At 61.9% G+C, this 66,086-nt stretch overlaps 5 protein-coding genes across 5 annotated transcripts; 3 read left to right on the forward strand and 2 right to left on the reverse strand.

Annotated features, from left to right (window-relative positions):
• Positions 1–1,466: 1,466 nt before the first annotated feature.
• On the forward strand, positions 1,467–19,634 carry LOC127031103 (solute carrier family 12 member 3-like). The gene is made up of 26 exons (XM_050917840.1): positions 1,467–1,757; positions 2,756–2,887; positions 3,015–3,090; positions 3,299–3,394; positions 4,158–4,297; positions 6,046–6,156; positions 6,301–6,412; positions 6,496–6,626; positions 6,737–6,821; positions 6,995–7,155; positions 7,510–7,617; positions 8,017–8,140; positions 8,252–8,353; positions 9,411–9,566; positions 9,673–9,772; positions 9,984–10,095; positions 10,172–10,300; positions 12,251–12,357; positions 12,581–12,663; positions 12,851–12,922; positions 13,159–13,263; positions 14,665–14,776; positions 16,949–17,035; positions 17,372–17,507; positions 17,648–17,715; positions 19,214–19,634. Exons 1-26 carry the CDS (start codon positions 1,467–1,469, stop codon positions 19,353–19,355), a joined length of 3,078 nt encoding a protein of 1,025 aa, XP_050773797.1. The 3' UTR covers positions 19,356–19,634.
• Positions 19,635–19,964: 330 nt separating this feature from the next.
• On the reverse strand, positions 19,965–28,203 carry OSGEP (O-sialoglycoprotein endopeptidase). Its single transcript, XM_050917890.1, has 11 exons — positions 28,046–28,203; positions 24,460–24,579; positions 24,115–24,290; positions 23,922–24,017; positions 22,274–22,323; positions 22,074–22,152; positions 21,824–21,889; positions 21,172–21,262; positions 20,750–20,825; positions 20,226–20,324; positions 19,965–20,146 (listed from the first exon to the last, which is right to left on the reverse strand). The coding sequence occupies exons 1-11, from the start codon at positions 28,164–28,166 to the stop codon at positions 20,107–20,109; spliced, it is 1,014 nt and encodes a 337-aa protein (XP_050773847.1). The 5' UTR covers positions 28,167–28,203; the 3' UTR covers positions 19,965–20,106.
• A 133-nt stretch (positions 28,204–28,336) lies between these two features.
• On the forward strand, positions 28,337–33,301 carry APEX1 (apurinic/apyrimidinic endodeoxyribonuclease 1). The gene is made up of 5 exons (XM_050917924.1): positions 28,337–28,489; positions 28,991–29,126; positions 29,380–29,567; positions 31,423–31,615; positions 31,863–33,301. The coding sequence occupies exons 2-5, from the start codon at positions 29,066–29,068 to the stop codon at positions 32,375–32,377; spliced, it is 957 nt and encodes a 318-aa protein (XP_050773881.1). The 5' UTR covers positions 28,337–28,489; positions 28,991–29,065; the 3' UTR covers positions 32,378–33,301.
• A 1,061-nt stretch (positions 33,302–34,362) lies between these two features.
• On the reverse strand, positions 34,363–40,506 carry PIP4P1 (phosphatidylinositol-4,5-bisphosphate 4-phosphatase 1). Its single transcript, XM_050918027.1, has 7 exons — positions 40,271–40,506; positions 39,332–39,522; positions 38,783–38,889; positions 38,317–38,422; positions 37,802–37,854; positions 37,052–37,142; positions 34,363–36,810 (listed from the first exon to the last, which is right to left on the reverse strand). Exons 1-7 carry the CDS (start codon positions 40,431–40,433, stop codon positions 36,667–36,669), a joined length of 855 nt encoding a protein of 284 aa, XP_050773984.1. The 5' UTR covers positions 40,434–40,506; the 3' UTR covers positions 34,363–36,666.
• A 1,278-nt stretch (positions 40,507–41,784) lies between these two features.
• PNP (purine nucleoside phosphorylase) lies at positions 41,785–57,972 on the forward strand. Its single transcript, XM_050918025.1, has 6 exons — positions 41,785–42,502; positions 44,541–44,710; positions 46,925–47,028; positions 52,179–52,354; positions 52,819–53,009; positions 56,872–57,972. Exons 1-6 carry the CDS (start codon positions 42,474–42,476, stop codon positions 57,084–57,086), a joined length of 885 nt encoding a protein of 294 aa, XP_050773982.1. The 5' UTR covers positions 41,785–42,473; the 3' UTR covers positions 57,087–57,972.
• Positions 57,973–66,086: the final 8,114 nt, after the last annotated feature.

Consider the following 66,086-nt stretch of genomic DNA (forward strand, 5'->3'; position numbering starts at 1 on the left):
GGACAGGTGGGAGTGGATGTGGAAGGACAGTTGTGGGGGGGTGCAAGGTGAAATGGAGTGGGAGAGGGGGTTCTAGATGGGTGGGGGGATGGCTGGATGGAGTGTATGGGATGGGGAGACGGGATGGCTGGGTGGAGGGTGGAGGATGGGGTAGGGGATGAGGGTAGAGGATGAGTGGGTGGAGGATGGGGTGGCGGGTACAGGATGGGTGGGGGATGGGGTATAAGGGGTGGGGGATGAGGGGATGGGCTCGCTGGGTGATGTGATGGGATTTGTGGGTAGGGTGCGCCTAATTTCCTGCCTCACCTACTGTCTCTGCTGGAGCCCTTTTGGGGAGGGGGTAAGAATATTTGTAGGGAGACACAAACCTACCTCATTGTCAAAGGTCCCTGTGAGGCTTGAGCCATGGGGATATGCAGGCCTGGCATTCTGCTCAGCCTGCCCTCGGAGCAGCGTGTATCCAGGAGAATCCTCCTCGGCAGTATGGGGCAAGGACAAACACCCCTCCAAGCAGGGCCCATCCCCTTTATCAGAGGGCGCAAACATACACAAGCCCTGCTCGGGGGGAGGGGGTTTGTGTTGCCCCACACAACACCCCCTGCCCATCCCCCCATGGCGCCTATCCCCCACATGGCCTCTTCCTGGTGGCGATTCCCCTGGGCCTCCAGCCCAGCCCTCACTTCCCCCCAACATGCACTGGTGAGGGGTCTTCTGGCCCCTCTGCCCTGTCCTGTGCCCCTGCCCCAAGCAGAGCTGGGCGGAGTGGGCCCCAGTGGAAAGAACGCGGGGCTGATAAGCAGAGCAAACAGGGGGGCTGGGGCTGATGGAAAGTCTCGATGTTTGGAGATGGTGGGGAGGGGGAGTGAGGGGCAGGGCGGTGGGGCCGGCCAGGGGCTGCCTGGGCCGGTTCTGGAGGGCCCGGCCTGGCCTCTCAGCCTGGGCCCTTTATAAGGCAAGGAGGGGCCAGGGAGAGGGGCACAGGATTGAACTCAGGGCCAGCGGAAAGGTAGCAGGTACTGGGGGATGGGCAGGGTGGGGGAAGGGGAAGAGATTGTCTGTTCATCTGCATCTTCTGCCACCTTGAGGAAAGGGAACCCAGGAGTTCTGGCTCCCAGCTCCCTCCCCTGCAAGCCCAGGCCTGGGAGGGGAGTGGGGATTAGTGGTTAGAACCAGGTGGTGATGGGGGAGTGGGAGACAGGACTCCTGGGTTCTCTCTTAGCTCTGGGAGGGGAGTGATGTCTAGTGCTTAGAGTGGGACGAGGGGCTGGGAGCCAGGACTCCTGGGTTCTAGCCCCTATTTCACAATCTCTAAAATGGAAAGAACAACTGAGAGTGTGTGTGTGTGTGTCCCTGCTGCCTCCTGCTGGCAGGGACGGGCCCTGCTCAGTTAGTGGGGTGGGGGGAGTTTAACCCTTTCCTGCTCCAAGTACTGGAGTCCCCCTCACCCCAGGTGGACCCGGCACCCCATGGACTCCCCGGCCTACAAGACGGTTCTGGCCTTGGGCCGGTTCAAGGTGCGGAAGCTCCAGACAGACCCCACCCTGGACAAAGGCAAGGAAGGGGCAAGCCCCCCGCTGTGCCCCCCAGCCCCATCCATGGAGGGCTCTGGCCAGGCGGATGAGAGGGGCTCCCTCTCGGCTCCCCCAGACTACGCGACCACAATGGACGTCAGCCCCTGCTACGAGTTCTACGCCCAGTCGGCCCCCCCAGGGCGGGCCCGCAAGAGTCGCCCCTCGCTGGAGGTGCTGCGCAACGTGGTGAGCACTGGGGGTACTGTGTGGAGTAGGGAAAGGGAGGCCCAGGGGGGAGCGCCGTGCTGCAGGGAGCGGGGTCTTGGCAGGGGGCACCATGCTGCAGGGAGCGGGGGGCTCGGCAGGGGGCGCCGTGCTGCAGGGAGTGGGGGGCACCATGCTGCAGGGAGCTGGGTGCTCAGCAGGGGGCGCCGTGCTGCAGGGAGCAGGGGGCTCAGCAGGGGGCACCGTGCTTCAGGGAGTGGGGGGCACCGTGCTGCAGGAAGCGGGGGGTTCAGCAAGGGATGCCGTGTTGCAAGGTGTGGGGGGTTCAGCAGGCGGTGCCGTGTTGCAAGGTGTGGGGGGCCCAGCAGGGGGTGCCGGGCTGCCGGAAACAGAGGGCTCAGCAGGGGGCACCGTGCTGCAGGGAGCAGGGAGCTCGGCAGGGGGTGCTGTGCTCCAGGGAGCGGGGGGTTCAGCAGGGGGTGCCATGTTGCAAGGTGTGGGGGGTTCAGCAGGCGGTGCCGTGTTGCAAGGTGTGGGGGGCTCAGCAGGGGGTGCCGGGCTTCCGGAAACAGAGGGCTCAGCAGGGGGCACCGTGCTGCAGGGAGCGGAGAGCTCGGCAGGGGGCGCTGTGCTGCAGGGAGCGGGGGGCTTGGCAGGGGGCACCGTGCTGCCAGGAACAGGGGGCTCAGCAGGGGGTGCTGTGTTGCAAGGCATGGGGGGCTCGGCAGGGCGTGCTGTGGTGCTGGGAACAGGACCGGGGCTTGCAAGGGAAGGCCATGCTGCAGGGAGCAGGAGGCTTGGCAGGGGGCACCGTGCTGCAGGGAGCGGGGGGCTTGGCAGGGGGCACCGTGCTGCCGGGAACAGGAGGCTCGGCAGGGGGTGCTGTGTTGCAAGGTGTGGGGGGCTCGGCAGGGGGTGCTGTGGTGCTGGGAACAGGACCGGGGCTTGGAAGGGGAGGCCATGCTGCAGGACACGGGCTCAGCAGTGGGCGCTCTAATGCTATTTCCCCACCCACGCAGGAGGACGGGCCCGGGTTCCCTGACACTCCTGACCCTGGGGAATCCAGGGCTAAGGAGGGAGATGAGGAGGATCCAGATGCAGCAAGCCTGGAAGCGGAACCAGTCCGGTTCGGTTGGGTGACCGGCGTGATGGTAAACTGGGACCTGTCAGGGAGGGGAGGGGAGCAGGAGTCCGGTGGGTCAGTGGGGTGGGGGGGCAGGCTGGGAGCCAGGACTCCTGGGTTCCATCATCTCACCCACCTCCCTTTTCTCTCCCCAGATCCGGTGCATGCTCAACATCTGGGGCGTGATCCTATATCTCCGGCTGCCTTGGATCACAGCCCAGGCTGGGATAGGTAATGGGGGGGTGGGGGCGCCCCATGGCTAGGCCCTTCCAGCACCACCAGTTGGGTAGGAGAGAGAAGCCAGCTGGGAACTTGTGGTGGGTTCTCGGTGTTCCCCAATGGGAGCAGGAGGGTGCCCAATATCGGGGGAGTAAAGAGGGGGGCAGGGAGTGGGTTCACTCCCCAGGTCCCCATTCACCATGTTCCTCTTCTCCCCCAGGGCTGACATGGCTCATCATCCTCATGTCGGCTGTAGTCACCACAATCACCGGCCTGTCCATCTCCGCCATCTCCACCAATGGCAAGGTGAAGGCAGGTGAGAGAAGGGCCCCACATCCCAGGGGCGCTGTGGGGCTAGGGAGGCGGGTTCAAACCGGGGCCGCCACACAAACAGGGTGGTCAGGGAAGCGCTTCCCTTTGGTAGCAGTAGGTGGGCTGTTATCTCAACCTGGCCAGAGGGAAGAGAGAGACAACACCCCCCCACACACACATACACGCACTGCTACACAATGAGACCCAACTGCAGAAACACACAGCTAGAGATGCACAGGTGTGTGGACACAAAATTAGCTCCAGTTCCACATAGTTAGACTAAACTACAGCCATTCACAGCGAGAGACAGGGAATCACACACACAGCAGCGACACACCTGCTGATACGTACACAGTGCTCCACACAGCTCAGCGTTACACACAGGAAATTCTGCACCCCGGAGTCGCAAAATCACAGATAGGCAACTACATGCACAAAATAACACACACACTTAGGTACACACATAGTTATACATGCAAAACTTCACACACACAGAGTCATGCACTTAAAATTATACGCTTGTGCACACACACACACACACACACTCAGCACAGGGCTCATCCCTTCCAGCAGGGGTTGTGGGGACTCACACACACAAGGGCTCATCTCGCCACCAGGGGGCAGCAGGGACACAAACACATACACACAGAGGTGCGCACGCACACACACTTTCCCCAGGGCTCTCTCAACAGCCTTGCCTGTTCCCAAGCCCCTAGACCCCCCCTTCCCTGCTGACCCCGTCTGTCTGTCTGTCTGTCTGGGCACAGGGGGCACCTACTTCTTGATCTCGCGCAGCCTGGGCCCCGAGCTGGGCGGCTCCATTGGGCTGCTCTTCTCCTTCGCCAATGCTGTGGCTGTGGCTATGCATGTGGTGGGCTTCGCCGAGACTGTGCGCGACCTGCTGCTGGTAGGTGGGGCCTGGCCCTGAACAATAACCCTAACCCAGGGGTGAGCAAACTTTTTGGCCTGAGGGCCACACCTGGGGATGGAAATTGTATGGCGGGCCAGGAATGCTCACACAGCTGGGAGTTGGGGTGCAGTCTCTGGGTGGGGCCAGAAATGAGGAGTTCAGCATGCGTGAGGAGGCTCTGGACTGGGGCACGGGTGCGGGTGGGGGAGTGAGGGCTCCAGCTGGCAGTGTGAGCTCTGGAGTGCAGGAGGGTGGGACCGTGGGGTTCAGAGGGTGGGAGGGGGATCAGGGCTGGGGTAGAGGTGCTGGGAGGGGTCAGGGGTGCAGGCTCCAGGCGGCAACAGCATGTCCCCTTTCTGGCTCCTATGTGCAGGCACGGCCAGGCAGCTGTGTGCACTGCCCCGTCTGTAGACCCCGCCCCTGCAGCTCCCATTGGTCACGGTTGCCAGCTAATGGGAGCTGCGGGGGCAGCATTTGGGGTAGGGGCAGTGTGTGGAGCCCCCTGGCTGTCCCTATGTGTAGGAGACAGAGGGAGGACATGCTGGTGCTACAGGGAGCCGTGTGGAGCCACGGCACACGCAACCCCCCGACCCCACTCCCCAGCAGGAGCTTGACGGACAGATTAAAATGTCTGAGGCCCCAGGGCGCAGTTTGCCTACCCCTGCCCTAACCCCTAACCCTAAATGCTAATTCTAACCCCTAATCCTTAATGCTAAATGTTTAACCCTAACCCCAAACTCTTAATCCCTAACCCCAACACAACCCTATCTCCTAACCCTAACCCCAACCCTATCTCCTAACCCCAACCCCCAGCCCTAACCCTGAACACTAACCCTAAACCCTAACCGTAACCCTAATATCTAACCCTAACCCAATCCCTTAACCTCTAACCCTAACCCCAACCCTATCCCCTAACTCTAACCCCTCATCCTAACCCTAAACCCTAACCCTAACTCTAACCCCAACCCCTAAACCTTAACACTAACCCTAACCCCTAACTCTTGAACCTAACCTCAAACCCTTAACCCCAACTCTAACCCTAACCCCTAATCCCAAACCCAACCCTATCCCCTAACCCTACCCCTTACCCTAACCTTCAATGCTAATCCTAATCCCAATACCAACCCTAACCCCTAACCGTGCCTCTAATCCTAATCCCAACCCTAACCCTCACCCCAATCCTAACTCTAACCCCAAACACTGACCCTAACCCAAAACCTTCACCCTGAATGCTAACCCCAACCCCTAACTCTAAGCCCTGAAGGCTAATCCTAACTCACCATACACCTAGATCTACCCCTAGAGCTAAATCTACACTAAATCCTAACCCTCGATCTAACCCCTACTCTGACCCTAGAACTACTAACCTAACCCTTGACATCAGTCCCAACTCTAATCTTAATCCCAGCTCTAGCCTCAATCCCTAACCCACCCCTCCCTACCCACCTGTCCCTTTCTCAGCTCCACTACCCCCACCCGCCCCACCTGTCTGCTTTGAGAATGTGGCATTATCTAGAGCATGCGCCACCAGCTGTTGGTACATGGGCCCCACTGAGCCCCCAGCCATGCCCCACCCCACACCGTCCACAATCTGCTGTTGGTCTCTGTCTGCTCTCCCCGACCCACACTGGGCCCAGCTGTCCCACTTCCCATACTTGGCTCCCTCCACTCCCTTCTCTGACTCCCTGCCCTGCCCTCCCCCCTCCGGGCCCCCACAAACTCGTCTCCATATACCTGCCCCCCAGGAGTTTGATGTGGTGATGACAGACCCTGTGAATGACATCCGGATCGTGGGCGTCATCACGGTGACAGTATTGCTGGGCATCGCGCTGGCTGGCATGGAGTGGGAAGCCAAGGTACTCGGGGAGGGGCTGGGAGCCAGGACTCCTGGGTTCCATCCCCAGCTGTGGGAGGGGAGTGGGGTCTAATGGGTTAGAGCAGCGGAGGGGCTGGGAGCCAGGACCCCTGAGTTCTCAGCTCTTCTCCCTGCCTTCTTGCAGGCCCAGGTTGTCTTCTTCTTTGTCATCATGGTCTCCTTCATCAACTACTTCGTGGGCACCCTGATTCCAGCCACAGAGGAGAAAATGTCCAAAGGCTACTTCAGCTACCGAGGTAGGGCCAGTGGAACTCTCCACCACTGGAGGCCCTCTTGGGCAGTGCAGCCCCTCTTAACCTTGCCCTCTCCCTTCCTGTAGGGGACATCTTCCTGGAGAATATCGGGCCAGAGTGGCGGGGCGAATCGGGCAACTTCTTTGGCATGTTCTCCATCTTCTTCCCCTCAGCCACTGGTATCCTGGCTGGCGCCAACATCTCAGGCGACCTCAAGGTGGGCTCCTGGCCCCCCAGGTCCAGCAGGGGCTAGGGGAACTGGTTCCCCTGAGAGTTATGGGCCACAATAACCACCCCATTTAACCACCCCATTATCCTCGTTTGTAGGACCCCGCAGTGGCTATTCCCAAGGGCACCCTGCTGGCCATCTTCTGGACCACGCTCTCCTACCTGGCCATTTCAGCTACCATAGGTAACGGGGCAGGGAATGGGGGGCAGGGCTCTCTAGGGGGTGCCATGCTGCAGGGAATGGACAGGGGCTCTACATCCTGGGGGAGGTCACTGGAGGATACTTGATTGCCAGGGGAGTTGCTGGGGGGGGCACTAAGTCCTAGGGGGGGTCACTCATTTCCCCCATTCCCCCAGGGTCATGCGTGGTGCGTGATGCGTCCGGGAGTCTGAACGACACACTGGGCTCCCCCAACACCACGGACGGCTGCCTGGGCCTCGGGTGCGGCTACGGCTGGAACTTCACCGAGTGCGCCCAGGTTGGCACCTGCGAGTACGGGCTGGCCAACAACTACCAGGTAGGGGGGAGGAGCCAGCAGTGAGGGGGTGGGACTGAGGGAGGAGCCAGCAGAGAGGAGAGAAGCCAGCACTTAGGGGGTTGGGACTAGGGGAGGAGCCAGCAGTGTGGGGGAGGAGCCAGCACTGAGGGGATGAGACTAGGGGAGGAGCCAGTATTGAATGGGTGGAACTGGGGGACGAGCCAGCACTGAGGGGGTGGGACTGGGGAGGAGCCAACAGTGAGGGGGAGGAGCCAACATTGAAGGGGACGGAGAGCATTTGGGGCATGGGATGGGAGCTATGGGTGATGGGAGAGGCAGGCTGGGAATGTCGCTCTCTGATCCCCACTATCCTGGGGTCTGTCTCCCTCCCAGACTATGAGCATGGTGTCCGGCTTCAGTCCCCTCATCACAGCTGGGATCTTCGCCGCCACCCTCTCCTCTGCTCTGGCCTGCCTGGTCTCAGCCCCCAAGGTCTTCCAGGTGAGTCCGGGTGTCAGGGGTGGGGGCCCAACAACAGAACACCCCAGCTACAGCCTCAGTAACAACAGCACCCAAACGTACCCCTTCCATCCATACCACACCCGCAACAGCAGCTTACCCAACACCACCCTCACTAACGTGCTCTGGAATGCCCCCAAATCACCGCCAGAGACACCCCTACTTCTGAAAACCCCACCACCTCCAGTGACCTCCCCAGCCCCCAAGAGCACCCTCACTATCCCTCCAAACAAATCCTCAGTCTTCTTCTTATTCGGATCATCGCAGCCCAAACCATCTCTAACCAGCCTCCTACCTCCCACCCTGGGCCTGTGCGCCTTCTGTCACCCGTAGCTCTGCTACCACTGAACCCCCTACCTTGCCTATGCCTGTCCCCCGCAGTGCCTGTGCCAAGATAAGCTGTATCCCATCATCGGCTTCTTCGCCAAGGGCTATGGCAAGAACAACGAGCCGCTTCGGGGCTATATGCTCACTTTCATCCTGGCCATCGCCTTCATCCTCATCGGTGAGTGGGGTCACGCACCCTGCTGCGGCCAGGTGGAAGGGAACCATCTCCTCCTTGCTGTGGGATGGGAATGCACCCCCATATTGACCCATCTCTCCATTGCACCCACAGCTGAGCTCAACACCATCGCCCCCATCATCTCCAACTTCTTCCTTTGCTCCTACGCCCTCATCAACTTCAGCTGCTTCCATGCCACAATCACCAACTCCCCAGGTACAGCAGGAACCCCAGCAGCCATAGGGGCAGGGGCATGGAGGGCTTTGCTGAGGTGTTTAGCTGAGGTTTGTCACATCCGGCACCAGGGATCAAACCAAGCATGTGTTGAGTGCAGGGTGTCAGGCTGGGTGTCTGGCATGGGAATTCTTGAACAGAGTAGGAGGGGGCAGGTTGTGTTGAACTGGGAGGGTGAGTAGAGTGAGGTTGGATTGGATGGGTTGTGTTGGATTCTGATGATGGGTGTTGGGTTGAAAGGGATATGCTTATTGACGTAGGGTAGGGTGATGAGGGACTGAGTAGTGCAGAGTGGGTTGAGTTGGAGCTGGGTAGGCGAGAGCTGAGTTCAGTTCTAAGGGTTGCCCTGAAGGGCAGTGTTGGGTTGGAAGGGTTGGGCTGAGGTGTTGAGGTGGGTAGGAGTTGGAAGGATTGAGCTGGGTTGAGTTGGAGGAGTTGTGCAGGAAGGAGAGTTGAGTTGGAGATGGGTAGAATACAGTTGGACTGAGCTGAAAGGGTGTTGGGTTGAGCAGAGAGTTGGAGGAGCTGCATAGGGTCGAGCAGGTTGGGTTGGAGGAGTTGGGCAGTGTAGGGTTGAGTTGGGTTGCAGGAGCTGGGCAGCGTAAGGTTGAGTTGGGTTGCACAAGCTGGGTGGAATAGAGTTGAGTTGGAGGAGCTGGGCAGTGTAGGATTGAGTTGGGTTGCAAGAGCTGGGTGGTGGAGGGTTGAGTTGGGTTGCAGGAGCTGGGTGGAGTAGGGTTGAGTTGGGTTGCAGGAGCCGGGTGGAGTAGGGTTGAATTGGGTTGCACAAGCCGGGTGGAATAGAGTTGAGTTGGAGGAGCTGGGCAGTGTAGGATTGAGCTGGGTTGCAGGAGCCAGGCGGCGGAGGGTTGAGTTGAGTTGCAGGAGTCAGGCGGTGTAGGGCTGAGCCTTTCGAGCTGAAAAGGCTGAGCTGGGCAGGGTGGTTACTGTTGCCCTGGCCATGTGGGGAGATAGGTTGGGTTGGGGGGGGGTCTGACACATGGGTCTGGGCACAGCCTTTCACTCTCCCTCCTCCCAGGCTGGCGACCTTCTTTTCGCTACTTCAGCAAGTGGAGCGCCCTCTTTGGGGCCGTGGTCTCCGTGGTCATCATGTTCCTGCTGACCTGGTGGGCGGCCCTCATCGTGGTGGGCATTATCCTGGTCAGCTTGGCCTACGTCAGCTACAAGAAGCCAGGTAAGGGAGGCGCCGGGGTGGTGGGAGGGGACGGGGAGACCTGGGGGGCACCCAGACCAAACAAGCTTTCCTCTGCGTCCCTGCATCCTCTTCATTCTCCCCTCAGATGTCAACTGGGGCTCCTCTGTGCAGGCCGGGACCTACAGCATGGCCCTGTCCTACTCTGTCAGCCTCACCCAAGTGGAGGAGCATGTCAAGAACTTCCGGTAGGCCTGGCTGGCTGAAAGCAGGGGGGGCTGGGAGCCAGGACTCCTGGGTTCCATGCCTGGCTCTGGGAGCAGAGTGGGGTCCAGTGGTTAGAATGGGGGGTGCTGGGCTCTATAACTGATTCTGAGAATGCTTGGGCATTAGGGGCAGCACTGTCTCTGTGGGGAGAGCACCCCCCTTTGGACTGTTCCAACTCTCTCTCTCTTCCAGCCCCCAGTGTCTGGTGCTGACGGGTCCCCCCAGCTTCCGCCCAGCTCTGGTGGATTTCGTCAGCGCCTTCACCAAGGGGGTCAGCCTCATGATCTGTGGGAACGTGGCTGGAGTGAGTATGGGGATGCCGAGGGGGGCCTCAAGGAGCCTGGGATCCTGCCCCCTAACCCTCCCCTTGCCTCTCCCAGCTGCAGGATACCCCAGGGGACAGCGACTCAGAGGAGCACGTCAAGTGGCTGAGCAGGCGCAAGGTGCGATCCTTCTACACCCTCATCACGGCCCCAGACCTGCGCAGCGGAGCCCGCAGCCTCATGCAGGTGTGTGTGTGTCCATCCCAGCGCCCTCTGCTGGAGGGGCTGAGCCCTGCTCTGTGTGTGTGTGCGCGTGTGTGTGGGTGTGTCTGTCCCAGCGCCCTCTGCTGGAGGGGCTGAGCCCTGCACTGTGTGTGTGTGTGTTCCAGCGCCCTCTGCTGGAGGAGCTGAGCCCTGCTCTGTGTGTGTGTGTGTGTGTGTGTGTGTGTGTGTGTTTCTGTCCCAGTGCTCTGCTGGAGGGGCTGAGCCCTGTTCTGTGTGTGTGTGTGTGTGTTTCTGTCCCAGTGCTCTGCTGGAGGGGCTGAGCCCTGCTCTGTGTGTGTGTGTGTGTGTGTGTGTGTGTGTGTGTGTGTGTGTGTGTGTGTCTGTCCCAGCGCCCTCTGCTGGAGGGGCTGAGCCCTGCTCTTTGTGTGTGTGTGTGTCTGTGTCTGTCCCAGTGCCCTCTGCTGGAGGGGCTGAGCCCTGCACTGTGTGTGTGTGTTCCAGCGCCCTCTGCTGGAGGGGCTGAGCCCTGCTCTGTGTGTGTGTGTGTGTGTGTGTGTGTGTGTGTGTGTGTGTGTGTGTGTGTCCCAGCGCCCTCTGCTGGAGGGGCTGAGCCCTGCTGTGTGTGTGTGTGTGTGTGTGTGTGTGTGTGTGTGTGTGTGTGTGTTTGTGTCCCAGCACCCTCTGCTGGAGGAGCTGAGCCCTACTCTCTGTGTGTGTGTGTGTGTGTGTGTGTGTGTGTGTTTCTGTCCCAGTGCTCTGCTGGAGGGGCTGAGCCCTGTTCTGTGTGTGTGTGTGTGTGTTTCTGTCCCAGTGCTCTGCTGGAGGGGCTGAGCCCTGCTCTGTGTGTGTGTGTGTGTGTGTGTGTGTGTGTGTGTGTGTCCCAGCGCCCTCTGCTGGAGGGGTTGAGCCCTGCAACTCTGTGTGTGTGTGTGTGTGTGTGTGTGTGTGTGTGTGTCCCAGTGCCCTCTGCTGGAGGAGCTGTGTCCCAGCGCCCTCTGCTGGAGGGGCTGAGCCCTGCACTGTGTGTGTGTGTGTGTGTGTGTGTGTCCCAGCACCCTCTGCTGGAGGAGCTGAGCCCTGCTCTGTGTGTGTGTGTGTGTGTGTGTCCGTCCCAGCACCCTCTGCTGGAGGGGCTGAGCCCTGCACTGTGTGTGTGTGTGTGTGTGTGTGTGTGTGTGTGTGTGTCCCAGCACCCTCTGCTGGAGGAGCTGAGCCCTGCTCTGTGTGTGTGTGTGTGTTTCTGTCCCAGAGCTCTGCTGGAGGGGCTGAGCCCTGCTCTGTGTGTGTGTGTGTGTTTCTGTCCCAGTGCTCTGCTGGAGGGGCTGAGCCCTGCTCTGTGTGTGTGTGTGTGTTTCTGTCCCAGAGCTCTCTGCTGGAGGAGCTGAGCCCAGCTCTGTGTGTGTGTGTTTCTGTCCCAGCGCTCTCTGCTGGAGGAGCTGAGCCCAGCTCTGTGTGTGTGTGTGTGTCCCAGCGCCCTCTGCTGGAGGGGCTGAGCCCTGCTCTGTGTGTGTGTGTGTGTGTGTGTGTGTGTGTCCGTCCCAGCACGCTCTGCTGGAGGGGCTGAGCCCTGCACTGTGTGTGTGTGTGTGTGTGTGTGTTTCTGTCCCAGCGCTCTCTGCTGGAGGAGCTGAGCCCAGCTCTGTGTGTGTGTGTGTTTCTGTCCCAGCGCTCTCTGCTGGAGGAGCTGAGCCCTGCTCTGTGTGTGTGTGTTTCTGTCCCAGCGCTCTCTGCTGGAGGGACTGAGCCCTGCACTCTGTGTGTGTGTGTGTGCGTGCGCGCGCACGCGCGTGTGCGCACTCACGCACGGCCCCTGCTGGAGGGGCTGAGCCCTGCTTTGTGTGCTGCCCCTGCTGGAGCAGATGAGCACTGTGCTGTGCATGCACTGCCCTGCCGCCTAGTGAGTGCAACCTGCCATGCTGCGCTGTGTCATCCCCCCAGCACTGCCCCAGCCTCATCGACGATTTTCCCCAGGTGTGCGGGCTGGGGCGTCTCAAACCCAACACGATCGTGCTGGGCTACAAGCAGAACTGGCAGACGGACTCGCCCCACAACCTGGAGAACTACGTGGCCACCATCCAGTAAGGGGGCTGGGCTGGGGGGGCAGCAGTGGGGTAGGGGGCTGGGGTGGATGCCCCGGAGCAGGGGGAAGCAATGGGGTTGGCGGCATCTCTGGAGGTGGGGAGACTCCCTGGGGGACAGCACCTCCTTTCTGGCACCTCCCAGGCAGTACCAGGGCTGAAGGCCCTTGGGTGGCTTGAGATCCCCCCAGCAGTACCCCCTGACCCCCCTCTGTGCCCCCAGCGACGCATTCGACGGCCGGGCCGGGGTGTGCGTGCTGAGAATGAAGGACGGACTGGATGTGTCACGGATGGTGCGGGCCTATGGTAAGTATGGGGGGTGGGCTGGGGGAGGGCAGATGGACACAGACCCATGGACATGCCTGGGCCTGCCAGTAGGGGGCAGCAGTGACCTCCAGCAGTGCTCGCTGCCTGCCCCATTCCCTGGGAGGTGGCTGTGCAGCTGGGTATGGCCGGGGGGCTGCCCTCAGCTGTCTAATCCCCTTCTCCCCAGTGAACCCCGTGTTTGAGGACCCTGAGGCAGTGCTGCAGGGAGAGAAGCTGAGACAGGAGCTTGGCAATGCAGGTGAGGGGGGCAGGGATGAGGGGCTGCTGGGGGCAGAGAGGGGTGTGTGTAGGGGGTCAGAGACTGAAGCAGCTGGGGGCAGGGGCAGGGGCTGGGCAGCGAGGGAGGGGGCTGTGGGTGGCAGCCAGGGGCATTAGGCCCATGCCAGGCCAAGGGAGCCCTGGGGGGGGTGGGGGGATGCCATCCTGCCCCGAACCTAGGGGTTGCCCTGCCCCACCTGCCCCATGTGCCCACAGGCAGCAGCGTGAAGGTGCTGGGCGCGGACGAGCTCACTGAGACCCACTTCCAGGGCCAGCAGAAGAGGGGATGTGTGGACGTCTACTGGCTCTTTGACGATGGGGGTGCGTGTCCCTCAGCCCACCCTCCACCCCTGGCAGCTCCCCCACCAGCCCCCCACCCCTGGCAGCTCCCCAGCCCACCCCGCATCCCTGTCCAGGGCCGGCTCCAGGCACCGACGCCCCAAGCAGGTGCTTGGGGCGGCCAACGGAGAGGGGCGGCACGTCCAGCTCTTCGGCAGTGGATCCCTCAGTCCCTCTCGGAAGGAAGGACCTGCTGCCGAACAACGAAGCAGCGACGGTAGAGCTGCTGCCGAAGTGCCGCCCATTCTGCCCCCCCCCCCACTGTTTGGGGCAGAAAAACCGCTGGAGCCAGCCCTGCCCCTGGCAGTTCCCCTACCAGCCCCCTCGCCTCTGCCAGCTCCCCAACCTCCTCCCTCCATCAGCCCCTCCCCTGGCAGCTCCTCTACCAGCCCCCTCGCCTCTGCCAGCCCCCCAACCTCCTCCCTCCATCAGCCCCCTCCCCTGGCAGCTCCTCTACCAGCCCCCTCGCTTCTGCCAGCCCCCCAACCTCCTCCCTCCATCAGCCCCCTCCTCTGGCAGCTCCTCTACCAGCCCCCTCGCCTCTGCCAGCCCCCCAACCTCCTCCCTCCATCAGCCTCCTGCCCTGGCAGCTCCTCTACCAGCCCCCTCGCCTCTGCCAGCCCCCCAACCTCCTCCCTCCATCAGCCCCCACACCCTGTCAGCCACTCCACCAGCCCCCTCACCTCTGACAGCCCCCTAACCTCCTCCCTCCATCCAACCGCCACCCCATCAAGCCCCTCCGTCCACCAGCTCCCTCTCCCTACAGCCCCCCTCCCCTGCCAGCATCCCCCCCTCAACCCCCAACCTCTGCCAGCCCCCGCCCACCCCTGGGAAGCCTCCCATCTCTCCTCCAGCCCTCTCCCGTCCTGCCAGCCCCCTAACCTCCTCCCTCCATCAGCCCCCCTCCCCTGGCAGCTCCCCTACCAGCTCTCATCTCTCCTCCAGCCCTCTCCCGTCCTGCCAGCCCCCTAACCTCCTCCCTCCATCAGCCCCCCTCCCCTGGCAGCTCCCCTACCAGCTCCCATCTCTCCTCCAGCCCTCTCCCGTCCTGCCAGCCCCCTAACCTCCTCCCTCCATCAGCCCCCCTCCCCTGGCAGCTCCCCTACCAGCTCCCATCTCTCCTCCAGCCCTCTCCCGTCCTGCCAGCCCCCTAACCTCCTCCCTCCATCAGCCCCCCTCCCCTGGCAGCTCCCTTACCAGCCCCCTCGCCTCTGCCAGCCCCCTCACCTCTGCCAGCCCCCTAACCTCCTCCCTCCATCAGCCCCCCTCCCCTGGCAGCTCCCCTACCAGCTCCCATCTCTCCTCCAGCCCTCTCCCCTCCTGCCAGTCCCCCGCCCGTCACTGCTGGCGGCTCCCGCCGCCCCTGACACCGTCTCCCCGCAGGGCTCACCCTGCTGGTCCCCTACCTGCTGAGCCGCCGCAAGCGCTGGAGACGCTGCCGCGTCCGGGTCTTCGTCAGCGGCCACCTGGGCAGTGCGGAGCAGCAGCGCCAGGAGTGAGGGCCCCTGCCTCAGCCCCGCGGGCCCCCGAATTCCTCCCACCCCTGCCCCCTCCCGCGGGCCCCCGCATCCCTCCCGCCCCTGCTCCCTCCCGCGGGCCCCCGAATTCCTCCCACCCCTGCCCCCTCCCGCGGGCCCTCGCATCCCTCCCGCCCCTGCCCCCTCCCGCGGGCCCCCGCATCCCTCCCGCCCCTGCCCCCTCCCGCGGGCCCTCGCATCCCTCCCGCCCCTGCCCCCTCCCGCGGGCCCCCGCATCCCTCCCGCCCCTGCCCCCTCCCGCGGGCCCCCGCATCCCTCCCGCCCCTGCCCCCTCCCGCGGGCCCCCGCATCCCTCCCACCCCTGCCCCCTCCCGCGGGCCCTCGCATCCCTCCCACCCCTGCCCCCTCCCACGGGCCCCCGCATCCCTCCCACCCCTCTGACCCCTCCCACGGGCCCCCGCATCCCTCCCGCCCCTCTGACCCCTCCCACGGGCCCCCCGCATCCCTCCCGCCCCTCTGACCCCTCCCGCAGGCCCCCGCATCGCTCCCACCCCTCCCTCCTCCCGCGGGCCCCCGAATTCCTCCCACCCCTGCCCCCTCCCGCGGGCCCCCGCATCCCTCCCGCCCCTCTGACCCCTCCCGCGGGCCCCCGCATCCCTCCCGCCCCTGCCCCCTCCCGCGGGCCCCCGCATCCCTCCCACCCCTCCCGCGGGCCCCCGAATTCCTCCCACCCCTGCCCCCTCCTGCGGGCCCCCGCATCCCTCCCGCCCCTCTGACCCCTCCCGCGGGCCCCCGCATCCCTCCCGCCCCTCTGACCCCTCCCGCGGCCCCCCGCATCCCTCCCGCCCCCTGCCCCCTCCCGCGGGCCCCCGCATCCCTCCCGCCCCTCTGACCCCTCCCGCGGGCCCCCCACATCCCTCCCGCCCCTGCCCCCTCCCGCGGGCCCCCAAATTCCTCCCACAGGCCCCCCGCATCCCTCCCGCCCCTCTGAACCCTCCCACGGGCCCCCAAATTCCTCCCACCCCTCCCCCCTCCTGTGGGCCCCCACATCCCTCCCGCCCCTCTGACCCCTCCCGCGGGCCCCCCGCATCCCTCCCGCCCCTGCCCCCTCCCGCGGGCCCCCGCATCCCTCCTGCCCCTCTGACCCCTCCCGCGGCCCCCCGCATCCCTCCTGCCCCTCTGACCCCTCCCGCGGCCCCCCACATCCCTCCCGCCCCTCTGACCCCTCCCACGGGCCCCCAAATTCCTCCCACAGGCCCCCCGCATCCCTCCCGCTCCTCTGAACCATCCCACGGGCCCCCAAATTCCTCCCGCCCCTGCCCCCTCCCGCGGGCCCCCCGCATCCCTCCCGCCCCTCTGACCCCTCCCGCGGGCCCCCCGCATCCCTCCCGCCCCTGCCCCCTCCCGCGGGCCCCCGCATCCCTCCCACCCCTCTGACCCCTCCCGCGGGCCCCCCGCATCCCTCCCGCCCCTCTGACCCCTCCCGCGGGCCCCCCAAATTCCTCCCACCCCTCCCCCCTCCCACGGGCCCCCCGCATCCCTCCTGCCCCTCTGACCCCTCCCGCGGGCCCCCAAATTCCTCCCACCGCTGCCCCCTCCCATGGGCCCCCGCATCCCTCCTGCCTCTCTGCCCACTCCTGCGGGCCCCCTGAAATCCCACCCACTCCTCTCCTCCCTCCCACGGGCCCACTGAATTCCCAGCCGCCCGTCTCCCCCATCCCATGGGCCCCCGCATTCCCACTCGCCCCTCTCCCCCCTCCCACGGGCTCTCTGAATTCCCACCCACCCCTCCCCCTTCCCGTGGGCCCCTCCATTCCTCCTGCTCCTCTTCTCCCTCCTGCGGCCCCCCTGAATTCCCACCTGCCCCTCTCCCCCCACCTGCGGGCCCCCGCATTCCCACTCGCCTCTCTCTCCCCTCCCGCGGGCCCCCCTGAATTCCCACCCACCCCTCTCCCCCCTCCCGTGGGCCCCCGCATTCCCTCTTGCCCCTCTCCTCCCTCCCGCAGGGCCCCACATTCCTCCCACTCCTCTACCCCCTCCCATGGGCCCCCGCATTCCCACCCACCTGCTGGCCCTGCCACTTCTCCCTCCCGTGGGCCCCACAAATTCCCACCCACATTCCCCCTCCACCCACGGGCCCCGCCGCTCCCCCCCTCCAGTGGGCCCATCACTCCCGCTCTGCCCCACAGGATCCAGTTGCTGCTCAGCAAGTTCCGCCTGGGTTTCAGCGAGGTGCTGGTGCTGCCCCACGCGGCCTGGCAGCCGGAGGAGAGCAGGTGAGTCCCCCCCACCCTCGATAGCAATTCCCCACCCCCACTTCTTGGGGGGGGCCTCAGGCCTGCCCCCATTCCCCAGGCTCCCCACTACCTGGAGGTGGGGCACCAGGCCCAGTCCCAGTCCCAGTGCCTAACAGAACCCCTGAAATGGACCCCACCGCCCTGGCACCACCACCACAGTGAAGGATCCCTACAGCTGTCTGGGTGAGGAAAATAGAACCCAGGAGTCCTGGCTCCCAGCCCCCACTCCCTACCCTAGAGGAGACGGGTACCACCCTAGACTGCCTAGCCCTCTGGATGGGGCCAGCTGTCCTCAGCCCTGTGCTCTGCCCCCAGCCTGAAGGAGTTTGAGGACCTGGTGGCTCCGTTCCGGCTCAACGAGGGGCAGCGCAGCCCTGAGGCCACACAGGCCCTGCAGAGGGAGACACCCTGGAAGGTGTCAGATGAGGATCTGCGGGTCTGCAGGAAAAAGGTGAGATCGGACGCCTGGGTCCTAGCCTGGCTCTGGTAGAGGACCGGGGATCTACTGATTGGAGCCGGAGATTGGGAGCCAGGACTCCTGGGGGCTGGGCACTGGACACACCACAACCCCCTCTCACTCTTCCCCCACAGTCGGAGCAGCAGGTCCGACTCCATGAAATCCTGCAGGAGAATTCCCGGAACGCCGCCCTGATCGTCATGTGAGTGCAGGCCCCATCCCCGCGCGGGACAGCGCTGTCGGTCTGCGTGATCTTGGCACTGTCTCACTGCAGTACCAGGGATGGGGAAGAGACCCCCTGCGAGTCATAGGCAGTGGGGGCTAGTGGGTAGAGCAGGTGGGGGGGGGGGGGAAGGCCTGGCCTGTATGCGTCAGTGCAGCAGAAGGGACAAACCGTAGGGGAAGGGCTGTGCCCTGGGATCCCTTGCTGTGGGGGGAGTGATCATTGCCCTGGGGGATTGCTCCATGGCCCTGCCCTGGGGCACAGGGTAGGGGCAGCCGGTATCAAGCAGAGTGCCCCCGGGTCGGTCCTGGGGCTGGTTTTGTTCACCATCTTTATTAATGACCTGGATGATGGGACAAGTGCAGAGTGCTGCACTTAGGACGGAAGAATCCCATGCACTGCTAGAGGCTGGGGACCGACTGGCTAAGCAGCAGTTCTGCAGAAAAGGACCTGGGGATTACAGTGGACGGGAAGCTGGATATGAGTCAGCAGTGTGCCCTTGTTGCCAAGGCCAGTGACATATTGGGCTGTAGTAGTAGGAGCATTGCCAGCAGATTGAGGGAAGTGATTATTCCCCTCTAGGCAGCACTGGTGAGGCCACAGCTGGAGTACTGGGTCCAGTTTTGGTTCCCCCCACTACAGAAGGGATGTGGACAAATTGGAGAGTCCAGCAGAGGGCAATGAAAAAGATCAGGGGAGTAGGGCGCATGACTTTTGAGAAGAGGCTGAGGGACCTGGGGTTATTTAGTCTGCAGAAGAGAAGAGTGAAGGGGGTTTGATAGCTGCTTTCAACTACCTGAAGGGGGTTTCTATAGAGCAGGGTTTCTCAAACAGGGGTCGCCACTTGTGTAGGGAAAGCCCCCAGTGGGCTGCGCCCGTGTGTTTACCTGCCCCCTCCACAGCTCCGACCGATCACTGCTCCAGGCCAGTAAGTCCCTCAGCCTGCACCGCTTCCCACAGCCCAGCAGCGATCTGTGGCCAGTGGGAGCTGCTATTGGCCAGACCTGTGGACAGGGCAGGTAAACACACCGGCCCGGCCCGCCAGGGGCTTTCCCTACACAAGCAGCAACCCATTTGAGAAACCCTGCCATAGAGGATGGCTCTCAGCTGTTCTCAGTGGTACCTGATGACAGAACAAGGAGTAATGGTCTCAAGTTGCAGTGAGGGAGGTTTAGGTTGGATATTAGGAAACACTATTCCACTAGGAGGGTAGTGAAGCACTGGAATGGGTTACCTAGGGAGGTGGTAGAATCTCCATCCTTAGAGGTTTTTAAGACCTGGCTTGACAAAGCCCTGGCTGGGATGATTTAGTTGGTGTTGGTCCTGCTTTGAGCAGGGGTTGGACTAGATGATCTCCTGAGGTCCCTTCCAACCCTGATATTCTATGAGCCCTCTGACCCTGCCCTGGGGGTGGGGGGGATGGGAGCCCTCAGAGGTAGCTCCATGCCCCCCCACTGACCCCCATCCCTCCCTGCAGGAGCCTGCCTGTGGTGCGCAAGGGGACCTGTCCCAGCGCCCTCTACATGGCCTGGCTGGAGACCCTGTCCAGGGATCTGCGCCCACCTGTTGCCTTCATCCGGGGCAACCAGCAGGATGCCCTGACCTTCTACTGCCAGTAGGGGGCGCTGCAGGCGTAGCCCAAGGGAGTAGCCTGGAAACCTGGGTTCTTTCCCCAGCAGTGGAGCAGCAGCCCCAGCCCAGCTGGACGGAGCGTGGCCCCCAGCTGGGCAGGGGGCTGATGCTGGTGCTGCCATCTCTGCACGCTCAACTGTCCCCTCTGACATTGCCGTGGGGAATCGGATACCTGGGCCACGGCCTGTTGTGCTCTGCCCCTGCCGGGGGGTAGCGCCCACCGCGCTGCATTGTAAATATTAAATATTGTTATTTACACAGCACCTGACACCTTGTCAATTGACCCCCCCCCAGCCCTGCCAGCGCCCCTCACTCCTGACCCACAGCCCCATCTAACCCAGCCTTATCCCCCCATAGCTCTGCTGGTGCCCCTCACTCCTGACCCACAACCCCTGCCACCCCAGCCCTGGGGTCCCCCCTGCAAAGCTCTGCTGTTATCCCACAGTCCTGACCTGCAGCCCATGGTAGCCAGGCTGAATACCCCAACTCATTGCTCCAATGGAGGGCTTCAGGCTGAGTGGGGCCCGCTGAGGGGCTGGGGCCAGGCCCAGAGGCCACTCCTGCCCAGCCCCCAGGGCTCAGGAAAGGAATCTCAGTTACAAAAGCAAACGTCTTTATTGTGTGTTAGGGCTGAATTCCAGCCAGCGAGGCCCTCAAGCCGCGGTCACCCTGCTCTGCACGGGCCCCGTGGGGGCAGCAGCCGCTTTGGGGCCTGTCCTATGCGTGGGAGGGAAGGGGTTAATCGCGCCAGGTCACCTCCACTTCGTCTGTCCGGTACCTGTGGGGAGAAGAGAGAGTCAGGGGGCTGGGGGTTGCCCCATGGCTGATGCCTCCCCCCTCGCTCCCTCCTCCTCTACCTCTGCGTGATCCATGAATCCTCTAGCTGCGTCACTTGCCCTGTGCGGAACATCTCCCAGCCGGCCTGCGCGATCATGGCTCCATTGTCAATGCAGAACCTGGGGATGTGGGGAGACGAAACCTCCTGCAGGCAGTGTGGCATGGGGGCTAGTGGTTAGAGCAGAAGGGGGCTGGGAACCAGGACTCCTGGGTTCAGCCCCTGGCTCTGGAATGGGAGTGGGGTCTAGTAGATAGGGAAGGGGGCTGGGACCAAGGACTCCCGGGTTCTATCCCCAACTCTGGGGGGGGACTAGGGTCTAATGATTAAAGAGGAGAGGTAGGGGGTTGGGAGCCAGAACTCCTAGGTTCTCTCCTGGCTCCGGGATGGGGTGCCAATGCCCTAAAGCACCATAGCCCAGAATCTCCCAGAGGAATCCAAGAGCCACTGTCTGGAGGGATAATCCCATTGCTCCCACCAAGCTAAGGTGGGCTGAGGGTTGCTGGGACCCTAGCTCCACAGGGCAAGCTGACGGGCAGTCGGTACCTCTCATCTGTAGCAAACAACTTGGCTCCCCTCTCTGCGCACATGATCCGCATCATCTCCTGTAGCCGCATGTTACCTGGGGGAGGGGGCAGGATTAGAGCTTGGGGGGAAGCCACAGGCTGGTGTGGGGTGGTGACACCTGGGGAGGGGGAAGGTTTCAAGCTGAGACCCCAGTCACTAGACACAAGTGACACAAGCTGTGATGGCCTCAGTTAAGCCCAGGCACTAGCCCCAGGCTGTGCCTGCCAGGTTTGAGGGAGAGAGCCCAGCGAGCCCCTGCCCTAGCGCAGCGATCCTGGGGGGAGGGAGATAGGAGGCGAGTGGGGAAGCAGGTGGGGGGCTAAGTATGGGGACCGGGGGGGAGGCAGGGTTCCCATGCAGTGACCCCCCCCCCCCTCGCTCCCCATGGTCCCAGCACGTACAGCCGACGCCGCCCACGATGAGGGCCTCCTGCGAGCCGCAGTGCGCCATGGCCCGCTCCGTGATCTCCACCAGCATCGCAAAGAGCGTCTCCTGGGGGGGCAGTGCAGCTAGGACAGTGCCACTTGCTCCCAACCTGCAGCACCCCCCCCCAGCGCTCCTCGCTCCCGACCCGCAGCACCACCCCCCCCCGCGCTCCTCGCTCCCGACCCGCAGCCCCCTCCCCTCCCCCAAGCACTCCTCACTCCTGACCTACAGGCCCCCCGCCCCTCCTCAGCATGCCTCGCTCCCGACCCACAGCCCCCCCCCTCCCCGCCGCCCCTCACTCACTCCGGACCCGCAGCCCCCCCGGCGCCCCTCACTCACTCCCGACCCACAGCCCCCTCCCCTCCCTGGCGCTCCTCACTCTTGACCCACAGCACCCCCTGCCCCAGCACTCCTCACTCCCGATCGGTAACCCCCCCGGCGCTCCTCATTCCCTCCCCACAGCTCCCACAGTGCTCCTCATGCCAGACTTGCAGCCCCCTTCCCCAGCTCCCATGGTGCTTCTCACTCCCAGCCCGCAGTCCCCACTTCCTGATGTCCAGGGACAGGGCTCCTAACTCTGGACCCACAGCCTCTGCTCCCCCAGCCCTGAGCTGGGCCGTTCCTCACCTGGAGAGAGAAGCAGAGATCCTCCGGGGTGCACTCTCCTGATGCCAGCATCTTGTGAGCCACCTCCTACAGGGCAGAGAGGGGGTTCACGGTGCCCGGGTTCCCTCCCAGCTCAGGGAGCGGAGTGGGGGCTAGTGGGTAGAGCAGGGGCTGGGAGCCAGGACCCCTGGGTTCCCTCCCAGCTCAGGGAGGGGAGTGGGGGCTAGTGGTCAGAGCAGGGGCTGGGAACCAGGACCCCTGGGTTCCTCACCTCTATGTGGGACAGGATCCCTGAGAAGGACACATCCATTCCCTTCACTGTGTAGGGCAGCTCCACCAGCTTCTGTCCCCTGGGGGGGTGCGGGGAGGAGACTGTGTTAGACCCTCCCAGAGCCAGGGATCTAACCCTGACCTCCAGCCCTGCTCCAGCCCCCTGGACCCAACTCCCCTCCCGGAGCTGGTACCACTCACTTCTTCGCCATCTGTTCGATGTTATAGCCAGGGCTGGGGTCATTGGATATCTAGGAGGAAGACACACCAAGGAGGGGTAAGGCTGGATGTGGGGGTACCAGAAGGCCCCATCCCAACCTCCGAGCCCCCCAGGCCCCACGGTGACACTCCCCTCCCTCAACACACACTCACTTTGCTTTGGTCCGTTTGGGGGTGTGTGTGTGTGTGTGAGAGAGAACGGAACTACTTGAAGACACTAGTTCCTTTCAGGCCAAAACCTTTCCTGCAGCGAGGCTCAGGGCAGGGGGATTCAGGTGAAATCGGCTCCCCCAGTTCTGAGCTACAGAGAGGAGAATGAAGCCTGGGGCTCCTTTGCCAAAGCTCTGTATTGATTTACTGCTAAATCTCACAATCATTTTCCACTTCGCTTGCAAAGAAACAAGGAAATTCCAGGCCAAGAACCTCGGTTAGTGCTGAAGATTCCCACAGCCTGCGCCTGGCTTTTAATGGCAGAAAACTGAATGCCAAAAATCTTAGATTAATGTTAAAATTAATGCAAAGTCTCCAACTAAGCGAGCGCAGATTATTTGACAAAAGTATCTAACTTTATGCTGGCTTTAGTTGGAAATGTTTGACTGTAAAGTTACCATTAACCTTAGATTTCGGCATTTATTTTCCCCAATTTCAGGGAGAAAGAGAACAAAAGTTACTGTTTTCTTTAAAAAGCAAGCAAATTCCATGCCAGAAAACCTCATCTTCGCTTGCTCCTGCCACAAGGAAGAAAAGGATTTTACAAGAAATCCAGGCAATTGGGTGTGAGGTTTTTTAAAAATGGAAGGCTATAGAATGTTTGTGATGGGGGGGGGGGGGGATAGCTCAGTGGTTTGAGCATTGGCCTGCTAAACCCAGGGTTCTGAGCTCAATCCCTGAGGGGGCCATTTGGGGATTGGTCCTGCTTTGAGCAAGGGGTTGGACTAGATGATCTCCTGAGGTCCCTTCCAACACTAATAATCTATGATAGAGATCAATTTCAAGTCTTATATAAAGCAAGTTATATGCTAAATATTGTTTGATCTTGTACACTATTCTTGGATCATAGAGAGAATAAAATTGTGAGTTTGTTTAGAAAGCAACCAAAGTAAGAAAATTTGTCTTTGTCTTTAGAAAAAAAAGCAGGGAAATTCCACTCCAAAAAACTTAGGTTAAGTTTAAAATTGCACTGAGTATTTTTCGATGAGCGTGTGCATAAAACCAACACTAATCTGGAATTCCCTTGCATTTAAAATGAACAACTTCACCTCAAACACACCAAAACTTGGAGTCATGTGACTGTTAAAATTTTGAAGCAGCATTTTTCCAATGTTGCTGTCGCTAAATGTTGCTAGCGAAGGAACCAGGGGGATTGGGGAAGATTTCTTTTAGGGCTGATACCTTATTTTAAAAAGCAAGGAAATTAAATACCAAAAAACTTGTTAATGTTGAAGTACCACAATCAGGTAGCAGAGAAGCTCTGGGTGACTCAATAAGAATAGAACCCAAGAGTCCTGACTCCCGGTCATCTGTCCCCCACTCCCACTGTCTCTAACCACTAGACCCACTCCCCCCAGAGCCAGGGATTGAACCCAGGAGTTCTGACTCCCAACCCTCTGGCTCCCCACTGCCCTCTCACCTTCAGCACACGGGCAAAGCGGTCCAGGCAGTTGCCCACGGCGATGTCGATGGTCTCCCCGAAGATGCGATATCGGCGCTCCGAGTACGCGATGACCTGGGCAAGAGGAACAGAGCAGGGGGGATGTACAGGGCTGCTGGGATCTCCTGGGTGGGGGCCTAGTGCGGCGCTGGCAGGGGAGCGTCAGCCCTACCTGGGTGTTGCCCCCGCTGACGTACAGCACGGTGGGGTTCTGGGCACCCGTGATCAGCCGGCCCATCTCAATGTGGCCCACGCAGTGATTGACGCCCAGCAGGGGCTTGTTCCAGAGCTGGGCCAATGTCCGGGCCACCACGGCCACTGTCACCAGTGGGGCGCCCATGCCAGGGCCTGCAGGGAGAGTGCAGGGTCAGCACGAGGCCTTGGGGGTCCACCCACCCCCACTCACCCTGCACGTAGGCTCCCCCCGTGCCCCTCAACTCACTCTGCGCGTAGGCTCCCCCCCCGCCCCCCAACTCACCCTGTGCGTAGGCTCCACCCCAGTCACACCCCCACTCACCCTTGGTGTAGGCCACGCAGTCCACATCTGCAGGCTCCAGCCCTGCCTCCTGCAGAGCCTCCCGTAGCACAGCCAGCACACAGCCCCGGTGATGCCTCGCTGTCTTCCCTGGCAGGAACCCTGCCCCAGAGAGACAGCGTCAGGGGGTGGAGCTGGCAAGGACCAAATGCAGTGGGGATAAAAGGGATCGGATGTGGGGGGCCTGGAAGAAGGAACCAGACTCATCCTGGCCAGGAGCGGTGGGGAAAGGGGACATGTGTTTGTGGGGAGGAGGAGATCAGGAAGCCTGGATTCACCCTGGCCTAGAGAGGGGGCTGGATGAGGGGCCAGGCTCAGAGAGTAGAGAGAACCCAGGGAGGAGAATGGGGAGCTTTGGGGAGGGGGGGTCCCAGGGAGAATCCTGGCAGGATTTGAGACCGGGAGGCCCGGGGGGAGGAGGGTGTTCTAGGGAGGAAGGCTGAACGGGTGCCAGAGCAGGGGGGCAGATGGATGAAGGATGCAGGGCTGGGTAAGGACAGGTGGTCCTGGTGGGGGTCCCTGCAAGGCTTGGGATGAGGAGGCCCAGGGGGAGTGCAGGGGAGATGGAGATTGGGGAGAAGCTGGGGGGATCCCAGGGCGGAGAGGTGGACAGAGGGGGGATGGGTAAGGATGGGGAGGCCTGGGGACAGGTCCCAGGGTAGGGGCACAGGGGGAGATGGGGGGGGTGGATAGAGGGGAAATGGGTAAGGACAGCAGGGGAATGGGGAGGGGCCCCAAAGTGGGGTAGGGAGGCTGGGGGAGGACGGGGGGGCTGGTGAGGGGTCCCGGGGCACTAGGGGGGCGGGGAAGGACGAAGAGGGGGTTAGTAAGGACAGGGCACCCAGGGCGGGGTAAGGGGGCGGATGGGAGGGCCCAGGACGTGGGGGGGCCCAGGGCAGGGTAAGGGAAGGGGCGAACGGGGGGAAGACGCGGCGGAGTAGGGGATGGAGGCAGGAAGGGGGTGAACAGGGAGGCAGGAAGGGGATGGACAGGGGGAGATGGGGCAGGGCAGGGAGCAGACGGGGGGCCCAGGGTGGGGGGAGGCGATGGGTAAGGATGGAGGGCAGGAAGGGAGTGGACGAGGGGCCCGGGGCAGGGTAGGGGATGGGGGCGGGGTAAGGAGGGGGCAGGAAGGGGGTGGATGGGGGAAAATGGGGGCGGGGATGGGGGCAGACGGGGGGCCCGGGGAAGGGTAGGGGGATGGTTAGGGACGGGGGGGCAGGAAGAAGGCACAGGGGGCGGGGGTAGGGGATGGGGGGGCAGAAAGGGGGAAAAAGGGGGGAAGATGGGGCAGATGAGGGGCCCGGGGAAGGGTAGGGGGATGGTTAGGGACGTGGGGGGCAGGAAGGAGGCACAGGGGGCGGGGTAGGGGATGGGGGGGCAGAAAGGGGGCAAAAGGGGGGAAGATGGGGCAGGGTAGGGGATGGGGCAGATGAGGGGGCCCAGGGAAGGGTAGGGGGATGGGTAGGGACGAGGGGGGCAGGATAGGGGCACAGGGGGCGGACGGGGTAGGGGATGGGTAGGGGCGCAGGGGGAGTGGGTAAGGATGAGGGACCTGGGGCAGGGTAGGGGATGGAGGGGCAGAAAGGGGGGAAGATGGGGCAGGGTAGGGGATGCGGCAGATGAGGGGGCCCAGGGAAGAGTAGAGGGATGGGTAGGGACGAGGGGGGCAGAATAGGGGCACAAGGGGCAGGCGGGGGAGCGCCCAGGGCGGGGTAGGGGATGGGAAGGGGCGCAGTGGGAGTGGGTAAGGATGAGGGACCTGGGGCAGGGTAGGGGGATGGCGGGGCGGGGGAAGGAGGCGGTTGAGGGGGCCCAGGGGGAAGATGGGGGCAGGGTAGGGGATGGGTAGAGACGGGGGGAAGAAGGGGGAAGACGGGGGGGCCCGAGGAAGGGTAGGGGGGTGGGTAATGACAGGGGGGCAGGAAGGGGGCACAGAGGGAAGATGGGGACGGGGAGAGGGGATGGGTAGGGATGGAGGGGCAGGAAGGAGGCACAGGGGAAAAGATGAGGGCAGACGGGGGCAGGAAGAGGGCGGGGTAGGGGGCAGGAAGGGGGCAGACGGGGGAGCCCAGGGCGGGGGGGGACCCGGAAAAGGGTGGGGGATGGGGGGTACGGAGGGGCCCGGAGAAGGGTGGAGGATGGGTAGGGACGGGGGGGTCCGGGGAAGGGTGGAGGATGGGTAGGGAAGGGGGAAGATGGGGGCGGACGGGGGGGCCCAGGGAAGGGGGGAAGATGGGGCAAACGGGAGGGGGCCCGGAGAAGGGCGGGGGGATGGGGGGGTACGGAGGGGGCCCGGAGAAGGGCGGGGGGATGGGGGGGTACGGGGGGGTCCGGGGAAGGGGGGGAAGATGGGGGCAGACTGGGGGGCCCGGAGAAGTGTGGGGGGATGGGTAGGGACGGGGGGGGCCCCGGAGAAGGGGGAAGATGGGGCGGGGACGGGGGGGCCCGGAGAAGGGGGGAAGATGGGGGCGGACGGGGGGGGGGCCCAGAGAAGGGCGGGGGGATGGGTAGGGACGGGGGGGGGACCCGGGGAAGATGGGGTGGGGGGGCCCGGGGAAGGGGGGAAGATGGGGCGGACTGGGGGGCCCGGAGAAGGGCGGGGGGATGGGTAGGGGCGGGGGGAAGATGGGGGGGCCTGGAGAAGGGCGGGGGGATGGGTAGGGGCGGGGGGAAGATGCGGGGGCCCCGGAGAAGGGCGGGGGGATGGGTAGGGGCGGGGGGAAGATGCGGAGGCCCCGGAGAAGGGCAAGGGGAGGATGGGGGGGGGCCCGGAGAGGGGCGGGGGGTCCCGGGGAAGATGGGGCGGACCGGGGGAGGATGGGGGGGCCCGGAGAAGGGCGAGGGGAGGATGGGGGGGGCCCGGAGAGGGGCGGGGGGTCCCGGGGAAGATGGGGCGGACCGGGGGAGGATGGGGGGGCCCGGAGAAGGGCGAGGGGAGGATGGGGGGGGCCCGGAGAAGGGCGGGGGGTCCCGGGGAAGGGGGAAGACGGGGCGGACCGGGGGAGGATGGGGGGGGCCCGGAGAAGGGTAGGGGCGGGGGGGAGGATGGGGGGGGCCCGGAGAGGGGCGGGGGGTCCCGGGGAAGGGGGAAGACGGGGCGGACCGGGGGAGGATGGGGGGGGCCCGGAGAAGGGCGAGGGGAGGATGGGGGGGGCCCGGAGAGGGGCGGGGGGTCCCGGGGAAGGGGGAAGACGGGGCGGACCGGGGGAGGATGGGGGGGGCCCGGAGAAGGGTAGGGGCGGGGGGGAGGATGGGGGGGGCCCGGAGAGGGGCGGGGGGTCCCGGGGAAGATGGGGCGGACCGGGGGAGGATGGGGGGGCCCGGAGAGGGGCGGGGGGGCCCGGGGAAGATGGGGCGGACCGGGGGAGGATGGGGGGGCCCGGAGAAGGGCGGGGGGTCCCGGGGAAGGGGGAAGACGGGGCGGACCGGGGGGAGGATGGGGGGGGCCCGGAGAAGGGTAGGGGCGGGGGGGAGGATGGGGGGGCCCGGAGAGGGGCGGGGGGAGGATGGGGGGGGCCCGGAGAAGGGTAGGGGCGGGGGGGAGGATGGGGGGGGCCCGGCTCACCCTGGCCCGGCGCGGGCACGAAGGTCCGGCGGGGGTTGCTCAGCACCCGCCCGTCCCGCACCAGCCCCGCCCCCACCTTGTTGGCGCTGCCCTCCAGCCCCAGCACCGTCACCGCGCGCATGGCCCGGCCGGCGCGGCGCGAGCAGCCCGGGGCCTCCCGCCCCTCTCGCGGCACGTGACACAGGAGTGCTATGGCCACGCCCACTCCCCCCCGCGCGACACCGGAGGTCCCAGACCCTCCCTCCGCACGTGACTCGCGAGTCCCGCCCATTCCCGCCCCGCAGTCCCCTGCAGCCCCGTGACCCGGCCGCACGTGTCCCGGTCGGGCTCTGCTGCGCTTTGTTCCCGGACGGGCCGTGGGGCGCGCGGGGCTCGGAGCGGGGCCTGATTGGCCGGGAGCCGGGCGGGGGTGACTGCGCGGGAGGGCTGCGACCGGCCAGGCAGGTGGGTGTTTATTGTACACGGAGCTTTCTGATTGGCCAGGGAGCGGGTGGGTATCGTGCAGCGAGGGCTGTGATCGGGCAGGTAGGTCGAGGTTTGTTGGCTGTGGGCGTTAACTGGCCAGGGAGCTGGGTGTTTATTTTGCAAGGAGGGCTGTGATTGGCTGGGGAGCGGGAGGTTATTGTGCAAGAAGCTCTGTGATTGGCCAGAGAGCGGGTGGTTATTGTGCTGCGAGGGCTGTGATTGGCCAGGGAGGTCGGGGTTTGTTGGCTGTGGGCATGGGCGTTAATTGGCCAGGGAGCTGGGTGTTTATTTTGCAAGGAGGGCTGCGATTGGCTGGGGAGTGGGGGGAGGGGTTATTATGTGGGTGGCCAGGGATTGGGTAGACTAACGCAAGAAGGTTTGTGATTGGCTGGGAAGGGGACATGGGCATTTGGCCCATCCTCCCTGGTTCTCTGGAGTGCTGGGTGCTGATTGCTGGGTGCCCACCCGCTTCCCCCCTAGGCTGCCCCCAGGATCCTGCGGCTCGTGGCTCGGCGGTGTCGGCTCCTCAGCGCAGGGCCCAGCTGGTGGCGGGAGATGCCCAAACGGGGGAAGAAGGCAGAGGATGTGGACAGCGCGGACGAGCTCGAGGCCACAGGTAACCACGGCCCCGTGGCACAGCAACCCCTTCCTGCTCCCTGGCGCCCCCTTGTGCTTCCCGCGGCACAGTGCTCCGTTCCAAGCCCTGCCCAGACCCTGCGGCATGGCGTTCCTCCATCATTTCTTGTGCATCATGCTAGGAGGGCTGGATTGTCCTTTGGTTTGACCCAGTAGGGCCAGTCTCATGTTCTTGGCACCCCCCGGCTGCTCCATGCCACGTCCCAGCTTTCCTTCTCTCTCCCCCTCCACAGAGCCCGAGGCAAAGAAGAGCAAGAAGGGGGCAGCCAAGGGCCCCAAGGAGAAGGTGGCGGAGAACCCCATCCTGTACCATGATCCGCCCAACAAACTCACTTCCCCCGGTGGGCAGAAGTACACCCTGAAGGTCACGTCGTGGAATGTGGACGGGCTCCGGGCCTGGGTCAAGAAGAAGGGGCTGGAGGTAGGAGTGGCTCTGCTAGTCCTTGCTGGGCTAGGCAGCTCCTCCCCAGTTCGGACCACCTGGGTTGGGGCCCTGGTCTGCAGTGGGTAGTACCAGGGGATAAGGCCACCCCTGCAGCATGGCCTAATGGCTACAGCTAGAGAGCTTACAGCAGGGGGGGCTGGGAGCCAGGACTCCTGGGTTCTGTCCCAGCGAGGGGAGGCGTGTCTAGTGGGTTATAGCGGTGGGGCTGGGAGCCAGGACTTCTGGGTTCTCTTTCTGGCTCTGCCATTGACCTGCTAGGTGACCTTGGGCCGGTCGCTTCCCCTCCTTGTGCGTCAGTTTCCCCACCTTTGCAGTGGGATAAGGATCCTGACCTCCTTTGAGCTCTGCTGAGAAATGCCGTAGCCGAGTTAGGGATTGGGTTGTTTTCCCTGCAGAAAAAATCTTCCAGGTTGGGGGCGGATTTCGCAGTGAATTTCATGGGTCAAATTTTCCACCTGGAGTTTGGATTCCCACATCCACAATTTGGGGATTTTTTGCAAATCCAGAAATTTGAAATTTTTAGATTTATTCCATTTTCCTCTCCTGCTTTGTGCCTCCAAGTTGAGCACAGTGAACAACAGCAGGGCTGTGGGAACGTTGGCGTGCATTGGAAAAGTCACCCAGTATCAGAGATACAGAGCTGCTTAGTGGCCCCTCCCGCTCTGCTGCCGCCCTGGACTCCTAGGTCCCTTCAGTACTCACTAACTCTTCTCCAAAATCAGAGACCTTTGGGGACGTCCTAGAATAGGAGAAAAACAGGCAATCTGAATCCTAGGCATCCTGTCTCTATTACATTTCCATCAGTAAATGGGGATTGGAGTGGGAGGTCCTAAATCTCCAAACGTTTGCTTTTCCTAACCCAGAATGAAATTTTAACTCAAAATGGACCTTTGTCATCCCCCAAATCCCGCTGGACAGGGGGAAAATGTTGCAGCTGTAAAAACTGAAAAGTTAACGTGGGTTCATGAATGGCTGATTCCCTTGAGCCTGGTCCACAGCCAGATTTGTACCTGGTTTGGTTCCAGTGGGATCATTACAATGGGTCTGAAGTCTGGAAAAGGTTTGCGGGGTGAGGACGGATAAGCAGCTGGGTAGGAGCTTGCAGGACATTGCTGGGGCCTGCATACGACTCCAGGATGTAGAAACAGGCGAATCTGGAGTAGGTGCAGAGGTTATTTTACTTCTGGGAGCTGAAGCTTGACAAATGCAGCCTGGTCATAAGGGGACATTTTTAATAATGAAGGTGACTATTCGGAACAATGTGCCAAGAGTCATGGTGGATTCTCCATCTCTGGCCATTTTGAACAGCTATGCGCTAGGAATTGTTGCAGGGCGGTTCGCCAACCTGTGCTATCTAAGCGGTCAGATGAAACGATTCCACCGGTCCCTTCTGGCCTTGGATCCGGGACTGTCCGTAGTGTGGAAGCAGTTTTACTGGTCTCAAAGTGCTGTTGCTGGTCTGGCTGGTCCCCAGCAAGCAGTGCCGGAGATCCACAGCCGGGGGCAGGGAGGACTTGTGTGCTCCGAGGGAAGGGATAAATCAGAGGGAAGTGGGGTGAAGCTGGGGGGCAGGATACCTGGGTTCTGTTCCTCATCCTATGAGGTTCCCAGAGAAAGGGGATGGGGGGTTCCTGAGAAGAGAGGGGGCAGTAGCAGAGTTGGAGCACAGTGGGGCACCTATGACATCATGCTGTACCCAAGGGATAGACCTCAGGAGTCCTGCCTCTCATGCCCCCCCCCCCAACCTTTAGCCCCACTCCTCTCGCAAGGCTGGAGAGGGATTCCAGGTCTCCAGGCTCCCAGCCCCGCTGACCCCGCTTTCCCCACACAGTGGGTGCGTGAGGAGGACCCCGACGTGCTGTGCCTGCAGGAGACCAAGTGTGCAGAGAAGCTGCTGCCCCCTGAGATGCGGGAGATGCCCGAGTACCCCCACAAGTACTGGGCCTGCGCTGGCGCCAAGGAGGGCTACAGTGGGGTGGCTCTGCTCTGCAAGACTGAGCCACTCAGCATCACCTACGGCATCGGTAGGGACCTGCCCCACCCCCCAGCCTCTGCCTGCTGAGCCCGTGCTCCCTGCCCACTGTGCCCCCTACCAACCTCTGCCTGCAGACCCCTTTGCCCGCTGCCAGGCCCCCTGCGCCTCAGCCAGCCCTCTGGCCTTTCCCCTTGTCCCCTGGCCCGTGCATCCCCCAAACCCATGGCCTTTTCCCTTGACCCCTGCCCATGGCCTCTCCTCTTTGCCTCTGACACGTGCCCCGTGTCTCCCTGCAGGTGAGGAGCAGCACGACCAGGAGGGCCGGGTGATCACGGCCGAATTCCCCTCGCACTTCCTGGTGACGGCCTATGTGCCCAACGCGGGCCGGGGGCTGGTGCGGCTGGAGTACCGCCAGCGCTGGGATGCTGCCTTCCGGGCCTACCTGCGCGGGCTGGATGCTCGCAAGCCCCTGGTGTTGTGCGGGGACCTCAACGTGGCCCACGCTGAGATCGACCTGAAGAACCCCAAGGGCAACAAGAAGTCGGCGGGCTTCACGCCCGAGGAGCGCCAGGGCTTTGGGGAGCTGCTGGCGGCCGGCTTCACTGACACCTTCCGCCACCTCTACCCCGATACGCCCCACGCCTACACCTTCTGGACTTACATGATGAATGCTCGCGCCAAGAACGTGGGCTGGCGCCTCGACTACTTCCTGGTCTCGACACGCCTGCTGGGGGCGCTGTGCGACAGCAAGATCCGCTCCCAGGCCATGGGCAGTGACCACTGCCCCATCACTCTCTACATGGCCCTGTGAGCGGGGTGGGGGGGGCCGTACAGCCCGATATGGTCCCAACACCCCTGTACGGCCCTGGGAGCAGGGTGGCCTATGCTATGGCCGTGACACCCATGTAGCCATGTGAGCAGCATGGGGGAGGGTGGGCCATACAGCCTGATATGGCTCTGACAGTCCATATGGCCCTGGGATGGGGAGGTTGCACCATACAGCCTGCTATGGTCCTTATGGCCCTATATGGCTCTGCACGGGGAGGCCATACAGCCTGATATGGCCTGAACACTCCTGTATAGCCCTGTGAGCGAGGGTTGAGGCCATACAGCTAGGTATGGGCTCAACACCCCCTCTATAGCTGTGGGAGTGGGCCCATACACCTCTCTATGGCCCTGCATGAGGTGGGGGGATCTGCCCCCTCTCTCTATAGTCTTGTAAGCAGGGTGGCCCGTACACCCCTCTATGGTTTTGTGAGCAAGAGGGGATTGGGCCCATGTGCCCCTATATGGCCCTGTGAGACCAGGGAGTAGAGGGAAAGGGCCCCCCACACCATGATCAGGGGTGACTTTGCCCCCAAAATGAGACCTGATTCAACCCCCCAACTTGTGGGTCCTGGCCCTTTACCATCCCAGAGACCAGGAGCCCCCAAATTCAGCCCTGAACCCCCGAACTCACCTAGTGACACTCCAGTCCCAGAGGCCAGGAGCACCCCCCCCACACACATGAGCAGAGCCCCCTGAACTCATATACTCAGGGCCATCCAAGAAACACCCCCCATATACCAGCCTCCCCTCTTGCTGCCCCCCATCCGAGCCTCCAGAGAATTTCTCACCCCAGGAGCTATTTTTTTACCTGTAGAATTAAGCTGCTGCCTCACCTTGAGACCAGCCCCCCATTCTCTGTGGGGGGCCACAGAGCTGTGAGGAGCATTGATTAAAGGCTTTGAAAGGAGATGCGGTGTTTCATCTCACCCTGGCGGGACTGGGGGACATTCACCCTCATGCTGCTCCTTGGCCTTTCTAGCTGGGGTCCCCCACAGGAGGCAGCTGCGAGTGAAGGTGGGCAGAGATGGACTGGGGTCCCTGCCTGGGACATCACAGCCTAGAACGGAGGGATCCCTGCAGACCCTCAGCTTCCAGTTACAGAAATAACTGCTGAGCCAGGTGGAGCTGCCCTGAGCGTGACCGATGCTGCCTGGGTCTGCAGAGAGCCTGAGCCCATTGATGGGAAAGAGAGAGGAAGAACTGTCCCATGCATCTTGGTGGGGTGCTCTGGGGGAACCCCACCAACTCCATGCCTGAAAGGGGGGGTTGGGGTGCAACAAAAGGGCAGAGCCTTATGGCTCCTGGGTAGGGCAGGGACAGGTGTTACCTTACTCCATCCGTGGCTGGTTCAGCTACACGTGGGCCAAGGAGAAGTTGGGGTCCTACAGAGGGATAGCCTCAGGGGGCCCCACAACTCCAGCAAAGGTGTGGATCCAGCCCTGGCCCGGTGGAGACACCAGTCCACACACAGGACACTTCTCTCCCAGGATTCTTGTTACATACCCTGCCCCTCCCACCCCTCGGAGCTGGGAGAGAACCCAGGAGTCCTGGCTCCCAGCTGTAACTACTAGACCCCATTCCCCTCCCAGAAATCCACATCCAAGGGAGGAGCAGGAGGCTCTAGGGGGTGCCAGCACTCAGGACTGAGCTCCAACCGGCCCCCTAGCTGGATACCTCAGACACCTTCAACGACTGCCCACCTAGGAGGTGCCAGCCCCCTGGTAGGGACCGGCTGGTGGGGAATGGGACATGGGGCCTTTTCCCTCCAGGGGGTACCAGCTCAGATCAGGCCTCACAGTGCGGGCAGGCGGGCTGAGGAGTGTGCCCCTCCCTCCCCCCCTCCATGGCTGTTCATTTGTCCCTGTGGTGTAACAAGCTGGTGGGCTCTCAGCCTAGCAACAGGCCCCACAGACCCAGGCCCCCCCCACCGGTCACCGTGGGGCAGAGCGAGGGAGCCAGGCAGGTGGGTGGCATGTGGAATCTCTTTATTTACAGTCAGGGTGTCCATCAGGCTGGGACAGACACACCGGGTTAAAGTAGCGCTGCACGGGGTGGGCTGGGGGGAAAGAGCTGGGGCTGGATTTAAATAGCTATGTACAGGAGAGGGGTCAGTATGTACAAGCCAGAGCAGCGAGGAGCCCCAGGAACGGGGATGCACCCCTGTCCCACCCCGCAAAGATCCCTGAAGAACCAAGGCCAGAGATGTTCCATTCTCCCTCCCCAAGCGGGAAGCCAGCACCAGGCGCCCCTCATCACCAGCCCTCTGGGGAGCTCACCCTGGTCCCCTGCAGCCCACTGGGGGTCCTCAAACCACACCCCAGCGGAAGCAGGGCCCAGCCAAGGGGCGTGTGGAGAGGGGACTGAGTTAGTATCACACGCCCCCATGCAGCAATGGGGGCAGCGCTCTGCTCCCCAGACTGCAGCAATCAGCTCAAGGGGTGGGGTGGGGGTGAGGGGCTGGATGGGAAGGGGTGGCTGTGGGGGGGAGCTCAGAGACATGCTGGGAAGGCTCAGGGCCCCCATGCAAGGGGGCTATTACCCATTGCCCCCCCCACCGAATGTGCAAAGAACCAGAGCAGCCGTGATGGGGGGGGAGAGAAGAAGAGCAAACCCAGAGCAGCTTCCCCCCAGGCAGCAGAGACAGTGCCCCCAGCTGCCCCTGCTGAGGGGAGGATTGGGACAGGGGCTGCTCTGCCCCAGCTCCTCCACCCAAATAAAAGTTACCTTTGGTCCCTAAACAGAGCAGGGGCACAGGCCTTTCCCCTCTAGGCAGCACTGCTCACATCCAGCCCCAGCGTGGACACTGGCTGGCTCGGGGGCAGGGAAGGGGCCCAGGGTCTTTCCCCTCTAGGAGATGCCGGCTCCCATCTGGCCCCAGGACAGGGACTGGCTGGTTCAGTGAGGAAGGGAACGGGACATGGGGTCTGTTCCCTCTAGAGGGCGCCAGCTCCCACGAGGCCCCAGGGCAGAGACCTGTCTGGCTTGGGAGGGATGGGGGCATGGCTGACAGAGCACAGATCAGTGGGGTGAATGGTGGCCTAAGAGGTGACCCCATCATGAAGCAGCAGTGAGCTGAATCCTTCTCATCCCCCGGTGGCAGCTCCCCTCCCCAGCAGGTCCCACCCCCCAGAATGAACTCAATGTCCCCCCACTGTGGGGCCCCCTCCCACGCCACTTCCCTGCAGGCCAAAGGGGTGCTGGGCATGGCAGTGCCTCCATCAGGAGGGATGTGGGACCCCCAGTGACTAAGCAGCCATCGGGGCTTCCTTCTGGCCACGTCATCCTGGGCAGTGAGTTGCCGCTCCGTCAGCCAGGGTCCCTTCGGTGCGGGGGGTGTTGTGAGGAGGGGAGGAGGAGGTTCCAGCTCCAGTGTCACTTGCGAGGGGGTGGTGAGTCCCATCTCCATTGTTCAGTATCCCTTGGGTGGGGGGTCCTAGCTCTGTCATCCAGTGCCCCTTGGGTGCATGGGGTTTCCGGGGTGGTGGATTCCAGCTCCATCGTCCAGTGTCCCTTGGGTGTGTGGGATCTCCGACATGGTGGGTCTCAGCTCCATTGTCCAGAGTCCCTTGGGTGCGTGGGGTCTCCGAGGTATTGGGTCCCAGCTCCATCGTCCAGTGTCCCTTGGGTGTGTGAGGTCTCCGGCACGGTGGGTCTCAGCTCCATCGTCCAGTGTCCCTTGGGTGCGTGGAGTCTCCAGGGTGGTGAGTCCCAGATCCATCATCCAGTGTCCCTTGAGTGCGGGGGATGTTGTGGGGAGGGGAGGAGGAGGAGGAGGAGGAGGTTCCAGCTCCAGTGTCCCTTGGGAGGGGGTGGTGGGTCCCAACTCCATCGTCCAGTGTCCCTTGGGTGTGTGGGGTCTCCGGCATGGTTGGTCTCAGCTCCGTCGTCCAGTGTCCCTTGGGCGTGTGGGGTCTCTGGGGTGGTGGGTCCCAGCTCCATCATCCAGTCTCCCTTGGGGGGCGGGGGGGTGTCCTATCTCTGTCACCCAGCGTCCCTTGGCTAGGTGGGTCCCAGCCAAGCCACTGTAATCCAGCTCCCTCTCTGGTTGGTCCAGACAGAGCTACCATAGTTCAGCTGCCCTCTTGGGCTGGTGGGCCCCTAGCCCTTGAGACCACTGCAGCCGCCTCCATTGGTCCCGTCCTGTGGGGGTCTCCTGCTCAGGCTCCGGCAGGTTGGGAGGGGAGCAGGACCAAGGCGAGAGGCACGGGAGCGGACCAGGGGGCTGGGCAGGAGCTGACTGAGATGGGCGGGGCTCCCCGCGGCAGGGGCGGCTCAGGAGAAGTTCTGGACGGGGTGGCTGACTCGCATGCAGGCCCAGTACATGGCCCGGCCCAGACACAGCACGGCCAGGAGAATGATAAGCGCCCAGGAGGCGTAGATCCCACTGTACCGCCGGGCGTGCCTCCATGTGCCAAACTGCACGGAGAGAGACAGCAGGGTCAGGACTCCTGGGTTCCAGCCCGGCTCTGCACGGGGAGCGGGGGTCTAATGGTTGGGGGGAGGGGTTTGGAATCAGGACTCCTGGGTTCTATGTCCAACAGGCCCTTCCCCACTCAATGCCCCCTTTCTCCCAGGGCAGCACAGAGACTCGGACGCCATGGGCAGTCCTACGGCTCCATCAGCACGGCCCGCTCCCCTGCCTCGGTCACACACTCACCGCTAGGCCTGTGGCAGCTACAGCCACTAGGACACCCAGGAGAAGGCAGCAGATGCATCTCTTCCAGGGGTACCTGCGCCCAATGGAGGAGCTGGGGGGAGAGAGTCAGAGTCAGACATGGACACCCAGGAGTCCTGGCCCCCGGCCCCATTCCTCTCCCAGAGCTGGGGAGAGAGCCCAGGAGTCCTGGCCCCCGGCCCCATTCCTCTCCCAGAGCTGGGGAGAGAGCCCAGGAGTCCTGGCCCCCGGCCCCATTCCTCTCCCAGAGCTGGGGAGAGAGCCCAGGAGTCCTGGCCCCCAGCCCCATTCCTCTCCCAGAGCTGGGGAGAGAACCCAGGAGTCCTGGCCCCCGGCCCCATTAGACCCCACTCCTCTCCCAGAGCTGGGGAGAGAACCCAGGAGTCCTGGCCCCGGCCCCATTCCTCTCCCAGAACTGGGGAGAGAACCCAGGAGTCCTGGCCCCCGGCCCCACTCCTCTCCCAGAACTGGGGAGAGAACCCAGGAGTCCTGGCCCCCGGCCCCACTCCTCTCCCAGAGCTGGGAAGAGAACCCAGGAGTCCTGCCTCTGAGCTCAACCACTCCCCATGCCCATAGACCCCACACTTAGGCCTCGCTTTCCCAGCTCCTTCCACTCCTCGGCCTCCCCAGCCCATGAGGGCCCAGTCCCATCCCCAGGACCAGGCCTCTCTCTGGCCTGCAGCTGTGGCTTGGGGCAATGGGTCCCGCCGTGGGGAGGGGCAAGAAACTTACACTTTGCGGCAGTGCGGGCAGCGGGCTAAGGTGCGGTCTGTGAACTCTGTCCACTGGGAGAATGAGAACCAGAGAGAAACACACATGGGAAGCCCAGCCTTCTGCTCTACCCACTGCACCCCACGCCCCTCCCACAGCCAGAACCCAGGAGTCCTGGTTCCCAGCCTCCCACTCTACCCACTGCACCCCACGTCCCTCCCACACCCAGAACCCAGGAGTCCTGGCTCCCAGCCTCGTGCTCTACCCACTGCACCCCACGTCCCTCCCACACCCAGAACCCAGGAGTCCTGGCTCCCAGCCTCCCGCTCTACCCACTGCACCCCACGCTCCTCCCACAGCCAGAACTCAGGAGTCCTGGCTCCCAGCCTTCTGCTCTACCCACTAGACTCCCCTCCTATAACCACAGATAGAACCCAGGAGTCCTAGTTCCCAGCCCTCCTGCTGAACCCCATTACACCCCGCACCTCTCTCAGAGCCAGGGACAGAACCCAGGAGTCCTGGCTGCCCCTGCTTACCAGGAAAGTATTCTTGCAGTGCCCACAGATGACCCGCACTCCCACAGGCTGGGGCTCGGGGCTCAGGGGCCCTGGGTGCACCGGGCCCAGGTTAATGATTCTTTTGCTGCAGCAGGCGAGAGAAAGCAACACAGATGAAACTGGAGCCCTGCCCTGTCCTGGTTACCAAGCCAGGCTGTGACCCAGGGACCACTGGTGCCAACTGGCAGGAGGCACGGGGGTGCCCAGGAGGTTACAGGGATCCCCAGGGTCCGATAGCTGCACACTAATTCACCACGAGACATTTACATGGCTGAGAGCGAGGGCGTTGTATCTACACTGGAAGTTGTGTTTCTGAAGCGAAGGCTGGTCGGGCACAGACAAGCCTTCCTCCCACTCAGGAGCCCTGGGAAGCGTCACCCAGGCCTGGCGTGCCCTCAGTGCCGCCCTCCCCCCCGGCAACGGGGGAAACCTTTCTGTGGCTCACCAGTAGGGCCGGGGGCAGGCGATGCGCTGGGACGTCACCTTGCAGATCAGCAGGCAGTTGCAGGGACATCTCACATACTTCTTCCCTGGGGGAGCATTCTTGATCGGCTGCAGCAGAGACAAAGAGGAGGCCTGAGCCTGGGGGGTGCTGGAGGCCAGGACTCCTGGGTTCTATCCCTGGCTCTGGAGGCAGCATAGCAAGCTCAGATCTTTTGCTCCACTTCCCCTGGCCCCAGCCTCGGGGTCTCCCAGCTCCATCTAAATCCCAAGGGAATCTTCAGAACTGAGAATTACCATTCCAGCTCTACAGGGTAACCTTCTTCCGACGCCTTCTGCCAAGGGCCAACAAACAATCCCCAAATCCCTCCCATTCCTGGGGGGCCCCTCAAAGGCCCCAGCCAGGCTCGCTGGAAAGACAAAGACAGGCATACAGTGGGAGAAGAGGGCAGTGGGACCTCGTGGGGAGGTTAATGGGGGATCCAGCCCCTCCCAGGGGACAGCTGCGAGATCACCCCAGCCTGGCCCAGCCCCCACGGGGCTCCCAGCTCACCGTAGCCTCGTTGCAGACGCTGCACTTCACCACGTGCTGGTGCATCTTGCCCTCCACGTTGATGAGGCTCTGGCAGACGCGGCAGGTGATCATGGGGGCGCTGCCGCTGTCGGGGCTGGCCATGGGGGAGTAGGGCGGGGGGTCCTCGCCGGGCAGCACAGCTGGATGCCCATCCGGGAACGGTGGGAAGCCTGGGCAAGGGAACCACAGGCTACAGCCACCCATAGTGCAGCCTGCGCTAGGCCCCTTAGCCACAGCCACCTCCCCAAGCTCCTTCCCCAGTGCCAGTGCCACCCTCCAGCCATCAGCTCAGCAACCCACAGAGCTCCGCCCAGTTCCATTAGACCCGCCCACCAGCCCCTCCCTGACATCTGCAGCCTCCCACAGCCCCACCCACTGAGAGCCCTAACCCCACCCTGGAACCCGCAGCCCCGCCCACCGACACCCCTAACCCCGCCCCTGCAGCCTCCACAGCCCCGCCCACCAAGCCCCCTAACCCCAACCCAGAACCTACAGCCCCGCCCACCGACACCCCTAACCCCGGCCCTGCATCCCCCACAGCCCCGCCCACAGACCCCTAACTCCACCCCTGAACCTGCAGCCCCGCCCACCGAGACCCTTAACCCCGCCCCCGAACCTGCAGCCCCCACACACCCCCGCCCACCGAGACCCCTAACCCCGCCCCCGAATCTGCAGCCCCCACAGCCCCGCCCACCAAGACTCCTAACCCCGCCCCGGAGCCTGCAGCCCCCACAGCCCCGCCCACCGAGACCCCTAACCCCGCCCCCGAACCTGCAGCCCCCACAGCCCCGCCCACCGAGACCCCTAACCCCGCCCCCGAATCTGCAGCCCCCACAGCCCCGCCCACCGAGACTCCTAACCCCGCCCCGGAGCCTGCAGCCCCCACAGACCCGCGGGGCCGTGGGGCGGGCCGCTCACCATGGGGCGGGGCCGGCTTCCCTGCCGCGGGGCCCCCGTAGGGCGGGAGCGGCGCGGAGGGCACGAGCCCCCCAGGCCCGGCCAGGGTCCCGCCCGCCCCGGGAGTGCCCGGCTCGCCAAGCTCCGCGGGCAGCAACGGGGAGCGTTCTCCATCCCCCGACATCGCCGCTTCCCGGCTGCCGTAGCGCCTGTCCCCGGCTCCCCGCAGTGACGTCCTGGGTCACGTGAGGGGGTAGCCGCCTATTGGCCAAGATACAACTGGGCAGCCCTCAACTTACGCTAGCGTCACGTGAGCCTTTGCCGTCCTCTCATTGACTGGCTGCGGGCACTTCCTAGCACGTGACATCAGTTCTCGCTTCCTATTGGCTAGATTCGTCTCCCTCCTCATGTGACCCGAACTGCGCTCCCTCAATGGGTCGACCAACGGCGCCTTTTCCCACGTGACCCCTGAGGCTTCTCTTACAGGCTGATCCCCCCAATCAGTCCCACATGATGAAGGCAACATCCTCTGATTGGCCAATCGCTCAGCCCGTTGAATCGTCATCACTTTCAAGTCTCCTGATTGGCTGGACACAACAACCGCTGCCCGCGACCCCGCCGGCCCCCGCTGTTGGCGGGCGTCCAACTCTCCCTGTCCATGTGACTCCCCAAGCCCCGCCCCCATTGGCTGCTCCCGCCCGCCTCCAGGCGCAGTTGGCTGTTTCCCCTGTTAGCTGAGTCGAGCCCCGGCCCGTTGGCCATAACCCCTCCCCCAGTGCTGCCCCCCCCCACTGCCTGGCAACGACCCTCCTTGTAACCACGCCCCCCGCAACCCTGGGCTCCTTGTCAGGGGGAGGGGGGAGCTCTGCCTGTGGGGCGTGACTGAGCGCGTCGGGGGGCGGGGCCATTCAAGGCTCCACCCCGATCTGCCAACCCCGCCGGGGGGTTTCCCGCCCCCCCCCACGCGTAAATTTGCCCCCATTTCGCTGCGGGGAAGCATGTGGCCCCGCCCCCGAGCCCCCTCTCCTCGCCTGGGGGAGCGTTCTGCGGGGGGGCGCTCCAGCGCTGCGAGGGGGGCGGTTACAGTTACTTGTGTAAGAGAAAGCCCCGAATACCGGGAGGTCTGGTCACTCCCCGGCGCCGGGGGCCTGAAAATGGGGGGGCTAGGCTGGAGGTGTCTCTGGCGCTGGGGGATTGGGGGACTGGATGGGGGTCTCTGGCGCGTTGGGGGGCTGGATCGGGGGGTGTCTGGCACTGGGGGGCTGGTAGGGAGACCGGAAAGGGGTGTGTCTCCGGCGCGTTGGGGGGCTGGATTGAGGGGTGTCTCTGGCGCTGGGGGATTGGGAGTAGGGGGACTGGATGGGGGTCTCTGGCGCGTTGGGGGGCTGGATCGGGGGGTGTCTGGCACTGGGGGGCTGGTAGGGAGACAGGAAAGGGGTGTGTCTCTGGCGCGTTGGGGGGCTGGATTGAGGGTGTCTCTGACGCCGGGAGTCTGGGTGAAATGGGGTTGGATTGAGGGGTGTCTCTGGCGCTGGGGGCTGGAATGGAGGTATCTTTGGGGCTGGGGATGGGGGGGCTAGAGTGGGGGGAGTGTCTGGCACCAGGATATGGGAGTAGGGTGGTGTCTCTGGCATTGAGGGTCTGAGAATGAGGAGGGGCTAGAACGGGGGTCTCCCCCGGTGCTGGAAGACTGGGAATGGGAGGGCTAGAACTATGGGGTCTCCCCAGGTACTGGGGGGCTGGAATGGGGGGGTCTCCTCTGGGCACTGAGGGGCTGGGAAGGGGAGGCAGTATAGGGGGTCTCCCCCAATGCAGGTGGGCTGGAAAGGGGGTTTCTCTGGCGCTGGGGGGCTGGGAATGGTTAAGGGGCTGGAACGCGGTGTCTCCCCCTGGTGCAGGGGGGCTGGGAATGGGGGGATTTCCCCTGGGTAGTGAGGGTCTGGGAATGGGGAGGTCTCCCCTGGGCACGGGGGGTCTAGAATAGGGGGGTCTCCCCCAGGGTTGCGGGGTGTCTGGCGCTGAGGGGCTAAAATGGGGGATCTCGCCCCTGGGCGCTGGGGGGGGGTCTCCCCAGCTGCTGGAGGACGGGGTGTGGGGCTCTCCCCCGGAGCCAGTGCAGGGCAGGGAGCGAGCTGGGGCTGGTGGGGCCGGGCCGGGGGCGGGGCGAAGCAGCCAGAGTCTCCCGGGCCCGGCCGCGCCCGGCTCAGCATCGCCCGGAGCCGCCATGGAGCCGGCAGCATCGGAGGAGTGCAGGTGTGCGCGGGGGGAGGGGCGGACTCCTGGGTCCTCTCCGGGAAGGTTGGGGACCAGGACTCCTGGGTTCTATCCCCAGGGATGGGAGGGGAGTGCGGGCTAATGGTTACGGGGCGGGCTGGGAGCCAGGTCACCTGGGATCTCTGCCACTGATGCCCTGAGAGGGTGTCTAGGCGCTGGTGAGTGTGTGCGGGTGGGGGGGTGCCGGGCAGTCTGGGGGAGCGTTAATTAGCCCTGGCACTGACAGCGGCTGGCACTGGGCCCAGGACCCCAGGGAGGGGCTGGGGTGATCCTCTAGTGCTGAGCAACGGGTCTGCCTGGGGAGAGCGCCCCCTGCTCCGCTCCCCCCAGCCCAGCGCCTCTGCTGTGCCCCCCGCAGCCCAGCACCCCTGCTGTTCCCTCTGCTATATCCCCGCAGTGCCCCCTGCTGTGCCCCCCTGTAGCCTGGTGCCCCCTGCTGTACTCCCCTTGTAGCACAGCGCCCCTGCTGTGCCAGCTGCTGTACTCTCCCAGTACCCCCTGCTGCGCTGCACCCCCAGCTGTGGGGAGCCCTGCACAGTGACCTCAGCCTGGTGCAGGAGGATTAGTTCTGACCCACTCGTAATGGGTGAGGGGCCATCTGCTCCTGTAGGGAATGTGGGACTCTCCCTGACCCCCTAATGCCCTGCTGGTGGGGGTGGGGGGACTGGATGGCTCAGGGGGAGCAGGGAATGGGGCATGGGGCTGTTCCACTCCAGGGAGCGCTGGCCCTGATCTGACAGCTGCAAGGATTGTTTACCGGTGCCCCTGAGTCCCGCCCCACAGTGCCCTGCCATTCCACCCCTTGCTAAGACTGGATTCTCATGTTCATTGCGCCTCCAGGCTCCCCCAGCGCCTGGATGAATCAAAGCCGTCTGAACCGAACAGCTAGCTTGGCAAGTTTCCCTCCAAAACCCAACATGTGACTCAATCCAGGGAGAGTGGAAGGGGGGGGGCAGCATGGATTTGGGGCAGAGACCGTTTCTCAATTCTGGGAAACCACCACCCAGATGGCAGCCTACCAGCACAGGGCCCTGTGGTATAACGGCTGAGGTGGAACCAGCAGGAATCGGGGCAGAGATGTTTCTCTATTCTGGGAAACCACCGCCCAGATGGTGTCCTCCAGCGCCCGGCCCTGCAGAGTAACTGGCCCCTGGGGCAGCCACTTCCCTGCCAGTGGCCTGGGCTGACCCTACTCCCTGCCCCTTCCCACACACCCCTTAGTTAATGATCAGCCGGCCTGAGAGCAGTCCCAGGCCAGCCTGCCTGACTCTGCAAGTTGCCGGCTCTCAGCACCCTTCTCCACCTCTCAGTGATAGAGATCAGACCCAGGCTAGCGGGGGCTGCGGTTTGGGGTGAAGGGCACCGGCAAAGCTGGGGTGAGGGGAGATTTCCCCGCTTGCCCTGGCAGGGTGGATGGTGCTGGTAAAGTGCCGCTTTCTGCCAGGCTGGGGCCCTTCTGGGATGAAGAGCAGGCAGCTCCCTGCAGGACTGGCCCAGGAGCCTGGCAGCCCTGAGGTCCCTGCCCTCGTCCTGGCCTCCCTGGGGTTGGCGCCTTGCCCACCCCCTGGCTTCATCTCTTCCCCTCGCTCTGCAATTCCGTCCTGCCCACCGTGGCCACTCCCACCCCGGCTTCCTCCCTCTGACCCAGCCTGGCTCCAGCCCCCTGTACCCCTGCAGCTCTGCACCGCCCCCCTACCCCATGCCAGCCCCTGCCAGGCCTCTGAGATGGGCTGGGAGCTGGATGAGGGTGTGTGTGTGTCCCTGTGCCCCCTGGAGGGTGTGGGTGTGTCCCTGCGCCCCCTGCTGGAGGGGATGAGCCCGTGTGTGTGTGTGTGTGTGTCCGTGCGTGTCCGTGCGTGTCCGTGCGCCCCCTGCTGGAGGGGATGGGCCCTGCTCTGTGTGTATATAAAAAGCGACTGTGTGTGTGCGTGTCCTGTGCCTCCTGCTGGAGGGGATCAGCCCTGCTGTGTATGCATATGATTCGGTTTAACTCTCTCACGTCTCTTTTCGCCGGCAGGTACACGTATGAGCAGCACAAGGAAACAGCCGACTGGCTGTTGGATCACACCACGCACCGGCCCAGCTTGGCCATTATCTGTGGCTCTGGCCTCGGGGGCCTGGCTGACCAGGTGAAGGATCCAGTGGTTTTTAACTACACGGATATTCCCAACTTCCCCCAGAGCACAGGTACCCGGCGAGCGGCGGCTATACTGTATAATGGGCACTAGGGGCAGCAGAGGGTGGGGGTGGGGAAGGGGTGGCTATACTGTATAATAGGCACTAAGAGGCAGCAGGGGGTGGGGGTGGGGGTGGGGAAGGGGCGGCTATACTGTACAATGGGCACTAGGGGGCAGCAGAGCGTGGGGGTGGGGACGGGGTGGCTATACTGTATAATAGGCACTAGGGGGCAGCAGAGGGTGGGGGTGGGGAAGAGGCGGCTGTACTGTGTAATGGGCACTAGGGGGCAGCAGAGGGTGGGATGGGGAAGGGGTGGCTATACTGTATAATGGGCACTAGGGGGCAGCAGAGGGTGGGGGCGGGGAAGGGGCAGCTATACTGTATAATGGGCACTAGGGGCAGCAGAGGGTGGGGGCGGGGAAGGGGCGGCTGTACTGTGTAATGGGCACTAGGGGGCAGCAGAGGGTGGGGGTGGGGAAGGGGCGGCTGTACTGTATAATGGGCACTAGGGGGCAGCAGAGGGTGGGGGCGGGGAAGGGGCGGCTGTACTGTGTAATGGGCACTAGGGGGCAGCAGAGGGTGGGGGCGGGGAAGGGGCGGCTGTACTGTGTAATGGGCACTAGGGGGCAGCAGAGGGTGGGGGCGGGGAAGGGGCTGCTGTACTATATTATGCAGTGTTTTTCAAACCGTGAATCACAACTAGTGTCCAGATGTCCCGATTTTATAGGGACAGTCCTGATATTTGGGGCTTTGCCTTATATAGGTGCCTATTACCCCCCACCCACATCCTGATTTTTCACACTAGCTATGTGGTCACCCTAGTCACGACCCACTACTAAGTTGCGGCATGTAAGGCGCTGGTTTGCCTTGCTCTCGTCTGCACCCCCGACCGGGCCGTTAAAAGTCCAGTCGGCAGTGCTGCCGGGCGAAGGCAGGCTAGTGCCTACCTTTCCGACACTGCGCTGTGCCCCGGAAGCAGCCAGCAGTGGGTCCAGCTTCTAGGCAGGGGGCCACAGGGCTCCGCGCACAGCCCCCACTCCAAGTACCGGCCCCAGGGGTTATGCCTGAGGGTGAGAGTTGCGCGGAGTCATTTGCATGCCTCCACCTACGAGCCAGACACGCTGCCGGCTGCTTCTGGGGCGCAGTGCAGTCCATGGTGCACCCTGGCTGCGCTGCTGACTGGGAGCTGCTAGAGGTGAGTCTGCGCCTGCACCCCAGTCCCCTGCCCCATCCCAGAGCCTGCACCCCCAGCCCAGAGCCCTGACACCCTCCCGCACCACAACCCCTCCTTGCCCCAGCCCTGAGCTGCTCCCAAACCTGGATCCCCTCCTGCACCCCAAGCCCCTCATTCCCAGCTCAGAGCCCTGACCCCCTCCCGCACCCCAATCCCCTGCCCCACCCCAGAGCCTGCACCCCCAGCCCAGAGCCCTGACACCCTCCCGCACCACAACCCCTCCTTGCCCCAGCCCTGAGCTGCTCCCAAACCTGGATCCCCTCCTGCACCCCAAGCCCCTCATTCCAAGCTCAGAGCCCTGACCTCCTCCCACACCCCAATCCCCTGCCCCACCCCAGAGCCTGCACCCCCAGCCCAGAGCCCTGACTGCCTCCCACACCACAACCCCCTCCCTGCCCCAAACCTGAGCCCCTCCCAAGCCTGGAGCCCAATCCCCTGCCCCACCCCAAACTCCTCATCCCCAGCCCAGAGCCTTGACCCCCCTCCTACACCCCAAGGCCCAGCCCCAGCTCTGAGCCACCCCAAACCCAGAGCCCCTCCTGCCCCCCAACCCCCGCCCAAGCCCAGATACCCTCCCACACCCTGAATTCCTCATTCCCAGCCCCACCCCACAGCTCTCACCCCCTGTACCCCAAACCTCTGCTCCAGCCCTGAGTCCCTCCCACACCCTAAACCCCTCATCCCAAGCTCCACTGAGTCATGGGCATCAACAGTTTTCTTCAACTGGGTCCCCAGAAAAAAAAGTTGGAAAACCACTATTATAATGGGCACTCTAGGGGCAGCAGAGGATGGGAGATGGGAAGGGGCGGCTATACTTTATAATGGGCTATATGGGGCGAGGGACAGGGGAGTTCAGAGGGTGAGGGGTGGGAGGTGCAGAGGGCGAGGGTGGGGGGCTGCACAAGTCGAGGGGGTGCAGAGGCGAGGCAGGACCTACACTGCGTAAGAGGCCCTGGGGCCAGCGTTTAACCCTTTCCCATCTCTGGCAGTGGTGGGCCATGCGGGGAAGCTGGTGTTCGGGACGCTGGCGGGCGTAAGCTGTGTGGTGATGAAGGGCCGGTTCCACATGTATGAGGGGTACCCGCTGTGGAAGGTGAGTGGCAGGGAGCCCAGGGCTGGGATAGCAGGGGGCTGCGGGTCGGTAGTGAGGGGCACAGGGGAGTGAGGGGTCTGTGGTTTGGGTGTGAGGGGCATGGTGGGAGGGGTGGGGGAGGCTGCGGGTCAGGAGTGAGGGGCATGGTGGGAGGGGTGGGAGGGCAGTGGGTCAGGAGAGAGGGGCATGGTGGGAGGGGTGGGGGGGCTGTGGGTCAGGAGAGAGGGGCATGGTGGGAGGGGTGGGGGAGGCTGCGGGTCAGGAGTGAGGGGCATGGTGGAAGGGGTGGGAGGGCTGTGGGTCAGGAGTGAGGGGCATGGTGGGAGGGGTGGGAGGGCTGCGGGTCAGGAGTGAGGGTTATGGTGGGAGGGGTGGGAGGGCAGTGGGTCAGGAGAGGGGGCATGGTGGGGGGGCTGTGGGTCAGGAGAGAGGGGCATGGTGGGAGGGGTGGGGGGGCTGTGGATCAGGAGTGAGGACCAGCCTTTGGCCAGAATGATACGGGCAGCTGCCCAGGGCGATGTGCTGATGGAGGCACATTTGATACACCCTTGTCCCTCATGACTTTACTCCTGCCAGCCCAGCCAGGGTCAGGGGCGGAGAGAAAACACACATCCAAACTGCAGCTTGAGGTACTCACTCAGGGTCCGTCTACTGGCGGGTAGTGATCGATGTGTCGGGGATCGATTTATGGCTTCTAGTGTATACGGCATAAATCAATCCCCGATTGCTCTGCCGTTGACTCCGGAACGCCACCGCGGCGAAAGGCAGAAGCGGAGTCGATGGGGGAGCGGAGGCTGTCGATCCCGCGCCGTGGGGACGCAAATAAGTGATTCTAAATTAATCTAAGATACGTCAACTTCAGCTACACTATTCTCATAGCTGAAGTTGCGTATCTTAGATCGATTCCCCTCACCCAGTGTAGACCAGGCCTCGCTCTCGGGTAACTCCTGGTGGAAACAGCAGCAGGGCTGGGTGCCCGAGGGGGTCCACCACTCTCCTGGGACAGAGGGCCCTCTGTAGAAACCATGGGGCAGGCCGTCCTGGGTCCTGACCTGATGTCTGGGGTGGGCAGCTGAGGCTGGAGGCGGATGTTGAAGGAGGAGTGTGTGTGCAGCTTGTCTCTGTCTGTTCTGGCTCACTGGGGGTCTGGAGCAGCCCTGCTATCTGGTTGTGTGTTAGTGTAGAGCAGGTCCGGGTCCACCCCCCTTTCTCTTCCTCTTCCCCCCCTAAGAGCCCCACTTGTCCAGGGAAGGAGTTGCTCTTTCCCTTGGCACTGCCGGCAGGACAAGAACACACATTTAGCTTTGAGCACCACCAGGGTCGCTGCAGCAGCCTGCCTGCTCCCTTCCCTGCAGAGAGGTGACCCATGGGGGGGCAGACACTGAGTCACATTACACCCCCCCCACGCCCTAGTTCTCTGCCAGGATTTGCCTGCCGAGCTCTCCCCTTCCCTCCCCTGCTTGCTGGAGGCAGCCTGGGACCTGGACAGGAGAGATAAATAGACAGCACGTGCACCAAATAGTTGGGAGCCTGGGGGCAGTAGGGAGGGAGGGCTGCTGCTTCAGCTCTGCAGAGAGAGGTCAGCTGCTTTCCCACAGGAGACCTGAGGGCAAGGGGGAGGCCTGGCTGCCTGGGGAGAGGGGTGGGTATGACTCTCCAGCTTTTTGAGGGGAGCCTTTAAATTCTGCCCTGCCCTGCCCACATCAGCAGCTGAAGGTCCTGTCCTCCCTGCTTCCCTGACTCAGAAGCTTCCCTCACTTGGTCCCAGGTGGGCTGCTGCCTCCTCAGAGTCAGGCCCGCAGGTGCATAGGAGATAAATGAGTGTGACTGAGATCAGCTCCCCCATGTGCTTCCTCCCTCCCCATCTGAACAGGAGTGGGAATGGGAGTCACGGTGGTGTCTGCCTGCCTGCTGTGACTTCCTTGAAACCCATTTACCTTCCATTCAATCCCTGATTGCTTACCCACTGTTCTCTTTTCAACAGTTTCTGTTTCCACTACAAGTTGTACTTCACAGTACGCTGAAATTCTTCGGGGCAGGGCCTGGTCTAAACTGTTGGGCACAATATTGTGTACATTTCTATACTGCATCAAGATTAGGAATAAGGAAACTCCTTTCTTTGCTCCCATCTTAATCCCATATCCTGCAAACCTCATTCATCCTCTGCAAGTCACTGGGGTTCCTGCTGTTAGTGTGAGGATGGAACTGAGGATAAGGTGTGATTGTTGTGATTTACAGTTTCAATCAGGCCCGTAAACTGAGAGAGAACTTTAGTGGGGATAGGTTTCAGAGGGGTCGTCGTGTTAGTTTGTATCAGCAAAAACAATGAGGAGGCCTTGTGGCACCTTAGAGACTAACACATTTATTTGGGCATAAGCTTTCATGGGCTAGAACCCACTTCATCAGATGCATGGAGTGGAAAATACAGTAGGCAGGTATATATATATACAGCACCTGAAAAGATGGGAGTTGACTTACCGAGCATGGGGTCAGTGCTAATGAGGCCAGTGCCATCAAGGTGGACGTTGCCCATTCCCAAAAGTTGACAGGAAGGTGTTGTCACGGAGTGTGGGGGGACACAGGGCCCTACACCGCCGGCTTCCTGCCATTCACCTTGACTCTCAGCCAGCCAGTAAAGCCGAAGGTTTATTTGGATGACAGGAACTCAGTCCAAGATTGGTCTTGCAGGCACAGAGAGTAGGATCCTCCCCAATTAGATCCATCTTGGGGTCCCAGGGGCACTACAGCCCTATTGGGGAATCAGAGCCTCATCTGTGCTTCCCTCCATTCCCCAGCCACCTTCTGAAAAACCCCCTCTCTCCCCCCAGCGTCTCCTTTCCCAGCCTTTGTTCAGCTTCCCTGGCAGAGGTGTCACCTGGCCTCTAACCCCTTCCTGGATTCTCACCTTATATGCTCGGGTATCTTTCCTCAAGGCCATTCGCCATCCCCCAATACAGATCGTCCTCCCAGGCCAACACCCCCCACTCAGCATTCAAAGACCACATTAAGAACAGTCCCAGTTCCTCACAGGTGTGACTATCAACAAAGGGAAAATTATTTTTTGTAGTGACTCCCAGTCTTTAGTCCGGCCTAATTTGATAGTGTCAAGTTTGCAAATTAATTGCAGTTCTGCAGTTTCTCGTTGAAGTCTCTTTTGGAAGTTTTTTTGTTGAAGAATGGCCACTTTTAAATCTGTTATTGAGTGTCCAGGGAGTTGGAAGTGTTCTACCGGTTTTTGAATGTTACAGTTCTTGATGACTGATTTGTGTCCATTTATTCTTTTGCGTAGAGACTGTCCTGTTTGGCCAATGTGCATGGCAGAGGGGCATTGCTGGCACAGGATAGCATATATCACTTTGGTAGATGTGCAGGTGAACGAGCCACTAATGGTGTAACTGATGTGGTTAGGTCCTATGATGGTGTCCCTTGAATGGATATGCAGACAGAGTTGGCAATGGGGCTTGTTGCTGGAATTGGTTCCTGGGTTAGTGTTTCTGTTGTGTGGTGTGTAGTTGCTGGTGAGTATTTGCTTCAGGTTGGGGGGCTGTCTGTAAGCAAGGACTGACCTGTCTCCCAAAGTCTGTGAGAGTGAGGGATCGTCCTTCAAGATAGGTTGTAGATTCTTAATGATGCACTGGAGAGGCTTTAGTTGGGGCTGAAGGTGATGGCTAGTGGTGTTCTGTTACTTTCTTAGTTGGGCCTGTCCTGTAGTAGGTGACTTCTGGGTAGCCTTCTGGCTCTGTCAATGTTTCCTCACTTCCCCAGGTGAGTATTGTTGTTTTAAGAATGCTTGGTAGAGATCCTGTAGGTGTTTGCCTCTGTCTGAGGGATTGGAGCAAATGCAGTTGTATCTTATGGCTTGGCTGTAGACAATGGATTGTGTGATGTGGTCTGGATGAAAGCTGGAGGCATGTAGGTAAGTATAATAAGTTTCCAGTATAGGGTGGTGTTTATGTGACCATCACTTATTTGCACTGTAGTGTCCAGGAAGTGGATCTCTTGTGTGGACTGGTCCAGGCTGAGGTTGATGGTGGGGTAGAAATTCTTGAAATCCTGGTGGAATTCCTCAAGGGCTTCTTTTTCCATGGGTCCAGATGATGAAGATGTCCTCAATGGAGCGCAAGTAGAGCAGAGGTGTTTAGGGGACGAGAGCTGAGGAGCATTGTTCTAAGTCCGCCATAAAGAGGTTGACATACTGTGGGGCCATGCGGATACCCATAGCAGTGTCGCTGACTTGCAGATATAAATCGTCCCCAAATCTGAAATAGTTTGTGGGTGAGGACAAAGTCACAAAGCTCAGCCACCAGGTTTGCCATGACATTATCGGGGATACTGTTCCTGATGGTTAGTAGACTGGGAGTGGCTGGGTCACTACAAAAAATAATTTTCCCTCTGTTGATACTCCCCGCTTCTTGTCACTGTTGGGAATGGACCACATCCACCCTAACTGAATTGGCCTCGTTAGCACTGACCCCCCACTTGGTAAGGTGACCGCTGTCTTTTCATGTGCTCTGTGTGTGTGGGTCTGTCTATATATAAAATAATATCCAGGTATCAACATGACTGCAACAAAAGAGCAAAACCCACCAGGTATCATATGTCAAGATATACAAAATAACTATCCGAAAACCAGAAAGGATTTGTTGATTTAACTATTCACTCACCAGTCCATTTGTAACAAGCCCAATTTAGAAGTTTATATCACTGAATTTTGACTCTAACAAGATCTCAAGTAGCATTTTTCTTGCTTTCCGTATCTGTAAATACATTATTTATTACTGATGGATATATTTGTGGATTTGTGTGCGTACAGTGAAATCAAAGGTTTATTTCTAAGTTATCTGCAAAAAAAAAAATTGAGTTTTCACTACAGCCCCCTCACCCCAACACCCTGTAGTGAAAGTACTACATACCGAAACTCAAGGGGCACCAGAATGTAAGTTCTCCCAGGGCGCCATTTTCCTTAAGGCCAGGGACATGGAGGAACATGGGGGGCTGCGGTTCAGGAGTGAGGGGCATGGAGGGAGGGGAGCTGCAGAGCTGTACTGGGGTACTCAGAGCTGAAGAGTGTCTGGCACTGGATGCTGCTCCTCCACCCCCCAATTTTGGAGGTGGCCACCCCGCCCCCATCCCTGCCTGCCTCCCCACAGGTGACGTTCCCGGTGCGGATCTTCCATCTGCTGGGTGCACGGACCCTGATTGTCACCAACGCGGCCGGCGGCCTCAACCGCGGGTATCAGGTGGGTGACATCATGGTGATCCGGGACCATATCAACATGCCTGGCCTGGCTGGCATCAACCCACTGAGCGGCCCCTGTGATGAGAGGTAGGAGCTGCTCGCCCCCGCGCTGGGCACCCTGCGCCTCCCCTCCCTGCCCCCCTGCTGCTCTGCCCCTTGCTGCGCTGCCCTGCCCTACCCTGCCCCACTAGGCAGCAGGCTCCCTCCGGCCCCCACTAGGCACCCAATATGCTCCCTCCCTGCTGCTCCTCTGGGCACCTAGTGTCCTCCTTCCCTGCTGCCCCTCCACCGGGTTCCCCCTGCTGCCTCCTACCCCCCAGTGTTTTGCTACAGCCCCACTGAAGCTGTGCCCCTCCCTTACCATGGTCAATGGTGGCAGCAGTGTAAAGCCCGGGAAATGGGTGGGAGCCCCTGGGCAGGGACGGGACCCTGAGTCCTGGCCAGAGACCAGCACAGGGGACCCCAGGGCCATTCCCTGCTTTGGGAAGGGATGGGGGGCGCCTCCGTCTCCTATCACCCCACGAGCTCTCTCCCCTCCCCCGCCCACATAGGTTCGGGCCCCGCTTCCCTGCCATGTCAGATGCCTACGATGAGCAGCTGCGGGGCCTGGCGCTGGCAGTGGGCAAGGAGCTGGGCTATGGCCCCAGCTTGCACGAGGGCGTCTACTGCACCTTGGGGGGGCCGAACTACGAGACCATCGCTGAGTGCCGCTTCCTGCAGCAGCTGGGAGCCGACGCCGTAGGTGAGCCACGGACGGGGGGCAGAGGGGACAGAGGAAGGGAAGGAACGGAACGGGGCCGAGGAGGGAACAAGGAGGGAGGGAGGGAAGGAACGGGGCCGAGGAGGGAACAGGGAAGGAGGGAAGGAATGGGGCAGAGGAGGGAACGGGGAGGGAGGAAATAGGGCAGAGAGGAAATGGGGAGGGGGGGAGGGAATAGGGCAGAGAGGAAATGGGGGGAGGGGGGAGGGAAAAGGGCAGAGAGGAAACGGGGGGGGGAGGGGGGAGGGAAAAGGGCAGAGGAGGAAACGGGGGGGGGAGGGGGGGAGGGAACGGGGCCGAGGAGGGAACGGGGAGGGAGGGGGGGAGGGAACGGGGCCGAGGAGGGAACGGGGAGGGAGGGGGGGAGGGAACGGGGCCGAGAGGGAACGGGGAGGGAGGGGGGGAGGGAAAGGGGCAGAGAGGAAACGGGGGGGGAGGGAAAAGGGCAGAGAGGAAACGGGGGGGGAGGGAAAAGGGCAGAGAGGAAACGGGGGGGGAGGGAAAAGGGCAGAGAGGAAACGGGGGGGGAGGGAAAAGGGCAGAGAGGAAACGGGGGGGAGGGAAAAGGGCAGAGAGGAAACGGGGGGGGAGGGAAAAGGGCAGAGAGGAAACGGGGGGGAGGGGGGGAGGGAAAAGGGCAGAGAGGAAACGGGGGGGGAGGGGGGGAGGGAAAAGGGCAGAGAGGAAACGGGGGGGGAGGGGGGGAGGGAAAAGGGCAGAGAGGAAACGGGGGGGAGGGGGGGAGGGAAAAGGGCAGAGAGGAAACGGGGGGGGAGGGGGGGAGGGAAAAGGGCAGAGAGGAAACGGGGGGGAGGGGGGGAGGGAAAGGGGCAGAGAGGAAACGGGGGGGAGGGGGGGAGGGAAAGGGGCAGAGAGGAAACGGGGGGGGAGGGAGGGAGGGAAGGAACGGGGCCGAGGAGGAAACGGGGGGGGGGGGGGGAGGGAAGGAACGGGGCCGAGGAGGGAACGGGGAGGGAAGGAGGGAGCGAACGGGGCCGAGGAGGGAACGGGGAAGGAGGGAGGGAGCGAACGGGGCCGAGGAGGGAACGAGGGAGGGAACGGGGAGGGAAAGAGGAAGGAGGGAAGGGGGGGGAACGGGGAGGGAGGGAACGGGGAGGGAGGGAAGGAACGGGGCCGAGGAGGGAACGAGGAAGGAGGGAGGGAGCGAGCGAACGGGGCCAAGGAGGGAACGGGGAAGGAGGGAGGGAGGGAATGGGGAGGGAAGGAACGGGGCCAGGGAGGGAACGAGGAAGGAGGGAGGGGGGAACGGGGCCGAGGAGGGAACGGGGCCGAGGAGGGAACGAGGAAGGAGAGAGGGAAGGAACGGGGCCGAGGAGGGAACGGGGCGGGAGGGAAGGAACGGGGCCGAGGAGGGAACGGGGCGGGAGGGAAGGGACGGGGCCGAGGTGGGAACGGGGAGGGAGGGAAGGGACGGGGCAGGAGAGAGAACGGGGCGGGAGGGAAGGGACGGGGCCGAGGAGGGAACGGGGCGGGAGGGAAGGGACGGGGCCGAGGAGGGAACGGGGCAGGAGGGAAGGAACGGGGCAGGAGAAGGGAACGGGGCAGGAGGGAAGGAACGGGGCCGAGGAGGGAACGAGGAAGGAAGGAGGGAGCGAACGGGGCCGAGGAGGGAGTGAGGGAGGGAACGAGGAGGGAAAGAGGAAGGAGGGAAGGGGGGGAATGAGGAGGGAGGGAACAGGGAGGGAGGGAAGGAATGGGGCCGAGGAGGGAACGGGGAGGGAGGGAAGGAACGGGGCCGAGGAGGGAACGGGGAGGGAGGAACGGGGCCGAGGAGGGAATGGAGAGGGAGGGAAGGAAGGAACGGGGCCGAGGAGGGAACGGGGAGGGAAGGAAGGAGGGAGGGAAGGAAGGAACGGGGCCGAGGAGGGAACGGGGAGGGAAGGAAGGAAGGAGGGAAGGAAGGAACGGGGCCGAGGAGGGAACGGGGAGGGAGGGAGGGAGGGAAGGAACGGGGCCGAGGAGGGAACGGGGAGGGAGGGAGGGAAGGAAGGAACGGGGCTGAGGAGGGAACGGGGAGGGAAGGAAGGAGGGAGGGAGGGAGGGAAGGAACGGGGCCGAGGAGGGAATGGGGAGGGAAGGAAGGAAGGAAGGAACGGGGCCGAGGAGGGAATGGGGAGGGAAGGAAGGAAGTAACGGGGCTGAGGAGGGAACGGGGAGGGAAGGAAGGAAGGAGGGAAGGAAGGAACGGGGCCGAGGAGGGAACGGGGAGGGAGGGAGGGAAGGAAGGAACGGGGCTGAGGAGGGAACGGGGAGGGAAGGAAGGAACGGGGCCGAGGAGGGAACGGGGAGGGAGGGAGGGAAGGAAGGAAGGAACGGGGCCGAGGAGGGAACGGGGAGGGAGGGAGGGAAGGAAGGAAGGAACGGGGCCGAGGAGGGAACGGGGAGGGAGGGAGGGAAGGAAGGAACGGGGCCGAGGAGGGAACGGGGAGGGAGGGAGGGAAGGAAGGAACGGGGAGGGAGGGAGGGAAGGAAGGAACGGGGCCGAGGAGGGAACGGGGAGGGAGGGAGGGAAGGAAGGAACGGGGCCGAGGAGGGAACGGGGAGGGAGGGAAGGAACGGGGCCGAGGAGGGAACGGGGAGGGAGGAACGGGGCCGAGGAGGGAATGGAGAGGGAGGGAAGGAAGGAACGGGGCCGAGGAGGGAACGGGGAGGGAAGGAAGGAGGGAGGGAAGGAAGGAACGGGGCCGAGGAGGGAACGGGGAGGGAAGGAAGGAAGGAGGGAAGGAAGGAACGGGGCCGAGGAGGGAACGGGGAGGGAGGGAGGGAGGGAAGGAACGGGGCCGAGGAGGGAACGGGGAGGGAGGGAGGGAAGGAAGGAACGGGGCTGAGGAGGGAACGGGGAGGGAAGGAAGGAGGGAGGGAGGGAGGGAAGGAACGGGGCCGAGGAGGGAATGGGGAGGGAAGGAAGGAAGGAAGGAACGGGGCCGAGGAGGGAATGGGGAGGGAAGGAAGGAAGTAACGGGGCTGAGGAGGGAACGGGGAGGGAAGGAAGGAAGGAGGGAAGGAAGGAACGGGGCCGAGGAGGGAACGGGGAGGGAGGGAGGGAAGGAAGGAACGGGGCTGAGGAGGGAACGGGGAGGGAAGGAAGGAACGGGGCCGAGGAGGGAACGGGGAGGGAGGGAGGGAAGGAAGGAAGGAACGGGGCCGAGGAGGGAACGGGGAGGGAGGGAGGGAAGGAAGGAAGGAACGGGGCCGAGGAGGGAACGGGGAGGGAGGGAGGGAAGGAAGGAACGGGGCCGAGGAGGGAACGGGGAGGGAGGGAGGGAAGGAAGGAACGGGGCCGAGGAGGGAACGGGGAGGGAGGGAGGGAAGGAAGGAAGGAACGGGGCCGAGGAGGGAACGGGGAGGGAGGGAGGGAAGGAAGGAAGGAACGGGGCCGAGGAGGGAACGGGGAGGGAGGGAGGGAAGGAAGGAACGGGGCCGAGGAGGGAACGGGGAGGGAGGGAGGGAAGGAAGGAACGGGGCCGAGGAGGGAACGGGGAGGGAGGGAAGGAAGGAACGGGGCTGAGGAGGGAACAGGGAGGGAGGGAAGGAAGGAACGGGGCCGAGGAGGGAACAGGGAGGGAGGGAGGGAAGGAAGGAACGGGGCTGAGGAGGGAATGGGGAGGGAGGGAGGGAAGGAAGGAACGGGGCCGAGGAGGGAACGGGGAGGGAGGGAGGGAAGGAAGGAACGGGGCCGAGGAGGGAACAGGGAGGGAGGGAGGGAGGGAAGGAAGGAACGGAGCCGAGGAGGGAATGGGAGGAGCGAGCGGCTACGGGGTGGGGGCCGGGCGTCGCCGGCTCTCTGTCGCCCCCTGCAGGCTGACGCAGGCTCTGCCCCCAGGAATGAGCACGGTGCCCGAGGTGCTTGTGGCCCGACACTGCGGCCTGCGCGTCTTCGGCTTCTCTCTGATCACCAACAAGTCGGTGCTGGAGTACGGGACCCGGGAGAAAGCCAACCACGCCGAGGTGCTGGAGGCCGGGCGCCAGGCCGCTCTCAAGCTGGAGCGCCTGGTCTCTGTGCTGCTGGAGCGCATGAAGGGCAAAGGTCTGGTGTAGCCAGCGGGGGGTTCCCTCCTCTGGCACCTGCCTCCAATGCAAACTGCTGCCCTGCCCCCTCCCCTGCGGCTCACTCTGCTAGCCTGTCCCCCACTCTTGGTTTTGTGGCTGTTGCTCCTGGCTCCCAAGTGCACTGATCTCAGCCCAGAGCCCCCTCCAGCAGCCTCTGACCTCCATCCTTTCCCTAATGAGGGGGTGGTGTCCGAGCCTGGCATCCTGTGGCGCTCGCCGTGCTGCCGCTGGAGTCCTGCAGACCATGGGATTCCTGCCCAAGCCCCTGTCTCAGCTCCAACTCCCACTAATGCCCCCTTCCAGGGGTGCAGCCCGGGACGCCCCCCCCCGAAAGCAGCTGCCTTGATCACTGGCACTACCGGAGATTGTCACCTGGCCGGTGACGCCACAGAAGACTGCGTTCCGGCCCATAGGAACGCTGCTCCTAAATCCCCTGGGCAATTTGCCTGAGCCTGTGCCGCCCGCTCACAGGTGAGGAGGAACATTTTGGGGGTTGTTATCCAAACCCCCCTACTGGGGAAGGGATCAACCCTTGGCTCAGTGCCACGGAGGTGGGGACAGCAGCCCAACCCTGTCTGGGCACTAGGCCGTGTTCGGTGCAGGTGGGAGCCGGCCCTCTCTTCACATTCCCACGTTGGACCATTCCGGCTGTTCTGCCGTGGTATGTTTTGTTACCAATGCTCAGTTTGCAGCTGGGATGATTCAGAGCTGCCACAGAAATGGGGAGCCCCCAATGAACTGGGGGTTTGGCTCCCCCAATACCAGGCAGCTCTGCCCCTCGCAACCCTGCTGCATTTTATCATAGGGCCACTACACCGCTGCGTTCTGTCAGCTGCGCACATTGCTAACAATACAACAATGACAGAACAAGAGAGCTTAGGGCTGTGTTTGACAGAATTTTGGGGCGGGTTTATGTGTTATAGGGGCAGGGCTTGGCTTGCAAGGGGTGTGGTCTATTTCTGTGTCCTCTCCTGTCTTCCTGCACCAGCTCGCCACCTCTGTATGTTGGAGGTGAGGTTGGGTCCTTGGCCGGTTAACGCCAGTTGCCACAGGTTGGGGCCGCTTGCCCAGTTGGCTACTGATGGGTGAAACCCCCTGGGTCGGGGCCTACAGAACCTGGGCAGGCAGGGGGAAGGCTCCATCACCAATCAGTGTCACATGATGTCCCCCATCTCAGTCCCCTGAGATACCTGTCCCCATGTGAACCTCTTTAGCCCTCCTCTCTGAGCATCTGAACCCCTAGGGCCACTCCTCCGTCCAACCATCCCAGGTTGGACGGGAGTCATGGTTGGATTAACAGGAGCATCATGTGGCAGACAGGGTTAGACAAACCACCAACAGAGCTAGTCTTGGGTCACTTGGCCCTGCTTTAGCACAGAGGCTGGACTAGATACCTTGCGAGGTCCCTTCCTGCCCACCGTGTCTGTGATTACAGGACCCCAGCCAGCCCCCTCTGGGGGTATCTGAACCCCTCTCGTCTCCTCTGACCCACCCCCGTGCACATCCTCTCTCGGTGCATAGACCCGGTGGCTCCTGTCGCTGAGTGGGTGGACCCAGCTCTCTCTCGAGCTCAACGGAGTGCCCGCATCCCACGCCAGAGCGGCCTGACTAGAAAGCCCGGGTGCTTTCGGTGCCTTTGCCCAGTACACCCACGTCTTGTAGCTGCTGGGCCCTCAAATCCTGCCCTGTGAGGAAATATTGGAGCTGGTCTTGAACACCGCCTAGATTTTCCATAGCCTTATTAAAGGTGTCCCAGATGGGAACCAAACTGGGGCCTGTCCTGGGGGCAGCCATCCCCTGTGGTTGCATGCTGGCTCATCGAGCATTCATCTGCACCTGGTTCTGGGGACAACCACCTTGGCTGAGTGGGCCTGGGGAGAGGGCTGGCGGGCAGCAGGTGCTGAGGAGAAGCTCAGCCTGATAAAGCATCAGCCAAGGCCAGGTTGCTTTGGTGCCTGGATGGGGCCGCCACGATGCAGCCAACCCCAGCGTCCTGGGGAAGCGCTCGCCTGAATTGCTCCCTGTGGCCCCTCTCGGAGAGTGCCAACCAGGTCAGGGGAAGATGCCAGCCCCCCCCCCCCCCCCAGTAGCAGACAAGGGACAAGCTGTCCTCACAAGAGGACTCCAGCCAGTCTCTCCAGCTCATTATGGGCCTGGTTTGAGCTGTGCTCTGAAACCCCTGGACTGAAGGGTCTCCAGAGGCAGTGGAGGCCCCCAGCGGCAGCAGAATTTCAGCCCCTTTTTCCAGCGACTGGGTTTGTTTCCCAGACCTGAGAGAGTCAACAAGGCCCAGATAGCACTGGTGCTCTGATCCCTCACTGTGACTAACCCCAGGCCCAGCAGCCCTATGGGGCTGGCCCAGCCTGGGACCGCGCCATGACTGGCCCCCTTGCTCTGCAGTGGAGCCGTGGGTCTGATACAGAGCCCTCACGTGCATTTCAGGCACAGCAAACTTTCCTGACCTTAACAACCTCTGAGAGGGCCCCCTGGGGTTTTTGGGTCCTGGCAGGACTGGGTTTGCCAATTAGTTCTGCCTTGGTGCCCACCAGGGGCTGATTAAGACAGCACGGCTTGTTGGGGGCAGAGAGGAGAAGGAAGCTAGTTAGCTCCACTAATATCCTCCCCTGCGCATCAGCCTAGCTGGGAGAATATTAAACTGACTGGTGCCAAGCTGAGATCGGGCAGAAGGGGCCGGTGCATAAGCCCAGGGGGTGATTGGCCCAGGAGCCTGGCAGTGGGGCATCTGGGATGGGACTGGCAAGGGGCCTTTAAACCCCTGACTGCCAGGCCACTTGGGGATCTCAGCCACGAGCCCTCCCCTAGAGCTTGGTGCCAGCTCAGCCTCGGGGGGCAGGGAGATGAGGAGAGATGGATGCCCTTGGCATCCAGTGGTTTGGGCATGTCACGAGGGCTGTGTGAAACCTGTTTCCAGGGCTCTGGTTTAGAGCAGAGACAGGTGGGTTCCCTAGCTCCCAGGATTACATAGGAGGCCAGTGTGTTGGGGTATGTTCCACATGCCTGCTGTGAGAGCACAGGGGTGGGCCAGGCAATTCAGTGTGGAAGGAAAAGCCCTAATTAGGGAGAAGTGCAGCTGAGCAAGGGTGGGTGGGGCTAGTCTAAACCCAGGGAGCTGGCAGCAGCAAAGGCTGCTGGGAGAAAGTGGGTGGTCACCCTCAGTGCAATAGAGAGGACAGGAGGGAACCCTGGGAGTCTGGTGCGGAGGGAGGGAGAAGAGATCTTGTGGGTTGTAGAGTGGGAAGCAGCAAGGTTGGGGCCTTAGCAGGTTTTAGCTGCATGTTGCAGAGTCTTTGGATTAGAACCTGGAGTAGGGAGTGGGCCTGGGTTTCCTTATTGCTAGTGGGTAGGGTAGTGAGCTGTGTTGCTGCAGGAATTAGTGGGTAAAAGCATGTGGCATGATGCTATCTGGGTGCCTCTCCAACAGAAGAGATTTGGAAAGACACTGCATGGAAGGTGGCAGTGCTGAGGGACCTGGCTAGGGGACCAAGGCATGGAGAGGCTGCAGCAAGATACATGTGACCACAGGAAGGGCTGTCAGCCTCATGGAGCTAATCCCTCGGACAGCCGGGGGAGGTGCCATTCCAGCAGTGAGCAGGACCAGGGAGAGCGGGCTGGGAGTTCGAGGGCTCCCTTGGGAGTTCTGGCTTCTCCTAGTACATTACTGACACTGAGCAGAACAGCTCCACTGGGACAGGCTGCGTGAGCGCAGCTCCCAGGGCTGGGACAGGTGGAGGAGGGAGTAATGTGAGGGCTTTGGAGCACCAGCCTCAGGACAGATGGCACAAGCCCCAAACTGGTATTGGGTCCTAGAACTCAATTTCACTGATCATGTGTGACCTCTTCATACATTACCGAGGGGAGAGCCCAGGCTGGTCCTTGGGGCGCCCTGCAGTATCTTGACACCCCTTTGCGTGAGCTGATCCATTGCAGTTTGCCACTCCAGGCCAATGGGGGCTGCGGGGAGCGGAGCGGACTGAGGGATGTGCTGGCCTCCCTGCAGCCTCCATTGGCCTGGAGCGGCAAACCGCAGACAGGGGGAGCCATGATTGGCTGAACCTGCAGAGGTGGCGGATAAACAAACCAGCCCAGCCCACCAAGGGCTTTCTCTGAACAAGCGGCAGACCGGCTTTGAGAAGCCCTGCTTTAGCACTAACCCCAGCTAAGCAGCCTGGAGATCCTTGGCCCTCTCCAGCCGCAAAGTGATGACAATTCCTCCTTGATGGGGATTTTTACTCCCTTCCTGCAGAGCTTGAGCGGTGATGGGCCGAGCGTCTTTGCAGGTCCCTCTCCATATGGGTGGGGAAAAGAATCAACCATGTCATCCGTCCATGGGTGTCCCACAATGATTCGTTGGGGGGTCTATGGGTCTTCTTTTGCCGGGCACGAGCTGCCGCCTCTCGTGGTGAATGAGCAGCTCACGCTTGGTGTTGCTTCTCTCCTGTCTGGGGGAGTATCCAGTTTCCCAGCAGCCACATCTGTAGTTACAGAGCAAACACTGGGACATAACGCCGGATGCAGTCGTCGTGCGTGAGATGAACGCCAGCAGCAGCTCTCAAGTGTTTCATAAAGACCAAACACTGAACGCAGCCTTCGAAATGTAGCATCTGTTTTAATACCGCTAATGCCAGGTGAGCCAGCCTGGATGCCAGCCGTGCATTCACCAGGGATCAGCTGCCACCTGGTCTGCCAGCGTCACACACCTTGGCTCTTGCTTTGATCTGCCACTCAATCCACCTAGCTGTCCCCAGACGCACCCGCTTGCTCGCTAATCTGCCACACTCCTTTCCCCCAAGTCTCTGAGCCCACTTGTAAAATAGGCCCCCATAGGCAGAACGTGGCTCCCCATTTACTGTCTGATGCATTCTTGGCTCTTGAAGTGCACTGGAGCCCAGCTGGAGAGCGCACAGACAGTGACACCTTTCCACCAGGCAGTGTGCCGGCTCACCTGCAGCTCCTGGCACCTGTAATTGTGACAGCTTCACCTTTCCCGGATTTATAAACCAGCCCAAGACCATTTCACTGTTCGCTTTCAATGGCAGCAGGGTTGGTGCTTTTGGGGGCCATTGGATTAAACATACAGTCAGGAGTGCAGTATGGTCCGTAGTGTCTCCAGTGCCGTGATGAGCTCCCAGAATCCTAAACCAGTTCCCTACCGGGTCCTTGGTGGTTCAGCGGCAGGAGGGTCTTCACTCGCTCCAGGGTTTAAGTGGCAAGTCCTTCATCCGGGGCGAGTGAAGGATTCGCTGCCGAAGTGCCACTGAAGACCTGGTAGGGAACCGCGTGGTGAGAACAAGCCCCATGTCTCCCCCCTCCGCCACCCACCCATCCAACCCCAATCCATGTCCTACCCCACGACTGCCCCCCCTGACTGCCCCCCAACTGCTCCCCTCAGAACTCGCAACCCATCAACCCCCCCTCCTTGTCCCCTGACCACCCCCTCCCAAGACCCCCTACCCTAGCTGTTCCCCAGGATCGCACCCCCTACCCAACTCACCCTGTTCCCTGTCCCCTCACTGCCCCAACCCCGTTCACCACCCAGCCACCCCAACAGACCCCCAGGACTCCCACACCTACCCAACTCCCCAGTTCCCCATCCCCTGACTGCCCCTCCATAACCTCTGTCCCCTCCAACTGCTCCCTACCCTTTATCCAACCCCTCCTCCCAACCCCAGCTGGCCCCCTTACCATGCTGCTGTATAAGGATGCCGCACAGCTACTGGAGCTTGCCCCACCCCCTTACCTAGAGATGAAGGTAAACCGGTATGTCCCCGTACGGTGTACTGGCAAGAGCTGGTGCACCGTACTGGTTGGCTCCCAGTAAAGGGGAGCCCTGTGCCCTTTAAATAGCCCCCGGAGCCCTGAGGTAGTGAGGGGCTCCGGGGGCTATTTAAAGGGCCAGGGCTCCATCTGACTCTGCCGCCTCTTCCTTTAAATAGCCCTGGGAGCCCTGCCACTTCCCCAGGGCTCTGGTGGCTCTGTGAGAGGGGGGGGGGAGCAGGAAAGGGGCTGGGGCAGCCTCGGCCTCCCAAGCTGGCAGCTCAGACAGACCAGACAGGATGGTCCCATGGGCCAGATGTGGCCCACAGACCGAAGTATGCCCACTCGCCCGCCCCTTTAGGATCTGGTTCTGCACCAGCTTCTAAATTTAGCAACCGGTTCTTGTGAATTGGGGCGAACCAGCTCCAGCTCACCGCTGCTCCAGTGTCATCTCACCAGTTACCAGCCCCTTGGCGAGGTGCCTATGCTGGTGCAGACTGGCTTCTCCAAGGACCACTGCACTAGCCACTCCCCAGCACACTCCCACACTCCTCCAGAAGGGTTGCTCTGCACTGACCAGCCCACCAGAGGGCCGTTGTCCCTGTCAGGGGTCAATACGTACCAGTTTGCTACTTTAACTGGAGTTGCCAAATGATTCGGTTTAAACACAGCCCTGGATGCGTTTAAGCTTAAAAAATCAAAGTTCATTTAACTACGACGAGAGAGATTTCAAGCGAGCGTGAGCATCGGGCATTAATATCAGGAACTGGCACAAGAGAAATGAAGATAAAACGCTTCCCAGCAGCTAAATCTTAACAAGCTAGAGTTGGTTCAAGGGAAAATTCTTCCCACATGGTCCCAACAATGGGGCTTACCACATGCTCAAGTCAGAGCCCGATACTTGGTTCCTTTGTCTCAAGTGAAAGCGAGAGAGACAGACAGGGAGAAAGAAAGAGTGCAGACCACGGGTGTTTGTGGCCCTCATGCTGATAGTCCAGTCACCCTTTGACATGCTGTTTCCGCCGGTGCAAGGATATTTTGCACCCTAGGCAAAACTTCCACTTTGCGTGCCCCTCCCCTTCGCCTCCCCTAATAAGTATCGCTTATTATAAACTTTAAAAAATGAATACTGCATAATGTGGCATTGTTCATGTATACTTCCTTCATTCTTTCATATCAAAATCTACATTTTATTCTACCTTTAGAATATCCAATTATTGTTATTAATAAAATTTATAAAATTAGAATGGCGGATACTCCATCATACAACAACTGACAATATCCATATGACAATTTTCAGCAACCTACACAAGCATATTCACACATGATAAACATATACACTCAAATACTTAACATACACACATAATTGCACAAAGTATTAGCAAAATGATGCCAGAGTCTTAGATCTGAAACATCTCTACAAAAATAGTTAGCCTCAGTCGACAACCTCCGAAAACTAGTAAACGTAGCATTATAAACAGCTTGTCAGAACGGGTAACGGCTGTGTGCGACGAGAAAAATGACATCATTGCCACTTTGTACTGGAGTGAAGCAGCATGCTTGTGCCCACAACACAGAGCTGGCGTAGGCTATAGTGTAATATATGAGAGAAGAACGACAGGTTAAAATGCAAGTTCAACGATGTTTCTCTTCTCTTTATTCATTCATTTTCCAGTGATAGTGTAGAAATGTTTTGGAAGCACCGATTTATGGCACCCCCAAATCTTGGTGCCCTAGGCATCCACCTAGTTTGCCTAATTTACACTAGTCCGGCCCCTGGGTGACAGAGGTTCCATGCTGTGGTTAGCCAAAACACAGATTGCTCTGTTCCTGCCCCATCTGCTGCCAAAGACCAGCCCCATGGCCCATCAGCTTTGATGACTCCTGGCAAGAGGAGTTAGCCTGTTCTGCATCCTTGAGACACAGGTTTACCCCGCCCTCGGACTCGTCTGGTAACCACACTTCAGCCAGACTTTCAGCTTCTAGTTGTACCTGTACATTGAATGCTGCTGCAAACGTTTCATCAGGACCTGCAATTATTTCTTTTCAAATGATACTGCATGAGGCATGTTTTGTACAAAGATTACTACCCTAGCATGTGAAACCAGGGCTGCTTTCAATTCCAGCCGGGTCTGGGGTTACAAAGGGAAGGTCCCGTTCTACCTTTCCTCAGCAGTCATTCATATCTAGTCTCTAGCACATCCTCTCTCATTTGTCTCCTTATGCAGTCCCAGCCTTTTCCATCTCTCATCATACAGGCCTCTCTCCCATTCTGCTGCCTTGTCTCGGAGCCCTCTCTGCTTGTAATTACAGATTGCCCTTAGTGACAAATGACATGGTGAGTTCTTTAATGAGAATCTGGCACTAGCCTGAGGGAGCTGAGCTGGGACTATCCCATCTCCTGAGTCTCTGAGTAACAAACCTGAGCACAGGCCATTGGTGGGATGCTGGAGATGAAAAGGAGCAAAGGGTTGGATTAGACAGTGTAGCAGGTAACTAAAGGAGCGATACGATCTGTTGATTACACAGAAATACCCGCGCTAACACTGAGCATCGAGCGCAGCCCAGAGTCACGGATGATAAAATGATAAACTGAGGCTAGAGAAACAGTGTCACAAAGTCAGTCTAAGTCCACAGGTCGCCCCAGCGACAGGGGAACCTGGTGCAGTTCGCCATTTGTGGAACAATCTCACTTTGAAGAATGAATGAAAAGAAGCCAGCCCTGAACAGATGCAGGGAAACTCTCCTCAGCCTTAGTACGGCTGCGGCCATCCTGAGAGAGCCGAGCCGGATCCTGTGGATAACTAGAGAAGGAAATGAGCCCTGTGATGGTGTGAGGCTGAGATGTCAGCCTGAGTGACATCCCGTGGCTGGGAGTTCCATGGGCTGATGGCAACAGCAGAGACACCCTTGAGAGGCTGAGCCTGCAGGGTGGAGGCAGCTATTAAAGAGACAGAAGTGGCTGAGGGCAGAGTGACACGTCCCACCTAAGAGAGGGCGCTGCACCAGTTTTTCCCATCTGGCTTGTTGGTCAAGGGTATGATTCTTGCTTTGGGGGGTGAGACATTGCCAGGTTCAAATACTAGATGAGCCCAGCTGTGTGGCTTTTGCAAATGTCCTGTGGAAAGTAGCTGGAGTAAGGAGCAGCCACAGGTGTGTGGGCACAGTTGCAACAGTGGAATGAAGAGTTCTGAGGGGCCCAGAACTGAGGGG

This window comes from Gopherus flavomarginatus, chromosome 11, assembly GCF_025201925.1.
Source record: "Gopherus flavomarginatus isolate rGopFla2 chromosome 11, rGopFla2.mat.asm, whole genome shotgun sequence".
In the NCBI taxonomy this organism is placed as follows: Eukaryota; Metazoa; Chordata; order Testudines; family Testudinidae; genus Gopherus; species Gopherus flavomarginatus.

Excerpts from the sequence above, each read along its gene's own strand:
- LOC127031103 (XM_050917840.1), top strand. The coding sequence starts at position 1,467 with ATGGACTCCCCGGCCTACAAGACGGTTCTGGCCTTGGGCCGGTTCAAG. Across the intron at positions 4,298-6,045 it reads CTGTGCGCGACCTGCTGCTG|GAGTTTGATGTGGTGATGAC; the intron begins GTAGGTGGGGCC and ends CCTGCCCCCCAG. Across the intron at positions 14,777-16,948 it reads GCGGAGCAGCAGCGCCAGGA|GATCCAGTTGCTGCTCAGCA; the intron begins GTGAGGGCCCCT and ends TCTGCCCCACAG.
- OSGEP (XM_050917890.1), bottom strand. The coding sequence starts at position 28,166 with ATGCGCGCGGTGACGGTGCTGGGGCTGGAGGGCAGCGCCAACAAGGTG. Across the intron at positions 24,291-24,459 it reads CTGCGTGGCCTACACCAAGG|GCCCTGGCATGGGCGCCCCA; the intron begins GTGAGTGGGGGT and ends CTCTCCCTGCAG. Across the intron at positions 21,890-22,073 it reads GGATCCTGTCCCACATAGAG|GAGGTGGCTCACAAGATGCT; the intron begins GTGAGGAACCCA and ends TCTGCCCTGTAG.
- APEX1 (XM_050917924.1), top strand. The coding sequence starts at position 29,066 with ATGCCCAAACGGGGGAAGAAGGCAGAGGATGTGGACAGCGCGGACGAG. Across the intron at positions 29,127-29,379 it reads GGACGAGCTCGAGGCCACAG|AGCCCGAGGCAAAGAAGAGC; the intron begins GTAACCACGGCC and ends CCCCCTCCACAG. Across the intron at positions 29,568-31,422 it reads TCAAGAAGAAGGGGCTGGAG|TGGGTGCGTGAGGAGGACCC; the intron begins GTAGGAGTGGCT and ends TTCCCCACACAG.
- PIP4P1 (XM_050918027.1), bottom strand. The coding sequence starts at position 40,433 with ATGTCGGGGGATGGAGAACGCTCCCCGTTGCTGCCCGCGGAGCTTGGC. Across the intron at positions 38,423-38,782 it reads GCCTGCCCCCGGCCCTACTG|CAAAAGAATCATTAACCTGG; the intron begins GTGAGCCACAGA and ends CGCCTGCTGCAG. Across the intron at positions 36,811-37,051 it reads TAGCTGCCACAGGCCTAGCG|TTTGGCACATGGAGGCACGC; the intron begins GTGAGTGTGTGA and ends CTCTCCGTGCAG.
- PNP (XM_050918025.1), top strand. The coding sequence starts at position 42,474 with ATGGAGCCGGCAGCATCGGAGGAGTGCAG. Across the intron at positions 44,711-46,924 it reads CAACTTCCCCCAGAGCACAG|TGGTGGGCCATGCGGGGAAG; the intron begins GTACCCGGCGAG and ends CATCTCTGGCAG. Across the intron at positions 47,029-52,178 it reads AGGGGTACCCGCTGTGGAAG|GTGACGTTCCCGGTGCGGAT; the intron begins GTGAGTGGCAGG and ends GCCTCCCCACAG.